The following is a 72,089-nucleotide window of genomic DNA, read 5'->3' on the forward strand; positions in this document are numbered from 1 at the left end:
ACTATTAGGTTAAATTATTAACGGATTGTAGAAGCTGTTGGTTAGATTGAGCCATGGTTTGGAAAAGTTTTTGGCTCACTTGTATGAAGGTGTCAAGACGATCCGGTTGTGTGGGTGTAGTAGTCACGGGTGGTGGATTTGGAACTATTTCCGTGAATTATTTATGGGTGGATTTTGATAGTTATTATTTATCGAACGATACCGCTATTAGCATTATAATTATTATAACTACCTTGACTTTGTGCTTGACCTTGTCGAGGGTTGGCGCAGTTGTTATAATTATTAAAATTACCCGACCTCATCCTTGTCGTGGTGGAGCTTGGTTAAAACTTTGTGTTGGCCTAACATATTGATTATTGTACCTGAAGAAGGTGTGGCGTGTTGGTTATTTCTCCAACCGAAGTTGGGATTTTGTCTCCAGGCGTTAGGTTCACTATTAATGGAACAAGCCTGTTCATAGGCTATAGGACAGTGGGAGTCGGGATGCTCAGGGCTCCAACAAAAACTACATGGATTTGAATTTACATTCATGACGGGGATAGGCTTTTGTTGAACAGAAATGGCCTCTACCTTTTTAGTGAGTGATTCGATTAGAGTTTTAAGCTCGACATCGTGTTTAATTTCAAACATACCAGCAGCCTTAACTGTATTTGATGAACTAGCGGAGTGGTGGATATCATCACTACCCCCCTAGTTGTTATTTCGCTTAGTTTGATCCTCTAAAAATTTATAAGCCTCCGAGGCTCCTTTACTTAAGAAACTACCCCCATTCATTATGTCTAGGACTTCTTTATGGTGGTGTAGAAGTCCTTTGAAAAAGGCACGAACTAACGTGTCTTTCGCTAAATTATGATGTGGACACTCTATAAGGAGATCGGTGAAACGATTCCAAGCCTCTGAAAATGATTCATGAGGATTTTGTCGAAAGAAATGAATCTTGGAAAGCATCTCATCCGTCTTTAGAGGTGGGTAAAAATGTTCCATAAACAAATTTGAACAAGTTTAGCCCACGAGTCCCGCAATTAGGCATTTGGCAGTTAACCAAGGCGCCTTATCGGCTAAGGTGAAAGGGAATACCCGAGTTTAATTTGTTCCGCACCAACCGTAGGATGGTGGAATGTTGTTAGGACTTGTTCAATCCACGATGTATGCCGATAAGGTTTTCATGGTCTAATCCATGAAAAATGGGTAACAAATTAAAATATTTGGGGATTCGAAATCCCCAATCGGGTCTGCTAGAACGATGCAAGATTTGGGGCTATCGCTCAAGGCTTTGTAGAAGTCAGAGAGAGAGGAGTCTCTTCTTCGTCGGGCATTGTGTCGTGATGTGTGTGAAATAGTAGTTAGAGGTGTAGTGGGTGGTATACTAGATAGACTTATTTGTTGACGTTGTTGTGTAATTACGTTCGGTGTTTTTGTTCGGCCATACCTTAATCTCATACAAGGCTAAAACCAAATTTAGCTAAATACATCAACACTCCAAACAATTCTGATATACTAGTATAAACCTCTAAAGGGGAGATCGCGAGGTGTGGAAGAAAGGAATACGACAAGTCCTTGCTTCGCTTATGAATATCGTCTTGTTTGGCGTGTTCGAGTGTATATAACAAGTTATAACACTGAAAAACTTGAAAAATCAAAGTTCGAAGTCAAACCGTAGAATTCGGAAAAATTAGCAAAGCTGGTGCTCTCATAGAAGCTTGGTCGCGACTCGGGTAATTTTCAAATTACGTGTTTTTAGGGTGGTCGCTTCGAAGTTCGTGCTATAGGGTAAGTGCGGCTCCTTAGAGGCGAGATGGTCGCTCAGTGTATTTTTTCGGAACTTTTCAATGCTCAATCGGAAAACCATAGTATGAATCAAACAAGGGTGGGTTTAATGGGACTTTAAAAAAAGTACTTACACTATGAAAACAATGCGAAAGTGAAACTAAGATGGCAGCGGCGCCATTTGATAAACCATAAAATAAAATAGTTTACCTACGAAATGAACGATGAACTCAAAACGTAAGTAAACTAAAACTAATTTTATGTGCCTATATTTTATCAAAGAATTCTACTCTCAATCCTATAAGATATAGTGGAGTAGAGTGATTCGTTCCACTCCTAGTCCTTCCGCATGTTAATGTTCTCTAAGTATAAGTATTCTAACTCTAAAGTCTAATGAGAGATTTACGAAAAGGCAACTAGACTACGATGCAACTACCCACAAGATGCACTAGTCAACTATCAGAACAACTAAGGGAATGCTACGTTGATTCTATGATAAGGAGTTAGAGGGGGATTGATTCCACCTCAACTCGACTTAATCCTATTAACGATTTAATCGTCAGAATCGGAAATGATCGCTTGTGAAGAACAATTGGTTCTTCCTAATCCCTAATTACACATGGCATTCCTACCAATTCATAACTAGCATGTGAACGATTACACCCATTCTCATGGTGAACTAATCGTTTCTAGAGTGGAAAGAAAATTACAACGATTCTACGATAGTCGGAATCAAGCTTTCATCAAGGCTTCTCAACCCCCTCTAATGGAGGTTTAGCCGAGAATCATTACGCAATCATTTCCAATTAAATTTAAACTAAACATGATATAAAGAATTGAAATTTACTAATCTAAATTAAACAATAATTAAAATCTAATTAATAACTAAGAATTGAATAACAAGTAATAAATGAATCAGATCTAACACAAATGTAAATGACAAGAATCGAAATTTAACAACTAGCTATTTTATTAATCAAACTAATTAAGAGTAATGATTCTAATAGTTTAATCTAAAACAAGAATTGGATTTGAAATTAACTTAATTAAAACAATTAAATCTAGATCTAGAAGCTATTCTAATGGCTACTTTCTATTCTAAGCTCATTTATTTTCTAACCTAAAAATCTACTATTCTCGACCAAAAAATCTACCATTAACAAAGAGCTAAGCTTTTGTTTTTATACTTTAAGATCCAAAAATCGTGCATGGGCTTGGAGCCATGTTTTGGGCCAGAGAATCAGGCCCAAAACCCAATTCTTTCAGTCCAAAAAGGCCTCTTCAGCTGCAGTTGGCTTCAATAGACTTTTCGTCCACTTTTGCTCCTCTGATTGGATTACGGCTTAGACCATTGGAAAGCTCTTTCCGAGCCGGTCGTTTTGACATAAGGTAGGCCCCATTCCGAGGTCTGAGTCCAAAGATATGGCCTTCGAATTTCTGGCGACTTTTTGTGTCTTTTTTACGCGTCCCTTCGACTTTCAGCTTTTGACCGGGCTTTAGAAAGGCTTTGTCTTCTTGAATCTTAGCCTTTAATCACAGAACTCCTTAGTAACCGACCTTTGCTCCTTTATCTCGCTAAAGTGGCACATTTCTGCACATAATGGACTTTGAAGCCTGAAATGCATAAAAACACGTAATCAGTGTTAACTCTTAATTATTACTCACATAATTGGTCTAAAAGTATGTCTGTTACAGGGTTAAAACTACAATTTTGGGCTCTTATCACATTCTGCCAGGAAAAATGCTTCTCCTTGAGCATAATGTCTCCATACACAGATCCCTTTCCATATTGTTACTCTTCTCCTCTGCACTACGAGTTTTACTACTGAGCTCTGATTACTCAGACTTGTTGCAGGTAGTAGCGTACTGATGCATAACAATCCCCTTTGAATTTACAACAACAACTCTCTTGGTGAAAATAGAGAATTCATATAGATGACCACTTTGGAACACCATTATGATCTTGAACTGTTACTTGTTCTCTCTCCAAACCCAACTTTGTATCAATACGAACATGGCGAACCAAACTCTATCATCATTGTTGTAGAAGTAGAACGGAACTTGTGAATTTGCGAAAAGGAATCCTTGTTTACCTTGAGACCAAACTATTTTGTCCATTGCATGCATGTACTATTCAGTACTGGGGAAAATGTGCTATTCTACCACTTGTCCTCTAGCCCACTTAATTCTTGACGTCCTCGTCAAGAGATGAAGATCAAAACCCTTGGCTTTGGATTAACCTTTGTGTGCATTCTCTTGCATTGAGATTACCAAACCCTTATATTCTTGGACATGGATGGCCTCTTGTGAAAAATCAGGGAAAATGGGGATACTTGTGTGGAGATCACTTATCTTCATTGTAGTCTATCACCAAGACTTGAAATCCACCCGCTAGACTATCGTCGTCTATGCACGCAGGTGTTGCTAATGCACTCCAAACGCAGACTCCATTGTGTTTTGAGCCAAACAATTTTCAATAATGTGGCAGCACTCCTTTCCTTGTAGTGCTGAGGAGTGAAATAAGAAATCAATCATGCATTTGAGGCTACTAGTCTTCACCCCAATGGATGCAAGCGATCACTCCCTCAGTATACCAATGCACTGGTCTTAATATGGTTGATCCTGGACCTGTGGTTAATAGGTTCCATTCACAACTACACAAGGGACACAAATCCATCCAATGTTGCTCGCAACCATACTAGAATAGAGCTCTAACACTCTTTGCTCACCTGGGCCATCCATGAGGTAACAGTCATGCCGCTACAAATAAGGGAATGACAATTCACAGTTATCTTCAAGGAAACTATTGTCCCTAAGCAAAGATGAGCTTGGTCTGTAGACCACCCAAATAGACATTGTGCTTGTGAGATCAAATACCATAACCTCCTGGTTAGCTTCCACTGATGGTTCGAGAGGTCCACACACTTTTGGTGGGGCTACCATTTGCTTCTTCCACTTTGTTGACCATCAATCAACCAGTACTGGATTTCTATTAAGCATCAATCAGCTGACAAACTTGTCTAACGACTCCCACATTGTCAAGTCTTATCTACTAGTTGCATTCTGCCTTTCGTGAAGTTTCGACTCCCAGTTGTCCAACCGAAAGATTAACTTGCAAATTTTTGCTAATAGGCGATTCCAATCAACACCTTGTAGGTGCAAATGTGTCCGAAGGCAATCAATCCACTAAGAGCAACTACACGGTCAATCAACTGACTTCAGTCGAAGATGTCCCATATCATCTACTTCCAACAATAAACTAATTGACTTGCTCATAAGTACCAGAGAACCTGCATGTAATCCGTCGTTAGCAGAAAACATGAAAAATTTATGTCGGGCAATCACTCTGTCTGTGATGTGAAGCCGAATATATGATGGTGTATTGTGGATAGCATTCGGTTCTTTTGCTAAGAACCACAATAACTGCACTTTTAGGTCTTTGTGCTACCACGCTGCATGTTGAATCATACCGAACATGTCAGCATTAATGAGCACTAAATATTGGAACTCAATCCACTTGATGGATCATTGGGTCTTGTACCCATATTAAGATTGTACACTGACGCGTCTCGTCGAGAGGCTTACTTAGGGTCACTCATACGCAACCACCAGACAATAAGATTACGCTGAAACCAACAAACTGTGACGGGACACGTCCCAAATCATGTGTTGAGAGGGTCTGTGCGGCGTATATGATTGTGCAGCTCGACCATGCACAAGCCTGATAAGCATTCGGTGCTCGAGTAACTCACGGATAGTCAAGACTGAGGGTTACCCCGTTTGCCCACAGTCGAGTCCTTAGATATGTCCGAGAGGAGACTAAGCACACCTATCCCATGTCTTGAGATTGGATAGCTAAATGCTCTATCGGGATGAGTAATGTGATGTTCCCATGACCAAGCAGCACAGTGTAGCGCGATGCGCTAGGATGGGATATTAGCAACCTTGTTTTCCAATGGTACCACGTATGCATGCTCCAAATGCGATACCCGTCCTAAAGTTGTCGAGAATCCATGACACACCCTTTAGTGTCGTCATGAACTTGCCCTGGTATGTCACCAAGGAAGTTCCTAGCTGATGGTCAGGAGACCATGAGGAGTGATGGGAACTCATCTCTCCTTAATAATATAGTCAATAAAGGTTTTCCACTATAACCAAAAGGGAACATATATAGATCTAGGTGTGAACTTCTACCAGACATAACTTCTAGCTCAGTGCTCCGAATTAGACGTTCGACCACTTTATTTGATGTGTCTCCAAACATACTAAAATATGGAAATGTAAATAGGAGCACCCGACTCATGGTTTGATAAGAAGTTGAGTTTTCTCAGCCCGTGATGTTTGGATAGGTTTGGACCTTCCATTTGGCATATATAAGTTCACTTTAGTCACTCCGTGACAACCGGAGTACATGTTCCTTTGATGATTTAACCATCGTCAAAAAAATGTTCTGATCAAAATGAAAAAGAAACAAAACGAAAACACTTGTAATGAAGTAGGAAAAAGCCACTATAGCCGATTATTATATACACGACCGGTGGCAGAGGTGTTGGAGTTTTTCAATGCTGATTTTTTCCACGAGATAAAGGAGAAATTAAATGGCCCAAATTTAATTTTCTTAGATTTTTGCAAGTACTGTAGTTGGTAAGTGGTAAATGAACTTTTGATAACTTTTTTTAAAAAATTGCTTGATTTAGAAAGAAAGCCTATAAGGCTATAACTTATTTCCTAAATACACCTTAATAACTTGATGAATTTCCAATAATAATATGTATAATATTTGCTATTGATCATGATATAATGGAGGGTGATTTGCATTTTGGTCCTTCGAATAATAGAGATATTAGGGTTTGGTTCACAATTGATTATTTATTAGGTTTTGGTCCAAATTTTTTCGTTAGTCCGTCTAGATTTTCACAAGGGAGATAATTATTGTGACTAAAATTGTTGATGAACAACTACTACCAAAAAACGAGTTTACAATGTCTGTAGGACGATACCTACAAAGTTTGTCCGGCGGCTATAATTTGGCAGTCTGTCGAGTAAACTCTCTGGGTATTTCATGTGTTTTAGATGTAGTCGATGGTTCTATGAGAGTTATTAACCCTGGATGAACGTTGATTAGTAATTGTCAGATTGATGATAGTGTGATAGGAGCAAATAATGTGTTTGCTCAGTTACTCCGAGTACATTGCAATATTGCATATTGTAATTGTGCGACATTGTTGCTAAAATATTAAGGGCCCAAATACTTAGACATATGGCGCTTCCACCTTTTGCGGAACTGCTAGAGGACCTTGGAGTTGTCTGGTCCTCTAGTACACTTGTGCATCTTGTAAGTGAGAATGTGAGATTCTCTCTAACACTTGAATCCAAATGAACAAAATTTACTTAGTAAACCCAAAAAAGAAAATGCACTTCCACCCTTTGCGTGCTAGTGTATATTTTTTTGGTTGCTTTTGTCAATACCTTACATTCTTAAACGACCATGAATAAGTCGAAATTTTAAGCCTTAAACGACCATATGAATAAGTCGAAATTGATCTTTGTGAACAATTTTAAGCAACTGGAAAAAAGTTAATTATTCGCAGATGAAAATGATATCTTGAAAAGAGTCCCATGAAAGCGGTTTTCAACCTTGTAAATTGGAGTAACAAGTGACTCACCTATCATTGCAAATTGTTTTCTAAGAAAATTTGGAACGTGCGCGTTATGGTCCTGGTGCCCCTCTGTGTCATTGTCTGAATCCAACAGCAGTGAGAAGCCTAATTGGAATTATGCAGAAATTATTTGCCACTAAAAGTTGAAAGATACATCATGCATGAACCATATTAGTACACTTCAATAATTCCAGAACGAATCGTGAAAGTAAGAAACGGGGAAAAGACATCCTTTCTTTTCGTGAGGAGAAAATCTGATTAAAATCTGTGCACCCTGAAAATATGTTTCCTCAGACTTTTTCCAAAGCCGAAAAGTCCACATGTTTTTTTCAAAAGAATGGTACATTTTTTTTCAAAATAAAAAATAATATAACAAGGAAAATTGTGTGAAAATTAGAAAATAGAGTGGCAAATAACCAATGACATTTCTTCGAGTATTACATTTTTGCAGTCCATCTCCCCTGATATTTGTGAGGATGCACTAACTAAATAAACCAAGAATCGCTTTTACTTTTCATCTCTACTACCTCAAAATATATATGCCTAAAAGTTTTGACAATTTGATAATAAGCGAACAAAATCTCCTTTGTCGTCTTGATTGGTGCATAAATTAAATGGATTGTCAATATAAAGGATGCGAATATAATGATTTGATAAGATATATGCATCCTTGCTAATTTTGGAGCAATACCAAAGAAAGTCTATCTTTGTTCTAGGTGGAGTCTTTGCTATCTGCTATTCGAGTATTGATCTCAACATGAGTTACGTTTCTTCCAAGTGTGGTATATTTTGCCAAAACCATGGCTACACTGGGCCAAAGAGTAATCGTTGAAGATTCTATGCCGGCTAAGCCGCCTGACTGTTGAACTATGCTTGTTCTAAAATCTGAACTATTGGATGGAGCTTCAAAGTTTTATTCCATTCTACAAATTCTTTTATTATTTATTTCTCCAGGACGCATTTATGCAACAGTAATTTTTGCAAAAGATTACCAATGAACTGAAATGGAAGATTAGACAGATGTCTACCCAACCTAATTTAGTCATGTATATGATGACGGGAAAAACTCCTTATAAAAAAGGACATCCCTGTTTTGACACTACCGGAACGTGCCATGCATGTTTGCATGCAGTAATAATATAAGTCAATGTACTGACTGTCCATTGCAATCACAGTGCAACATTCATGCTGCAATTGCCGAGTTACTGTACGTACGGGCTAATCAAAGAAATTTTCCATTTGGGGACGGATCCAAGAATCTGGGTTGGGGGGGCATGGTATACGAGGGGGGCAATAATACACTGGATGTGGTTTACAAAATCTTTTGGGTCTTTCTTGAGTAAATTTTGAAGAGGGTTTTCAGACCAAAAACAATTTTCCGCTTATCCCCATAACGTAAGTCAGAAGGATAATGTACTTTAAGCTCGCTTCTTTGGAGTGCCATATTTATAGCTGTTTTCGTTTTATTTACGCACAATACAAAATAACTCAAATCTATAAATTTCATTCCAAGAAAGTGATTTTGAAGAAGCCTGGATAGAGTTTAATTAAGCTTATAGAAACTAACTATTAGGTACCAAGTATTATAGGTTCACAAGTCTTGAGAAAAATCATTGAACTATTTAAGCAATGGCAAATGGAGCCTTTAGTAGTCCAGTTTTTTTATACAACTTATGGAATGCCACCTTCTTATTATCAAGTCCATGATCGACATTACCTCCCAATCTCCCATATAACTTTAGCTTTTTGCCTCTATGACAGCGAGTCAGCTATACAGACACGTAAGGAGGCATACAGCTACAGAAACATACTATACACTTCAAAATCCAAGTTGTACGCTCTCGGTCTGTCAGATCTTTGCTGAGGTGGCAATCAAAACAAATGGCCATCGCTCCCCCTTAATCACTAGTTGTGAGTTGTGACCCTCTTCCAAGAAGTCAAGTTGTTTAGACCACTGGCCACCGTTGTTGAACCTTCGTTTGGGTGCTTGCCATCCATGCATCTCTATTTAAAAGCTGTTGATGAGAACCTCGAAACAGAAAATAATAGAAGAAGGAGAGCTTAGGGGAGGGAGATAGAAAAGAATTGAAATAGAAAACCAGTAATAGAATGGCACATACCATGCTCCCACCTCTAAGCCCACTAGCACAATACATCAACAATCCTGTCCTCACTTTCTACGTTCTTGGTGTTTGTGAGCTAGAAATCCCGTTTGAAAAACCTCAAACTGTTCAATTCCTTGAAGATGGCTTTATTCCCATTAGTAAACGTTTCTCATCAGCTATAGTTATTGATGAGAAAGGAGTCCAAAGATGGAAAAAAGTCCACTGCAAGACAGAAGATCATGTTATAGTTCCAAGTTTCCCATCCGGTTTAACTCCGGAGGAATATGATGCAAAACTTGAAGATTACATATCTGACATATACATGGAACAACTTCCCGAGGGTCGCCCTCCATGGGAAGTGCATTTGTTTAATTACCCAACATCTAATGCAGCTGGAACAATAGTGTTCAAGCTGAACCATGCACTCGGTGATGGTTATTCAATCATGGGCGCATTACTTACTTTGTTCAAAAGAGCAGATGATCCTTCTCTTCCTCTTAAATTTCCTACAGCAGCTTCAAGACTGCCTGGACTAGCTTCCTCCAGTTACTCTAAAGTTTCTAACGTTGTGTATAGGTGCATCAACACTTTTACTGATTTTACTAGGGGTATACTTGGTACATATATGGAAGACGATGACACTGTTCTTCGATCAAAGACGCCGATGGTGGAGTACGCGCCTGTGAATGTTTCATCCGTAACCTTTTCCCTTGATCAAATTCGGGAAGTTAAATCAAAGATTGGAGCTGTAAGTCCTAGAACTCTCTTGAATTTTGAGCTATTTCAAAATATAACTACATCTTTTCTGTTATACTTGGTATCTATAGAGTGGGGCACAATTCCATGGCAACTACTTGGAACAGAGCACATATGTCAAAGTGTTTTCCATACTTCCATGAAACGAGCTCTCTCGTCCATAGAAACTATTGCAGTATATGGAGTGAAAGCGGGCAATGAAATATTAAATGGAACAAAACGAAGATAAATAAATGATTCGCAATTTCGACAAAATATCATCTATGCTAAATAGTTCTGTGCTGCTAGATTTTCGACTTGCTAAGTCATTTTTGTTGAGTTTTCATGTTGTAACGGAGTTAATGCAATATATTTAGACTAATCAATTTCTTACATTTTGAGCAGACAGTGAACGATGTTACCACTGGGCTAATAGCCTATGCTCTGCAATTGTACATGAAAAGGAAAGGGCAGGCTTCAGGTGAAACACGTACCACTGCACTAATTGTTATGAACTTAAGGATGTATAGAGGCTTCAAAAATCTTGAAGAAATGCTAAAAGCAAATATATGGGGCAATCACTTTGGATTTTTAACCGTAAATCTCCCCTCATTTAACGATGTCGATAAGGCTGATCCCATAGAGTACATCGCCAAATCGAAGAGCGAAGTGAAACGAAGGATGAACTCAATGTCTAGTTACTTCACTAGCAAATTACTGTACATATTGGGAAGCTTAAGAGGCCCAGAGGTCAGGGTTTGATCTTCACTTTTGTTAAATTGATAATTTTCATCTGATTGTCAAAATAACTCGAATAATTTTTTCTGTACACAGGCAGCAGCTGAGTACATACACTCAAATTTGAGGAACACAAGCATAATGATTTCAAATATGGCTGGTCCTGTTGAGAAAGCGTCGATGGCTGGACGCCCGCTTAAAAGCTTCTACTTCACTGTTCCTGGAGTACCTCAGGTATCACACACTCCTTTAATTTGATATTTTCTGAAAGCTTACAAACAAACAAACAAATAAATACATACATATGTAAATACTTGGTCTAAACTAATGTGTACTGCTGGTGATGCAGAGCCTTGTATTTACTATAGTAAGTTACATGGGAAAGCTAAGATTGGTGTCGGCGACGGAAAAGGGGTTTATTGATTCCCAACTGCTTAATTCTTGCTTAAAAGAAGCTTTTTCAAAGATTTATGTAGCTGTAGTTGGAGAGCATCCAGTGAAGTTTGGTTGAAGGTTTCCCCCTCCAGTTTCATTGTTGGGTGCCCTTCATTGTTCCTGCGCATGAACGGCACATAGATACTTCCATTATATTACCGCCAAAAACGAGGCCATATTGAATGTAAACCCATAATCTATAATTGTGGTTGGACTATAATTGTGTTCGTTGCAAGCTTGTTTAAAACAGACGCATGTTTTACCTTCCATTATCTACTGAAACAAAAAGAAGAAAAAAAAGTAGTATTGTAATCAATGGAATTATGTGTTCGAGTTCACTCTTGTCTTGAAGTTTCTTGGAGATGTATAGGCATTCTATTACTGTGTACAAAGTAGAAACATATTTCGCTATGTGCTATCCCAAGATAACCAAACTGAAATTAAATATGATTTCATTTATTGAGTTAAGACAAATATCTATCTAATAAAAAGGAATGGTGTGGGGACGCAGGGCCTCCATCCTGCGGCTCATATATCGTTTCGCAAGTTGTGACATGGAAAAATAAGCCACTCCCAAGGAGTATGCTTCCTTACGTCCAAAACACTCGGATCTACTAGATCTTGTTTCCTCATATCTTCCGTCCAAAACAAAACATCTATGCCCTATTCTTCCTGCCACCGTCACTCCCACATTTTTTAAGAGTTGATAAGAGATCCCCCCAATGGCAAAGCCATAATACGTTCCTCTTTCTAAGCTTTTTTCCGTTTAGATTCATTGATGCACCAATTGAGGTCGGGAGCACCAACCACCAATAGCATTTCAACCAAACCAGGTTTCTCGAGCAAAAGTAGCACTGCAGTCGGGAGCACCAACCACCAGTTGCATTTCAGAGCACCATCCACTAGTAGCATTTCAACCAAACCAGGTTTCCCGAGCAAAAGCAGCACCCTTAAATGGATTGTTCAATCACATGTGGATAGGGAAAAATGCTCCCTTCTGCCTTTACACTCAAACAAAGGGGTAATCAACCACCTTAGCCACTTATCACTCTATCGTCAAGGCAACCCTTTTCAGGCATGTGCTTCTGATTATAAGGGGGGTTTACACGATCTTCTAAAAACTCAAGATGTTGTTAGGGATAACGATACCAATCGATCCCCTACTAAGATAACTTGCAATATGAACACACTACTACTCCAGACAAATTCTAAATATCCACTACAACCAACTTAGTATGCCCAACTCTCTAAACAACTATTAACAACAAATAATAATGTAAAGAAGTAAAACATACCACAACACAAAGATATACCGTCGTTCGGCCAATGATGCCTACTTCCACAAGAGCGAATCCTTTTATAACGTGGGAAAGAAGATTACAATCACTCCTCTCAGTGTCTCCACCTTACTAGGTCACTCCTCTATCTTTACAGACTTTTCTCTCTATAAAGTTCTCTCTCTCAATCTTGATCTCTCTCAAAATTGGGTTTCTTTTTTGTGTCTTGTTAGCTTCTTGTCTCTCTTAGGTTTTGCCAAAAACCCAAACCTTATACTGCAAACTCGCGGTTATTCAGAAATAGAATTTTGTTGAAAATAGACTTGAGCGCGGGCGCGCCCTCAGGCGCGGGCGCGCCCTCAGCAAGGCCATTTATAGAGCGTGCACGCCCTCTTTGATTTTCACAGAAAAGTCCAGTAGACTTGTTTCGGAAAAAAGCAGAGAAAAAAAACTATCTTTTTTTTCTCCAAGGCTCCCTTGGGCAAGACCATTTCCGAGCTTCCGCTCGCTCAAACTTCTTCACACAAACACTATTGAATTCTCTCCCTCTTCCTCATGTGAGGGATAACTCCAACAATCTCCCCCTCTCGGACAGTGAGGGGGGATACTTCTATGCAATTTCCAAATCAACAGGAGGAGTGTGCTACCATTCCGGCGGTAGCACAACAAACATCAAACTTACCTTTCGGTAAGACTTTGGTCATCATATCCGACCCGTTCTTGTCGGTATAAATCTTCTCAATACACAAATTCTTGTCTTCGAGTACTTCTCTAATCCAATGATAACGCAGATGTATGTGCTTGGATTTAGAATGAAAACTCGAATTCTTGCTTAAATGGATGGTGCTCTGACTGTCATGTAGGATTACAAACTGTTTCTATTTTAGCCCTAGTTCATCAAAGAACCTCTTCATCCATAACATCTCTTTGCAACACTCAGTGGCTGCAATATACTCGACTTCTATAGTGGAGAGGGCAACTCACTTTTGCAACTTAGATTGCCAAGAAACTGCTCCCCTTGCAAAAGTAAACAGATAACCGGAGGTGGACTTCATCGAGTCAACATCACCTGCCATGTCTGCATTAGTGTTGCCTTCAAGTAAGGGCTTACTTCCACCAAAACACAAACACGCTTTGGAAGTGCCCTTGAGAAATCTCAATATCCACTTAACACCTTCCCAATGCTCCTTACCTGGATTTGACAGAAATCAACTTACAACACCAACATCGAAAGCAATATCCGGTCTTGTACACACCATTGCATACATTAAGCTGCCCACTGTGGATGCATAAAAAATCTTTTCCATCTGACTCTGCTCATGCTCACCCTTTGAACACATCTCTTTGGTCATGCGGAACTGGCCACTAAGTAGACAACTGACTGGCTTTGCTTGATCTATGTTGAATCTCTTCAATACCTTCTCAATATAGCTTTCTTGAGAAAGCCACAATTTCCCACTCTTTCTATCACAAGTGATCCGCATCCCAAGTATCTACTTTGCTTGACCCAAATCCTTCATCTCAAAGGACTTACTCAAGCCTTTCTTCAGCTTGGATATCTTGTTGATGTTCGGGCCAACCATCAACATATCATCCACATACAACAAGAGCACTATGAAATCCACATCTGGAAATTTCTGAACAAACACACAATGATCAGAAGCAGACTTCTTGTATCCTTGCTTTACTATAAAGGAATCAAACTTTATGTACCACTGTCTCGGTGCCTATTTCAACCCATACAAACTCTTTATCAGCTTGCATACTAGGTGCTCCTTGCCTTTGACCTCAAACCCCTCTGGCTGGTCCATGTAGACATCTTCTTCAAGGTTTCCATGAAGAAAAATTGTCTTGACATCTAGTTGCTCAACCTCTAGGTTCATACTTGCGGTCAGACCTAATACCACCCTGATAGAAGTCATCTTAACCACACGAGAGAAAATTTCATCAAAGTCAATACCTTTTCTTTGACCGAATCCCTTCACAACAAGGCAAGCTTTGTGCCTTGGGTGTGGATTATTCTCCTCATGCTTGACTTTGTAGATCCACTTATTCTTGAGAATATTTTTTCCTTTCGGTTTCTCAACTAACTCATAAGTGTGATTCTTATGCAAAGAATCCATCTTATTACGCATGACCTTTAACCATTTCTCTTTGTCTGTACCTTCAAGAGCCTCTTGATAGTACATAGGTTCTCTACCATCAGATAGTAAAACATACGTATGTGGTGGATACCTAGTTGAAGCTTATCTCTCTCTGTCGGACCTCTTTGCCCCATTTTCTTGTGCCTCAGGAGGATGCACTTCTGTTTTCTCAAGTGGTGGTTCATGCACTTCATCTACATCTTCTATATCAATAGGTTCTATCCCATCATGAGCAATAGGATCATCATCATGAGCTTCAAACCCATGGTTCTCTGCATTCTCAATGCCTTCTACACGTTCCACAGTAGGAACTTTTGGTTCTGAATCAACAAGATCATTAGTGAAAGCTTGTAGCTTCTCACCCTCCTCGAAATCTGCTATGGTTTGGTCTTCCAAGAATACAACATCTCGACTTCGGATTACCTTCTTGTTAATCGGATTATAGAGTTTGTAGCCAAACTTCTCATCCCCATAACCCAAAAAAATACACTGCTTGGCTTTGTCATCAAATTTGGATGTCTCATCTTTGGGAATATGAACAAATGCCCTGCACCTAAATACCCTAAAGTATCCATAATCAACATCTCTGCTTGACCATACTCTCTTTGGATAATCACTATTCAGAGGCTTTGACGGTGATAGGTTGATCACATGCACGGTTGTACACATTGCTTCTACCCAGTAACTTCTAGATAAGTTAGAGTGAGACAACATGCATCTCATCCTCTCTACAATGGTACGATTCATCCTCTCAGCTATAGCATTTTGTTGTGGTGTCTTAGGAACGGTTTGCTCATGACAAATCCCATGACTATTGCAATATTCTTCAAACGGCCCTATGTACTCACCCCCATTATCTGAGCGAATACACTCCAAAGGCTTCCCTGTCTCTCTTTCCACCATGCTATGGAAAATTTTGAACATGCCAAGTACTTCATCCTTGGTCTTCAGACTATATGCCCATATCTTTCTTGATGTATTATCAATGAGAGTCAAGAAGTACAAAGCTCCCCCGTGGGACTTTACTTTCATAGGACCACATAAGTCACTAGCTCAAGGACATTGTCTTTTCTGTGACACAGTAATCTTTGGAAAAACACCTTGTGTTGCTTTCCTACCAAACAATGAGTGCATCTATTTAAATGTGTACCTTTGATGTTTGGTAAGGCCTTTTGCTTGGCAAGAACTTCCATGCCTTTTTCGCCCATATGGCATAGTCTCTTATGCCATAGCTCGGAGGAAGCTTCTTCTTTTGTCGTATTTACTTCTGCTTTACACAGACTAGCCTGTGTCTTGTAAAGAGAGTAAGTTTTCTTCCCTTTGGCTGCTATAATGGAACCTCTGCTCAGTTTTCATACCCTGTTACCAAACGAGTTTAGAAAGCCATCATCATCTAACTTCCCAGTGGAAATTAGGCTTAGCCGAATGTCAGGGACATGTCTTACATCCTTGAGTGTCAAGGTGTAGCCGATATTAGTTTGTACATGAACATCACTAACGTCTACAATCTTTGAGACGCCACTATTACCCATATTTACCTCACCAAACTCACCACAACTGTAGGTAGTGAAGAATCCCCTATGCGGTGTGACGTGATAGGATGCTCCTGTATCTATCACCAACTCTGTATCCTGGCTTGAGGTACTAAGACAGCACACACCACATTCTGACACAATTCCCACTAGACCATCATTGACTAGTGCGGTAGTATCTTTGCTTGTGTTTCTGTTCCTTTGTACCATGTCATCATATACACAGTTATTCTTCTCATCCTTCTTCAGTGTTTTACACTCATACCTGAAGTGACCCTTGGTGGCACAATAGTAACATTGTTTCTCTGCTTTAGGAGTTCTAGCTTCACCCCTAGATTTGCTTCTGTCATCACCTCTAGAATGAGATGGTTTTCTGCTCTTACCTATCCCCCGCTTCTCTGTGACAAGGATCTCTGAGTGAGAGGAGCTGCTTCGTGAACCCCTTCTTGTCTCCCCATTCAACAATGCCTCGGTAGCCATCTCCATGGAAATAACTCCATCCTTAGCAGCTCCGTTAAGAGAAACTGTTAACGTCTCCCAATTGTCGGGTAGAGAGTTTAATAGGAACAAAGCCTCAACTTCTTCTCCCATATCAATCTTCATCAAGTGCAACTGATTGATGGTATTCTATACTTCATTAAGATGCCAGACATTGAAAAACATTCTTTGTACTTTGTGTTGACAAACTTCTTAATGAGCAGCATTTTGTTTCCGGCCGACTTCCTCTCATAGAGGTCTTTGAGTTTCTTCCACAAGCTAAAAGCAGTAGTCTCTTGAGATACATGGTGGAAGACACTATTGTCAATCCACTGTCGAATGTACCCTATTGCTTTTCTGTCAAGCTTGCTCCACTCAGCCAAAGGAATCGCTTCCAGTTTTTCTCCTCCATTCTCAATGGGTTGTGCCAAGTCCTTATAATAGAGCAAGTCTTCCATCATGGCCTTCCAAATAGTGTAGTTTGCTCTATTTAGACTAGTCATGTGAGTGTTCACTGAATGGTCCATCTCTACAAGTTATTTAATCTCAAATCTTCTCTCAGGAATTTTGTCAAACATTGATAAAGGTAAAATTGATAGTTTTACTAATGAATAAAGCGATGAAACTCTAAATGCAAGTAAAACTAAAACTAAACTTTAAAGTATGTTATCAAAGATTTATTCTACTCTCGAATCTATCGAAATAGAGGTGGAGTAAAAGATTCGTTCTACTCCTAGTTCGTTAGTACTCAATGTTTCCTACGACTATCGATCTATCCAGAGTCTAATGAGAGTAATGGTGGGAAATTATACTACGATGTGAATTTAAATAACAAGATACGCTAATTCAAACTACGGAATTTCTAACTTGACTATATGATAAGGAATTAGGGGGGATTGATTCCACCTTAACTCGACTTAATCAACTAACAAAGATTCGTCGTGATCCAAGTTTCAATGCTTTTGCATATCAAAATGGGATTTCTAATCCCTAATTATACATGGAAATCTCTACCAATTAATAACTAGCATGTGAAGCAACCAAACCCATTCTCATGGTGAACTAATTACTTTCTAGAATTGAATAGATTATCACGACGATTTATAAGTTAACAAAGATTAAGCTTCATCAAGGGTTCTTCAACCCCCTCTAATGGAGGTTTAGCCTAGAATCATTATGTTATCATTTCCAATTGAAATTGAATAAGACATAATATAAAGAGTCTAACTTTATTAAATTGAACTAAACAATAATTCATATCTAAATTAACAACTAAGAAATCATTAACAACTAAGAATCGAAATTAGATCTAAGAAATTTTAAATAACAAAATCAAAATTATGAAGAACTAACTATTTTATTGATCTAATGAATAATAAACAATGATTCAAATAACTAAATTAAAACAAGGTATGAAAACTAATTAATTAACTAATTAAAATTCTCAAAACTAGATCTAGAACTATTCTCTAATGGCTACCTTCTACCTAAACGAAGTATGACTTAAGAGCTAAGTCTTGTGTGTGGAAATGGAGGAGACCAGATCCACATTTTCGTGCATGGGCTGAGGAGCTATGTTTTGGGCCGGAAAATCGAGCGCAAAGCCCAATTTCTTCAGTCCACAGAGCCCTTTTCAGTTGACTCTGACTTCAATAGACTTTTTGTCTACTTCTGCTTCTCTGATTAGGTCAAGACTTAGACCATTGGAAAGCTCTTTCTGATCCAGTCGTTTTGACATAAGGTAGGGCCAATTCCGAGGCCTAAGTCCAAATATACGGTCTACGGAAGTTCTACTGACTTTTGTGTGCTGTTTCTGCCCGCGTTAATTTTGACTTTTCAACTTTTGACCAGGATTTACAAAGGCTTTTTCTCCTTGAATGGCCTTTAATCACAGAACTTCTTAGCAACCAACCCTTGCTCCTTTATCTTGCCAAAGTGACACATTTCTGCATATAATTGACTTCAATGCCTGAAATACATAAAAGCACGTAATCAACATTAACTCTTATTTATTACTCACATAATTGGTCTAAAAATATTATTGTTAAGGGGTTAAAACTACAGTTTTGGGCTCTTATCAAACACCTTCCGAGCAAAATTTGGATAACAACCTAGGTTAATCTAACCTGGCTCTGATACCACTTGTTAGGGACAACGATATATACCAATTGATTCCCTACTAAGATAACTTACAATATGAACACACTACTACTCCAAACAAATTCTAAATATCCACTACAACCAACCTAGCATACCCAACTTTCAAAATAACTATTAACAACAAATAATAATGCAAAGAAGTAAAACATACCACAACACAAAGATATACCGTGGTTTGGCTAATGATGCCTACTTCCACAAGAGCTAATCCTTTTATAACGTGGGAAGGAAGATTACAATCACTCCTCTTAGTTTGTCCACCTTACTAGATCACTCCTCTATCTTTTCATGCTTTTCTCTCTGCAAAGGTTCTCTCTCTCTCAATCTTGATCTCTCTCAAAATTGGGTTTCTTTTTCGTGTCTTGTTGGCTTCTTGTTTCTCTTAGGTTTTGCCAAAAACCCAAACCTTATACTGCAAACTCACAGTTCTACAAATATAGAATTCTGCCAAAAATAGACTTGAGCGCGGGCGCGCCCTCAACAAGGCCATTTATAGCACGCGCTATAAATGGCCCTGGGCAAGACCATTTTCACATAAAAGTCCAGTAGACTTGTTTCGAAAAAAAGCTGAGGAAAAAAACTATCTTCTTTTTCTCCAAGGCTCCCTTGGGCAAGACCATTTCCAAGCTTTCGCTCACTCAAACTTCTTCACGCAAGCACCACTGAATTCTCTCCCTCTTCCTCATGTGAGGGATAACTCCAACAGATGTATGATTTTTCTTATAGGAAACTGCCCATTTAATCAATCTTGAGAGGCGCTAGCCAGAGATGAAACTCTTTGAAGATCTGGCCTCGCATGTACTGTTGAACTGATTCTAATCCTTGAGCTGATTGGAATCTTTGAATTTGACTAGGGGAGAGGAATTAGTTGCTTAACCAAAGCCAGAGAATGGATAACCGAGCAAAGCAACTTAGCTCGCTTACCACTTTCAGAGGCAACTCTGATCACACAAAGACGTATATAAGAGCTCACCTCATCAATACACTAGCCGAACCACTAAAAGGTATAGGCACTACCATCCGAAAAGGGGAACTCAATCGCTAAAGCAAACAATACCTTTAATATATACAATAGGAACCAAACTTCCAAACTTTATAAAAATGTTTTTTCGTTGGTATTCGAAGTCAATGTCTACCAAACTTGTTTTTTTTTTTTTTTTTCCTTTCTTTTACTTTTATATATGTGCTCCACTACCCCACTACCTTCATTTTTATTTACTGCGAAAAAGGATGGTCCTTTCCGCTTGCCACTACTTCCGTCTGATTTTTATTTATTGCTACCGTCTGATTTACTTCCGCTTGCTATCGCCTGATTTTTATTTCCCATTTGTTTGTTTTTTTACTTCGGTGTGGTTTACTACCTTCTGCTACCATCTATTTTTTTTAATCCCCCTTGTTTTATTTACTGCCACCTAATTTTTATTGGGTGTTTACGCCTAATTACTATTGCCTTTACATCTGAAATAATCACCACTTCTTTGTTTTTTTAGGCGCCCTTTTTCATTGCAGATTCGACTTCCAATGGTACGTGCAGGAAATCAACGTTTCATTATCCCCATTTATCTTTTTATGTTTGTTTCTACAAGTTTTATTGAGTATCTATTTCTATTTGTTTCTACAGGATCCCATAGATTAGGGTAAACGTCCAATGGACCCTTATAAGGATCATTCGAACAAGAAAAACAATATATATGTTCCAGTCCAAGATGGACTCTACCTTCAGCCACCTACTCCTCAACGACCTGCTCGCTCCCAGGTATTACTATCACCAATATACGTTACTGATAACTTCTATTAACATACTTTGAGTTACCCAAATTGTCCTAACATTCTTATTGGTTTCACCTCACGTTTTTGAACTCTCTTTCAAATATTTTTAGCTTCCTACATGGCCAATAATTTTTTAACTCTCTTTCAAATATTTATAGCTTCCTACGTGACCAATTCTTGACAAAGGGAAATGCCCTATGGACTCCTCTAAGGAACCTTCAAACCAGAACAAACATGTCTTTGTTGCCCCCCAAGATAGGCTCAATCTTCAACTGCCTCTTGGCTTCCAGGTATTTCTTGCTTGTATTGTCTTATGCTAAGTTGCATTGCCTTATTTATTCTTTTGCTTTATAAATGTGCAATGCCCATCGGATAAGTTTCCTCTATCTAATCTTCCGCCATCCGGTTCCCATGTACCTGCTTATTTGCATTACAGTGCTATTAGAGACAAATGTCGTTACAAAGATGAGATTGCTGTCATTTTACCTGGGGATGGAAGCAAACAGGATAGTATGAGGGATATTGTGATATATCTTAAAGGAACACTACACCATAACAGGCTACTTGCAACGGCTAAAAAGCGTTGCTTTTATTTTTTGGAACACTTAAAATCCGTTGCAAATTTGGCGTGGGTAAAGTGTTGGAAATATTTGTAACGGTTAAAAAGTGTTGCAGGGCGCTAATTACCAATGGTTAGAAAACGTTGTTGACTTCAATTTGTAACGATTGTTGAGGAGCAGTTTTTAATATTTCCTTATGGAGAGCTTGGGTGGTCACCTGATAGGAGGCGTTCAAACACTAATGACCAATTGACACAGATGGATTTGTACTCTTATCAGATGTTTGAATACCCTCGAGAATATTCTGCAATCTTACGAGGGCACAAACTGTTTCAAGAGTTTTTGGTGGATGGATGGGCAGTGACTGAACAAAACAAAATGAGATATTATAGGCTACAACAAGACAAGTTTCGAGCTGAACTTTATCAAGGTATCACTGATGTCGTAGCTGAAGCTTTCGACCCAAACCAGATTGGAAGATAAGTGGTCTTACCAGCATCTTGTGTCGGCATCACGCTTTACAGTAAGCATCCTGATATATTTCTCATAATGACTGCAAATCCGTACTGGGACAAAGTTGGTGAGGCATTGTCTGAGCACCAAACTGCAACTTATATTAATGTCAAAATTTGTGCTGGGATCTGTTGTGTTAAATACATTCACAAGTATATATTTAAAGGGCATGACAGGACAACAATAGTGTTGAATGAGTTGGATGAGATCCAATAATACTTGGATGCGAGATACATTGGCCCACCAGAAGTTGTTTGGAGATTGTTAATTTTCCATCTACATGAGGAGATTCCTACAGTTGTGCGCTTGTCACTTCATCTCCCTGGAATGCACTGTGTAGTTTATAAAGCTGACGAAGCAATACATGATATACTATCATGGGCGGAGCACCAAAAGTCAACTTTGACAACCTTCTTTGATTATTGTGCATAAGATTCAAGAGCAAGAAGCCTCACTTATCAAGAGTTCCCCGAATACTATGTCTGGAACAAACAATCTCAGACTTGGACAAGAATGATATGAGAAGGAAAATTTGCTATTGGTAGAATGTATTTCGCCAGTCCTAATTCCGGTGAGCGATTTTACCTGCATATACTTCTAACTAATGTAAAAGGACCTCAATCATTTGATGATCTGAAAAGGATTGGTAATGCTCCTCTACTTCCAACTTTCAAAGGTGCATGTGTTACTCGCGGACTTCTGGAACATGACAGTGAATGGGTGCAATGTCCACAGGAGGCTTCAATCATGAAAACTGGATATCATCTTCGCCGACTATTCTGTGTTATTCTCGCAGAGTACAATCCTTTGCAGCCCCAAACATTATGGAATGATTTTTGGGAAAATATATGTGATGACCTTCCACACAAGCTTCACACAATGTTTAATATTCCAGAACCTACTGATAAGAGCCCAAAACTGTAGTTTTAACCCCTTAATAATATTATATTTAGACCAATTATGTTTATAATAAATAAGAGTTAGTACTGTTTACATACTTTTGAGTATTTAAGGTCTTGGAGTAAACTATGTGAAGAAATATGTCACTTTTGCAAGAGAAAAGAGCAAAGGTTGGTTGCAAAAAAGTTCTATGGTTAAAGCCTAAGTTTCAAAGAGAAAAAGCTTTTTTAAATCCCAGTCAAAGTTGAAAAGTCAAAGTCAACGCGGGCAGAAATAGAGTATAAAAGTCAACATAACTTCTATAGGCCGTATCTTTGGACTCAGATCTCGGAATTGAGCCTATTATATGTCAAAACGACTGGCTTGGAAAGAGATTTCTAATGGTCCAGGACTTAATCTAATAAAAAGAGTAAAAGTAGATGAAAAGGTTGTTGCAGTAAGTCCCAGTAGAGAAACCCTTTTTAGACTTAAGTAATTAGGTTTTGGGCTTGATTTAGTGGCCCAAAACATAGCTCCAAAGCCCATGTACGAAATTGTAAACCTAGCTCTCTCATATATAAGGAGGACTAAGACAAAACACTATCTCCCTCCCATTAGTTATTTAAATTAGTCTAAACCAAGTTTAATGTTTTATTAGCCTAGCCACCATTAATTTAATTCAAGTTATTTTTAATAAAGTAGTTCTTTCATTATGTCTTCTTCTTCTTACTATTTATTCAATGATAGTCTAATGATTTATAGCTAAACCTCCATTACAGGGGTTTGATTGAAGCTTTGATGAAGACTTGATACGTTAGTATAAAATAATTGTATTTAAGAGATTCAATTCTAGAGGGTAGTTCATTCATCATGAGAATGGGTTTCGACTTTCTCTCATACTAATTATTAGTTGGTTAGAGATGCAATGAATAATTAGGGATAAAAATACCTAACCTTTATGTTGAACCTTGTGTGAAAACATAAAGATTAGAGTTGCAACAAATCTATACTACCTTGTGTGAAAACATAAAGATTTGGGTTGCAACAAATCTATACTAGCATGTTAGGGATTAATCAATGTGGATTTCAAATCTCCCTAATTCCTTCTTCAAATTCACATCTTTATTTAATTGTCATAGTTCAATTTAGAATACACCAAATCATAGTTTTCATTATATTAGTTATATTTAGAATAATTACTCTCGTATTGTTTAATTGTTAATCATTAAGTGAATTAGTTATTTTCTAAGCAACTAGGAGTGGAACGAATTCTTACTCTAGTTTTATTGCATGATAATTAAGAGTATAAACTTTGATCAAATGAGTACAATTTATAGCTTTACTTCTTCCTAGCATAAATTAGTTAAGTAGGGGCAAACATCTGTTATTTTATTTTTATCAAATGGCACGCTGCCATCTTAGTTGTCTTTAGAGTTTAATTCTTTTAGTTTTTTCAATTCTACAATAGCCTAATTCACCCACCCACCCTTTGGTTCTAATCTGAATGTGTGTTTTATTTCTTGAAAAAACAGAATTTTGCTCCTAGAAGTATACCGATTTTTTTTGAAGCTGTAACTCGGAGAGCGCCTGATAAGAGCCCAAAACTGTAGTTTAAACCCCCTAAGAATAATACTTTTAGACCAATTATGCGAGTAATAAATAAGAGTTAATGCTGATTACGTGCTTTTATGTATTTCAGGCATTATAGTCAATTATGTGCAGAAATGTGTCACTTTGGCGAGATAAAGGAGCATGGGTTGGTTGCTAAGAAGTTCTGTGATTAAAGGCTAAGATTCAAGGAGAAAAAACCTTTTTAAAGCCCGATAAAGCTGAAAAGTCAAAGTCAATGCGGGCAGAAACAACGCACAAAAGTCAGCAGAACTTCTGAAGACCGTATCTTTGGACTCAGACCTCGGAATTGGGCCTACCTTATGTCAAAACGACTGGCTCGGAAAGAGCTTTCCAATGGTCCAAACCTTGACCCAATAAGAGGTGAAAAAGTGGACGAAAAGTCTATTGAAGCAAAATTTAGCTGAAAAAGCCTCTATGGACTGAAGAAATTGGGTTTTGGGCTCGATTTTCCGGCCTAAAACATAGCTCCTCAGCCCATGCACGAAAATGTGGATCTTGTCTCCTCCATTTCAACACATAAGACTTAACTCTTAAGAAAGTAGAAAATTAGGTAGCCATTAGCATAGAATTCTAGATCTAGTTTTCATACCATTAATTAATTAGTTTTTATTACCTTGTTTTAATTTAGTTATTGAATCAATTGTTATTTCTTCATTAGACCAATAAAGTTAGTTAGCTCTCCATAATCTAGTTTCATTTTCCATTAATTATTTAGTTTCAATTCATAGATTTAGTTATTTGTCATGACTAGTTTCAATTAATTCTTGCATGATTAGATTTCCATTTGAATTCAAATAAGCAAATTTACAATCTTTATATGATATCTTGTTTAAATTCAATTGGAAATGATAGTTTAATGACTCTAGGCTAAACCTCAATTAAAGGGGTTTGAGGAAGCCTTGATTACAGCTTGATTTTTTAGCGTAGAATAGTTGTAATTTTCCATTCAAATCTAGAAAGTAATTAGTTCACCATGAGAATGGGTTTGATTGCTTCACATGCTAGATGTTAGTTGGTAGTTGGTAGAGATTACCATGAAAAACTAGGGATTAGGAACACCCAATTGCTATGCGAAAGCATTGCAATTCGGATTACGACGAATCTTTGCTAGTTAATTAAGTTGAGATAAGGTGGAATCAATCCCCCCTAATTCTTTATCTAGTATCAATTTAGCATTTTGTAGTTGAGTTATTCGTATCTTGTTAGCATAATTTGTATCGTAGGATAATTCCCATCATACTCTCATTGACTTTGGATCGGACCGATAATCTTAGAAAACGCTAATACTAAAGAACTAGGAGTGGAGCGAATCTTCTACTCCATCTGTATTACGATATTATCGAGAGTAGAAATCTTTGATATAACACACTCAAGTTTAGTTTTAGTTTTACTTGCGTTTGAGTTTCGTTACTTATTCGTAGGTAAAACTATATTTTTACGTTTATTAAATGGCGCCGCTGCCATCTTAGTTCCTGTTAGTATTATTTTCTTTAGTATTGTTAGTCTTCCCAAAGTCCCACCCACCCTTGTTTGTTCTAACAGTGATTGGTTGGTTTAGAACTAAATTTTTTTCAAAGAACAAGCCTAAGCGCGACCCGTGCCCAAACAAGGCTAAATTCGAGCCTGGAACATAGATTTGACTTGAGCGCGACCCGTGCCCTACCAAGGCAAAACCTAAGCGCCCCCCGTGTTGAAGCGCCTGGAACTTGAGTTTCACCTGAGTGCGACCCGCTCCCTACCAAGGCAAAGTTCGAGCGCCCCCCGCGCTGAAGCGCCTAGAGCTCGAGTTGGACCTGAGCGCGACCCGCGCCTTACCTAGGCTGATTCTGAACACGACCTGCGCCCTCTTCTTGAACCGCCCAATTTTAACTGGTTAGTACAAATTTTCATTACTTCAAGTTATTTAGTGTTTCTAACTTATTACACACACTGAACTCGCGTAAACAAGACGCTATTCATAAGTGAAGCAAGGAGGCATTCAGGTACTTCTTTCTTCCACTCCTCGCATCTCCTCTTAGAAGTTTATACTAGCATATCAGGATTGTTTTGAGTGTTGTCGTGTTTAGTTAAGATTGGTCTTAGCCTTGCATGAGATTAAGGTAAGGTAAAAGAAAAACACTTAACGTAATCAACCAACAACGTCAACAAACACGTCTTTCTAGTATACCACTTACTACACCTCTAACTAATATATCACACACTACACCTGAAATAATGGCTGAAGAAAGAGAGCCTCCTCTCTCTGACTTTTACAAAGCCTTGAACAATAGCCCAAAATCTTGCATCGTTCTATCAGACCTAGTGGGGGATTTCCGAATCCCCTCAAATATATTTAATTTGTTACCCGTTTTTTATGGGTTAGACCATGAAAAACCTTATCAACACATGCGAAGGATTGACCAAGTCCTTACTACATTTCACCATCCTACGGTTGGTGCTGAACAAATTAAACTGAGGGTGTTTCCTTTCACTTTAGCTGATAAGGCGGCGTCTTGGTTAACTGCCCAAGCGCCTAATTCTCAATGGACTCGTGGGCCAAACTTGTTCAACTATTTATGGAACATTTTTACCCACCATCGAAAACCGATGAAATGCTTTCCAAGATTCATTTCTTTTCGGCGAGAATCCTCATGAATCTTTTTTTTGAGGCTTGGAATCGTTTCACCGATCTTCTTATAGAGTGTCCACACCATAACCTTGTGGAAGACACGTTAGTTCCTCGCCTTTTCAAGGGGATGTTACACCACCACAAAGAGGTGCTTGACATAATGAATGGGGTAGTTTCTTCAAGAAAGGAGCCCCGAGAGGCTTATAAATTTTAGAAGATCAAACAAAGCGTAATAATAATGGGGGGTGACCAACCTCTTTTTGTGTGTTAGATGTGGTATGGTCGTTGAACAAAAAGAGAAGCGTTATCAAAACCTAATTATCCCTCAATAAGTAAAGGATGAGTAGGGTATCGTTCCACTTTTAAGTGTATGTTATGTGAAGAGAAGATTTGGAAAGGGGTTTGAGGGATTAAAACTAATATTGTAGAGATTGTAGATTCTAATGCTAAACTAAGCCAAATTAACTAAACTATTGAGAATTTATAAGAGAGAGAATTCAAGAGATTAGAATCCACCAATACTTTTGACTTATGACCTTCTGCTTCATGGTTGTTCTTACAAGTAGACTACAATTAGGCAATCGAGCGAGTGCCGATGCCCTCTTGATCTAAAACATCGTTAACAATTAACTCTACTTAAGGTTGTTCCTATGTTTATGCTATTAATATCTTCTTTCCTTTTATGTAAGCTCGGGCAGCCATTCAATGTATTACCAAGAGCAACATCAAGGAGTACTTCCTAATAGGGCAGCCATTCAATGAATCACCACTTAAGGCAAACACAAAGAATACTTCTCCTAGGTAGCCACTCCCTGAGCTATCCCTTCTAAGGCAACACAAAGAATACTTCCCTAACTCTAAAGAATTACACTACTAGAAGAAAAGTAAAGAACACTAGCATGATATTAATATTGCAAAACATAAACCCTATTCTATACTTCCATCCCCTGGTGTGGGCAATGGAACTAATAACTACAAACATAAAGAACTAACCTGATTGAAGAACACCATGAATCAGAAGAATCATTAAACCTTAAGACTGGCTTCATCTCCTCCCCTTGAAGGAGAAGATTAGCCTTCCATATAGAAGGAAGAACACGAAGAGCGAGAAGAAGAAGAGTTGAAGAACATAAGACTAGAAAGACTAATTTATTAAGACTCGACTAGTTAAAACCGATCTTTTATTATTATCTCTCTCTGCCTCAAGTTAAGGAGACAAGAATATAAGTGAATTGGCCCATTACATGAGGCACTTAGGTCCTCTATTTATAGGGGTTACAATGAGTTCTAGAAGCATTCCAAACCGTCATTTGTTTCCTAATACAAATAGGTTTCTTTCAGAGTCCGACTTCGTCTTCAAAACTGAGAAGGAATTGGCTATTAATTAATCGATTCATGCTTCGGATGCATTATCCATCGTCCCAGGACTTAATCAATGCGTCGGGACGCCGATCTATGCATCCCAGATGCAATCAATGCGTCTGGGCCTTTCGATCCCGTCCCCCTGCAGCGATAAGCCGATTTTCTCTCTTTTGCTCTATCCTTCTATCCTCTTTTGCGGGCTTTGGTCCAAGCAATGAATCCTTTGGCCTTGGGCTTCCAAATAGACTTTAAAATAGGTCCAAGTCGCATATTTAATAGCTCCAATTCCTTGGCCTTCTCCATGATTGTCCACGGACCTCCCATGTGATCATTAATGCTCCGAATTGCTTCGCTTTTTACCCCATTTTCTCTAATATTCTACAAAACTCTTTTTTCACTGTAGAATCTTAAAACACAACTTATAAACACTATTAGTCCACTAAGATGGCTAAACAAGAGGCATAATCGAAGGCTAAATAGCACTTTTTGAGCACTTATCACAACTCCCAACTAGCATTTTGCTAGTCTCTTAGCAAATAAGATAAAAAATAGATAAGTGATCAAAATCATATCCTAATAACAAAAATAAAATCCTAACTCACTTTCGAGGAGGCATCGCGATTGCATTTACCATATGCAACAAGGCTTTAAACCTTTAAGTTCCCCAAAAGGACGAGTTATAGTCTCGTGAGGGTTTTGGTGATATACCCACAAAATCAATCAATAGCATGTTTAAGAATGATAGTATTTTTCAGAAAGAGAAATTCCTTACCCACTTAGTGCTTACCCCAATAGGCCGGTCTCCATTGCTAACTACATTTCTGCAAAGACTCATAGATTATGATGGGAGATAGTAAAATTGACAAAATTCTCAATCAAGGCTTATGTGTGTACTTAGTCAATCTCCTATACTCTCCTATCCAAGAAACGGAATCCCTAGTTTACCATAGGTAGATAATCTCGACTTTCAATCCTCACGGTCATACTCGAGGAAAAGAATCTCTCGAGGAAGATGGTCTACTATTTTACCTCATGTATGTGGGGAAAAGAATAATGCATCTGAACATCCCACATACTACCTTGAAAACAGACTTGAATAAAATTAGTCTCATGGAAAGAATGTCAATCACATATGAAGTGTCGGGTCCTTCACTTTAGCATCCTCTCACCTATTCTAGACTTCGTACCATACTGTAATGATAAGTCATGGGTTGTAACTTGGCTTGGGTATTGGTTTATGAAGGAAAGGTAAAAAGGATTCTAAGGTTGTTTCTGAAAACACTAAGGGTTTTGCTTCTTTCTTTGGAAGATTTCTTCAAATTCTGTATTGCAGAGAAAATTCTTCCTTGATTAGTACTAGATATGCTTGTTTTCCACTAGCTTCTTTCACTTTGAACATAATGATGGACTTCATTGTATCTCTCTGATATTTCCTTGTAATCTTCCTTTTGTGGTCTTTCTTCCTCCTTGTGCCCCTCGTATTCTCAGAAACATATGGGTATGGCTGATAAAGATTTTGGCTATACTCGTTGTCTAGAGTTGGGTGACGGGTAAAGGGTTTTATGAAAGAAAATGGTTTATTGTAAGGCTCAAAAGGGTTTAACATGATGGTCCTACTAGGTGGGATAAAGGCTGAATGGGTTCACTACTTGACTTATCAGTATGATACTCTGTTTTGAATAGACTACAAGACCTAATGGCTATCTCCCCAGTTGATGTCACTTCGTGATTAACCAAATTAAAGAATAATGAGACTATATTACAACGACATAAAGAACTGAAAGATGATGAGTCACTAAGACTCGGATTTTTCGTAAGAACTCTCCAAAAAATGAGTATAAAGCTCAAGTCTCACGGGCTAAGTCTAAAAATTCTACTTTCAGTTTACTAGGGGTTTAAATCTCTCTTCTAGCAAAAGTACACAAAACTGACCAAGTATTATGGTGGTGCCTTGATAAAGAATTCTATCAATAAGAACTATGTCCGAGCATAATAAATAGTCTAAGCGGTAATGAAATCAATAATATCAACTATCTATCAAACTCAAAGACTAAGCAAAGATATAGAATCTATATCCCGGACTCATCATTAAAATTCATTTTTCTCATGCTACTGATATAGAAACAAAAATATTTTTTTTTTTTTAAAAAACTAATTTTCAAATTCATTTCTCAAGTACACCCTCCCCCTACTTATGCATGCATTGACCTCAATGTATAAAGAAGTAAATGAAATGGATGAGAAAAAGGTAGGATATTACCATTGATGCCGAATATCAGAATTAGTTCAAGAAACAAATTTTTAGGTCTTTTTACGTCAGATCCCCAAGACATAATGTGAGTCTTTTAAAGTCAGATCCTCAAGACTAGAATTCCCATTCCAAAACTGATCTCTCAACAACATGCTTACTTCCTATAGACATTTTATACTCGGTCTACTAGAGTTATGAGACTTTGACTCCGGCGCTTGCAACTCCTCTCAGTAAAGGACAAAGTTATGAAAATCTGAGGGCCCGACTATCAGTGGCACTTATACTAATGAGATCCTAAGGAGTCAAGCTTATGACGCTTGGCTTCCTCATGCAAAAAACTTAAACTAGATAGAGTAACAGGTTCAGCAAGACATAGAATGTAATCTTTAAGGTGTGTAGGTAACTTACCCCAATTTTCCGCTTCAACAGTGGTCTGATAAATCGGATCCTTGAGAAAAATGGCCTCCACGTCTCCAGTAGGTAACTCCAGAAAAGGCTTTAGTCGATGAGCATTGACTTTGAAACGAGTCCTTCTCTTTATGTCTTCTACTTCAATAGCTCCAAAATGTGTGACATGTCTTACTATAAACGGTCCCGTCCATCTAGATCTCAGCTTTCTAGGGAAAATTTCTAGACGAGAGTTGTAGACCAGAACCTTCTGTCCAGGTTCAAATTCTCTCTTCAGAATTCTTCTATCATGTAATGCTTTAGTCTTATCCTTGTAAATCCTCGACTTATCATAAGCATCACTTCTCAATTCCTCTAATTCACTGATCTGAAGCTTCCTCCTTTCTCCTGCTTGATCTAGGTTGAAATTCATCTCTTTCACTACCCAATAGGCTTTATGTTCTAACTCAACAGGTAGATGACACGCTTTTCCATATACCAAGTGATAGGGCGACATCCCTATGGGTGTTTTGAATGCTGTTCTGTATGCCCATAGTGCATCTTGGAGTCTAAGAGACCAGTCTTTCCTAGATGGATTTACTGTCTTCTCCAGAATACTCTTGATTTCCCTATTCGAAACTTCTGCTTGACCATTAGTCTGAGGATGATATGGTAAAGCTAGCTTGTGAATTACTCCATACTTTGCCATAAGATTCCCAAATACACGGTTACAGAAGTGAGAACCGTTATCACTGATGATGGCTCTCGGTGTTCCAAATCTTGGTAGAATGTTCTTCTTCAGAAAGTCCACGACGACTTTATGATCGGCGGTCTTCGTAGGAACTGTTTCAATCCATTTTGAAACATAGTCCACAGCAAGTAGAATGTAGGTGTAACCAAAAGAAGGAGGAAATGGTCCCATGAAATCTATACCCCATACATCAAAGATTTCTGAGATAAGGATCGGTTGTTGAGGCCACTCGAACCTTTTCGAGGTTTTACCCGTAAATTGGCATCTCGGACATGCTTTGCAATAAATATTTGCATCTTTAAAAGAGTAGGCCAATAGAATCCAGCTTGTAATACCTTTCTGCGAAAGACGTTGCGGGCCAAAGTGTCCTCCGCAACGATCATCATGAGAATGATAGAATGGATTCTGTTCCAATTCGGGATGCATCTTGAATAATTTGATCCGAACACTTCTTGAATAAGTATGGATCATCCCAAAAATAATATCTGGCCTTTGAGTAGAATAAATCTTTTTCTTGCTTGCTCCAATGTGATGGTACCTTGTCGGTCACAAGATAATTTGCAATGTGGCTGTACCATGGCACTTCTGATATACTGAACAACTGTTCATCAGGAAAAGTCTCACAGATTTGTAAATTGTCTTCCGTATTCTCCACTAGCAATCTAGAAAGGTGATCAACAATGACATTCTCTGTTCCTTTCTTATCACGTATCTCCAAATCAAATTCTTGTAAAAGTAGTATCCATCGGATCAATCTTGGCTTGGCATCCTGCTTAGCGAGTAAATGACGCAAGGCAGCATGGTCAGTATAGACAATCACCTTTGAACCTATCAGATATTGTCGGAATTTGTCAAGAGAATAGACGACGGCTAAGAGTTCCTTCTCAGTGGTAGAATAATTAATCTGAGCTCCATTTAGAGTCTTGCTAGCATAGTAGATTGCATATGGCACTTTCTTGTCTCTTTGTCCTAGAACGGCTCCTATAGCATAATCAGATGCATCACACATGATTTCAAATGGCTGGCTCCAATCGGGCGACGAATTGGTCTTGAAGTTAGTGCTTCCTTTAATTTCATAAAAGCTTCAACACATGATGTATCAAAATCAAAGACAATATCTTTCCCTAACAGATGTGACAGCGGTCTTGCAATTCTGCTGAAATCTTTGATAAATCGACGATAGAATCCCGCGTGACCCAGAAAGGCACGGATATCTTTGACAGTTCTCGGTTTGGGTAGATCCTTTATAATATCAATCTTCGCTCGATCTACTAGAATTCCTTCCTTTGAAACTTGGTGACCTAGCACTATCCCTTCCTTTACCATGAAGTGACACTTTTCCCAGTTCAGAACTAAGTTGGTATCGCAACAACGTTTAAGGACTAAGGAGAGATGGTGTAGGCAATCCTCAAAAGATGATCCAAAAACTGAAAAATCGTCCATAAAAACTTCCATGTATTTCTCCACCATGTCGTCAAAAATACTCATCATGCATCGCTGAAAAGTGGCCGGTGCATTGCATAGACCAAAAGGCATACGACGGTAGGCGAATGTTCCGAATGGACATGTGAATGTGGTCTTCTCTTGGTCCTCAGGGTGAATATGGATTTGAAAATATCCTGAGTAACCATCAAGAAAGCAGTAGTAAGCTTGTCCAGCTAATCTTTCTAACATCTGATCGATAAATGGCAATGGAAAATGGTCTTTCCTCGATGCGCTATTCAGCTTCCTGTAATCGATGCAAACTCTCCATCCAGTCTGAATCCTGGTTGGAATCAACTCATTGTTCTCGTTCTCGATCACTGTGGTTCCGGACTTCTTTGGCACAACTTGAACTGGACTAACCCATTGACTATCAGAAATAGGGTAGATAATGCCGGCGTCAAGGAGTTTGACGACCTCTTCTCTAACTACTTCCTTCATTTTCGGATTAAGCCCTCCGTGGTTGCTTAGAAGTCTTGGAATCCTCTTCCGGATGAATCCTATGTTGAACTATCATAGGGCTGATCCCCTTGATATCATCAATTGTCCAACCTATAGCTGACTTGTGTTCCTTTAAAAGTGTTACTAACCTGGATTCCTGCTCCGCAGTTAAATCTGATGCAATGACTACTGGGTAGGTTCCCAAATCTCCCAAGAAAACATACTTGAGTGTAGACGGTAAAGGCTTCAATTCTAGCTTAGGTGGCTCCTTCTTAAGCTCTTTAGGTGGTCCATCAAGCATAGGTGATTCAAGCTTTTCTTTGAACTTGATGTCATCCATGACAGGTGATGAATCCAAAATCGCATTGATTGACTCAACACTAAGTTCCTCACAATCTGAGTCTGTCAGAGCTTTCAATAACTCATCAGCAGGATATGAATGAGTCAGATAATCCTGTGCTAACGCTTCAATCATACAAACCTCGTTCACAGCACATACTTCCTGTGGTTGCTGTAACATATGGAAAACATTGGTCTCGACTTTCATATTACCAAAGGATAACGTCATATTACCGTTTCGACAGTTGATGAGTGCATTTGCAGTGGCCAAGAATGAATGCGCCTAGAATGATTGGTATCTGCCTACCAGATGTAGGTTCTGTGTCGAGTACTATGAAATCAACCGGATAATAGAAGTCTTCGATCTTGACTATGACGTCTTCAATTAGTCCTCTAGGTATCTTCACTGATCTATCTGCCAAATGTAAAGTAACATCAGTCGGTTTTAGATCCTTCAAGCCCAACTTCTCGTAGACGAAATATGGTAGAAGATTCACACTGGCACCCAAATCTAATAAAGCTTGTTCCTCCAAAGAATCTCCATTGCATGTAATAGTTGGACTCCAAGATCTTTCGGGCCACACAACCGATAGATTTTGTAGGTACGATGAACATCTTTGGCGATAAAAGCTTCTTTTCGAATGTTGGTCTTCTTCTTTACTAGATCTTTCGGGAAGTTGGCATAAGAGGGAACTTGCTTGATGGCGGTCGAAATGGGATATTAATCTGCAAATTCTGAAATACATCGCAAATCTCTCCTCAGATCGGGTCATCTTTTCTCGGTATTCACTAGTTTGAAGGAAACGGTCTTTGGCGGATTCTTCAATATCGGTTCTCTTCTTTCGGCTTCGGTTGGCTTGGTAACAATTAGTGGAGTGACAGGTGGAGTCACTCGTGATGGCTTCTTCTTACTTACTTCCACAGTAGTTCCTTCAACTTCTTTTGCAACAGTTTCTTTAGCAGGTGGCACAACACTAGATATATCTGGAATGTTAGAACTGGGTGGGATGGTGGGGACATAAGTTACCTTAGGCTCCACATAATCTTTTCCTGGTTCATAGACAATCTTGTTATCAACTTTCTTGCCTGACCTCAGAGTGGTGACATAATTGACTTGGGCATTCGACTGAGTAATCTCCAGGTTATCCACCTGCAAGATACCTCTTCCTTTCGGATTTGGCTCCGGCTGGCTTGGTAATGCTCCTTTTGATCTCTGCCGTCAAGCGGCGATTTGCCCTATCGGCCTTGAATGACACTAAAGTTATTCTCCAACTTACGGGTTCTTTGATTTGTCCGTTTACTCATTGACAAATGGTGGTGATAGCTTCTTCCGGATGTGGGATAAGCGCTTTTTTCGACCGAGGCGTAGGGGCAATATATCCACCATAAGATCGGTACTAACTCTCGTTTGTGTTGGCTTGGTATTCTTTGGTTCCGGTATATTTGTTGATTTCTCGTATGGTCTTTGGTGGTTTTGGAACCGACATCGGTTATTCGAAGGCCGATTTGGTGATTTTGAAATCACGGAGGAAAATTCCTCCCGATTTGTATTTTGTGGCTTCCAATAATTTCGTCCCCGATTGAAACTGGTTATTTCTTCCTAAAGAATTGATACTACATGCCTCTGCATTAGTATCCGGATAGTCTGAACACTCTTCTTGATGGTGTGACCTTCATCGTAACATAGCTCACAAATGGTATAACAAGGCTTGGATGGCTGAGGTTTAGCTTGGAAATTGTTTGGTTTTGGAGGATTCATGGAGAACTAATCAAACTTCTTGTTTAGATTTTCAAGTCCTGTTGATAGGCTTGCCATAATTGATAGTATTGCTTGATTTGGGTCTTCTTGAATTTGGTTGCCAAATTTCTTCGGCACCCCCTCCACTCTAGCTACGTCCTCGTTGCTAGTACTCCATTGTTGAGTGTCTTCAACTAAATTCTCGAGAAAGTTGTAGGCTTCCTCTCCATCCAATGATGTAAACTTACCTTGATGCATTGACTGTATCATCTGCTTGTTCATAGTAGGAAGTCCTCGAAAGAAAAAATGAGCCAGCGTGCTCTTATCATAACCATGATGTGGACATGAGACTAGCAGATTATTGAATTTCTCCGGCTTTGATGATATTCTTGACCACCTTCCCTTTGAAATTGTCGATGGCTTGCTGCATGGCATCTGTCTTACGGGGTGGGTAGAACTTGTTCATAAACTTTGTTCTCAACTTCTCCCGGTTGTTGATTGAATTGATCGGTCGTGCAGTTAACCATTTGGATGCTTTTACCTTCGGTGAGAGTGGAAAAAGAATTAACTTGATACTCTCATCCCCGATATTCGGTTCTTGAAAGTTCGAGGGATCGATAGAAATTTGTTCATGTGAACATAAGGTGAACATTATGCGAACCATTGAACTTTGGAAGCATAGAGATTACCGATGCTCTAAGTTCAAATTGATTAGCTTTTGTCTCGGAAAAACAATCTTTGGGTGGGTCTCCAATAATTGGCGAATAGAAGTCGCCGCCTTCTTCCTCTTGTTGCAGGCTTGCATGGGTGGGATAGCTTCAGGATTATTGGTGTCCAAAACACCTCCATCATTGCTTGCGGCCATTGTATTAATCTCGTCTAGTATTCTTGTGAGTCGGTTGTTAAACCTTGTCCACTGTTGTGTTCTTACTGGACGATTGTATGGACGACATGGCATACACTAGAAAATTCTACGAAAAAAAAAAAAAAAAAAAAAAAACTATCCTACTATGCTTGAAGGTAATTAAACTAATATGCAACTATTCTAAATTATACTAGAATGTAAAACTACTTTCCTTCATTGGGGGTTGGGCTTTGCGACTAGTATCCGCCCGTTGTCTAAAAAGTCGTCTCTTCTAGGGTTATGGTGAATCACTTGGATTGCTTAAGTACCACGCCTACGGAGACGATAGTCCGTTTGTCAAGATTCGGACAAGAAACACTAGAGTATGATATTTCATTTGTGTTGGCTTTACAACTTCAATTGTTGAAAAGATCCTAAATGCAATTATACTAGAAAGCAATAAAACTAAACTATGATGCAACTATACTAAGAAAGCAATAAAAAGAATGAAGATTCGACTAACCTGGATGGTAGATCTTGTCTTCGAGATGTCCTTCAAGCTTCTTTCTTTCTTAAAAGGATGGATGATGCGGCTAAAATTACCTCAATATCCAAAATTCTAATCTTGAAAGAAAACGTTAAACATAAACAACTTAAAGCGGGCGCCCATTTGACCAACCTCTTTTTGTGTGTTAGATGTGGTATGGTCGTTGAACAAAAGAGAAGCGTATCAAAACCTAATTATCCCTCAATAAGTAAAGGATGAGTAGGGTATCGTTCCACTTTTAAGTGTATGTTATGTGAAGAACAGGACTGGAAAGGGGGTTTGAGGGATTAAAAACTAATATTGTAGAGATTGTAGATTCTAATGCTAAACTAAGCTAAATTAACTAAACTATTGAGAATTTATAAGAGAGAGAATTCAAGAGATTAGAATCCACCAATACTTTTGACTTATGACCTTCTGCTTCATGGTTGTTCTTACAAGTAGATTACAATTAGGCAATCGAGCGAGTGCCGATGCCCTCTTGGACGAAACATCGTTAACAATTAACTCTACTTAAGGTTGTTCCTATGTTTATGCTATTAATATCTTCTTTCCTTTTATGTAAGCTCGGGCAGCCATTCAATGTATTACCAAGAGCAACATCAAGGAGTCCTTCCTAATAGGGCGGCCATTCAATGAATCACCACTTAAGGCAAACACAAAGAATACTTCCCCTAGGCAGCCACTCCCTGAGCTACCCCTTCTAAGGCAACACAAAGAATACTTCCCTAACTCTAAAGAATTACACTACTAGAAGAAAAGTAAAGAACACTAGCATGATATTAATATTGCAAAACATAAACCCTATTCTATACTTCCATCCCGGTGTGTGGGCAATGGAACTAATAACTACAAACATAAAGAACTAACCCGATTGAAGAACACCATGAACCGGAAGAATCATTAAACCTTTTACATCGGCTTCATCTCCTCCCTTGAAGGAGAAGATTAGCCTTCCATATAGAAGGAAGAACACGAAGAACGAGAAGAAGAAGAGTTGAAGAACATAAGACTAGAAAGACTAATTTATTAAGACTCAGCTAGTTAAAACCGATCTTTTATTATTAATCTCTCTCGCCTCAAGTTAAGGAGACAAGAATATAAGTGAATTGGCCCATTACATGAGGCACTTAGGTCCTCTATTTATAGGGGTTACAATGAGTTCTAGAAGCATTCCAAACCGCCATTTGTTTCCTAATACAAAATAGGTTTCTTCGTGAGTCCGACTTCGTCTTCAAAACCGGAGAAGGAATTGGCTATAAGTGTCGATTCATGCATCGACGATTATCCATGCGCGTCCCAGACTTAATCATCGCGTCGGACGCCTTCGATCTATCGGCGCCCCAGATGCAATCAATGCGTCTGGACGCTCGATCCATGCGTCCCAGACGCATAAGCCGATTTTCTCTCTTTTGCTCTATCCTTTTATCCTCTTTTGCGGGCTTTGGTCCAAGCAACGAATCCTTTGGCCTTGGGCTTCCAAATAGACTTTAAAATAGGTCCAAGTCGCATATTTAATAGCTCCAATTCCTTGGCCTTCTCCATGATTGTCCACGGACCTCCCATGTGATCATTGATGCTCCGAATTGCTTCGTTTTACCCCATTTTCTTTAATATTCTACAAAACTCTCTTTTTCACCTGTAGAATCTTAAAACACAACTTATAAACACTATTAGTCCACTAAGATGGCTAAACAAGAGGCATAATCGAGGGTTAAATAGCACTTTTTGAGCACTTATCAGGGGGGGGGGGGTAGTGATGATATCTCCCGTTCCGCTAGATGAAACCCGATCCTGAACTTAAAAATTTAATCGAATCTCTCACTAAAAAGGTAGAGGCTATTTCTGTTCAACAAAAGCCTATCCCCGTCATGAATATCAACTCTAATCCATGTAATTTATGTTTGAGTCCAGAGCATCCCAACTCCTATTGCCCTCTCGCCTATGAACAACAACAATCACAACAAGATAATGTTTGTTCCATTAATAGCGAACCTAACGCAGCTTGGCGACAAAACCCCAACTTTGGTTGGTGAAATAATCAACAATCTCCAAGGTTTAATAACCCAAATGTTAGGCCAACAAACAATTACAACCAAGCTCCACTGAGGTAAGGACAAAGTTAGGGTAATTATAATAATTATAACAATAATAATTATAATGCTAATAGAGGTATCGTTCTGGTAAATAATAACTATCAAAATCCACCCATTAATAATCAACGTGACATAGTTCCTGTCACACAACCTATAGCTAACACTTCTCCACAACCGGATTGTTTTGATGCCTTTATGCAAACCCAACAACAGATTTTACAAGCCATCCAACTTTCCTTACGACAGTTAGCACAAGAGAAAGTACAACCCAAAGGTGTGTTTCTAGGTCAAGTGATACCTAATCCTAAAACAACAAACACAGTCTTTGAGGTAAACGGTAATACTAGTAAGGACAATGAAAGCGTAGGTGAGCTAAATTCCATCACCACTCTCTGTTCAGGCACAGTGGTTGATAACAAAGTAACTATGCCTATAGTTACCCCACCAGTAGTCCCTACACCGGATATCGAACTAGATACCGAAATGATAACTGAAGATCCTACCCCTGTAGAGGTACCAGTTAAACCACAGCCTAAGAAACAGAAAAGCAATGTTAAACATCCTGTTGATCCATATGCTAAATATAGAGAGAAACCACCGTTTTCTCAGAGATTAGCTATGTTAAACAAGGATACAAATTTTGACGAGATTAGGAAGGTTTTTAAAAATCTAACGATAAACTTACCTTTTCTTGAAGTGATTAAAAAGTTACCTCACCATGCTAAGTTTCTCAAAAAGTTGTGCACTACTAGGCGTAAGACAAAGATTCTTAAAGACGCCTTTTTAACTGAACAGTTTCCAACTTTAACGGAACACAATAGAATCGTTAAGTACAAGGACCCTGGTTGTCCTACTGTAGAATGCACCTTAGGGGATACTTACACGACCACTGCTTTATTAGACCTGGGGGCGAGTGTTAACTTACTCCCTTATTATTTATATAAACAAATAGGTCTACAGGAGATGCAACCTACAAAAATGACGTTGCAATTAGCTGATAGGTCTATCAAGTATCCTAAGGGTGTAGTGGAAAACATGCTTGTTAAGGTTCAAGATTTCTACTATCTTACTGATTTCGTTATCCTCGATATAGAAGTCACTAACGACTCTGTTCCGATCATTTTAGGGCGTCCATTCTTGGCTACTGCCAACGCGCTCATCAACTGCCACGATGGTTCGATGTCTATGTCTTTTGGCCATCTTTCTATTGAGGTAAATGTTTTGTAAAACGATAAAACAGTTTCCTGATACGAATATCGATGGAGAGGTTAGCATGATCAAGAGCTTAGCTCAGGATTATTTCAAAACTATGTTTCCAGATGACCAGATGCACAAATTCCTTTCCTTTGGAAGTTCTAACTTCGACAAGGACTCCTTGGACGTAGATGAAATTGAGAAAGATTTCCTTTCAACTCTTCTTTGCCACCTTGCGAGTCCCACCTTGCCAACATCCCTTCATCCCTTGACACTATGACGGAAGATGAATTGTTCACTCTCTATCCCAGTGATTCTTTTGACCCACCTATCGAGGAATGTCTTGCATATCTCAATGCTTATAATGATCTAGACTTGAGAGCTCTAGCTGACACTCATTCATCTTCCATCACCAAATTTCCCCACTTTCCACTTTTTCGAAGGAACCTGGAGTTTGCACTTGACCCTCTTGCTTCTTCTGTGCTTAATGATTTTCTAAATCCTCCTAATACGGAAGTAATTCCCAAGGAAAAGGCACTTGATATCTTCATTTTCAAAATTAAGACAGTTCCCACCTACACCATGAATGAGTTTTGTGCTAAACCCACATTCTCATTTCTTCCATTCTTTCCTTCTAAAACTTATCTATATCTAACATATCTTCCACAAACATCCATTTTCTCACGATCATTCACTTGGACACTCTCTCGTTCAAAGATGAAGAAGAAGGTGCATGCTCAGTTACATTCTAGATCTATCAGACCTCGCTTTCATTTCAGTAAGTTGCGTCGTAGAAAATCTTGGTGTTTAATTCTGTTTGGAGGTGCATTCCATGTTATTTATTTATTTATAGAAAGACCCCCAACTCTTTAGGTTGTTGATTTATGGAAAATTGTAGGGTATTTTTTTTAGTATATATTTCTGATTTTTAGTATTTTTGGCTGCCCAAAAAATAAAAAACCATTCCAATGGGCAAATAGTTTGGAGTATTAAAGAGATACACATTAGTTGCACACACAAGTCCAAATTTATGGGACAGGCGATACAATTTTTGTCGTCCATCGAAATTTAACACACGAACGGTGGAAATTGTGTTGGTCATCTCCTGAAACTTAACTATGGTAGTTGCTAAACAAAGCCACAAATTTGGCTGAGTTTATCACACCAGCTAGATTTAAGACCCTTCTAGCAGCCCTATTGGAATGGTCGTTTGGTGTTTGGGGTGCTATATGGCCTTTAGCAGCCCATATAACACTCCCATCGGACTTGCTCTAAGTATGATATTTTGGTGACAAGCTAGTTCGCCTCTGGAAATAGTTTGTTGTCAGCTATCTATCTTTAGGAGAACATACAAAAATACAAAATCAAAACCTCGAGAAAACTATGGGATAGCCATAATGAGGATCACAACTTCTCAAGTCTAAAAGGTGGTGGGTAGTGGGTACGTTAGAGAACAGGCCCATATGACATAATTGGAGATTAATTTAGATTCTAGTTTGGGTCGGCATATAATTATGGCTTAAGGACAAACCGGGTTGACTACTGCTGAAAGATGATATTACCCTCATTTAAGTTTTTATCAGTTAAATCAAACTCCCACGTGACTTTTCAATTTTGTTTTTGACCCTCAGCACACTCATATTTTATGTTAGGACTAATATGAGAAATTTCATTTATTTCATGTTGTACACATGCATAGTGGTGTTTGCATGTTTGTTCGACACATGCATACTGGTGTGTGCATGTGTGGTAGTAGTGTTTGCATATTTTTTGCATATATGTATAATGGTGTGTGCATGTTGATATACACATACAGTGCATATCATACATGCATAGTGGTGTTTGCATGTATATTAGAGAAGGTCATTATTGATATTAATAAAAAATAACTTGCTGACGTCAGCCCGAAAATGTCCTTATAGCGAAATTATTAATGATAGATGCTGATGTCAGCCCGTTTTTGTCCTAAAACCGTAATTATTAGTCAACCATGCCTAAAACGGAAATTATTGGTCAATTTATGTGTTTGGGCCTAAATTTATGATAACTTATTTGGTGAGTATAAATTTATGGCCCACAACTGATGAACATGGTAACTTTTAATTTTAACACATTCTTGGTAACTTGTAATTTGCATGCAAATGGATCATACTATCGACTACTATACTCTCTACAAAACTTTGATGGCAGATTGGTTAAGAAGCCAAAATACAGTAGCAGAGTAAAACGATTAACACGCATGAACATGTTTTTATTTTTTTGGATTAGTTTAAAATGTGTGGGCAAGCCTATTTTTAAAGAGATTAATAACTCCATAGTGTGCAAGTGGGTTAGAACCCTAGACATCTGGTATCATCACCCAAAGGTTAACTCAATAGTGTACATGCGTGAACAATTTAAATCCTTAATACTTATTTGGTCTATACCATATTGAGATTCTCAATGATTTTCGATGCAAAATCTGCGGTATTCCAATTCCTACACGATAATCCTATATAACCATTACAATCCATGTAGAACGACGTCGAACAAATGACTGAATCGTAGTGGGTTGTCGTTTTCGAACGATATTGGTAAAGATATAGTGCATCACTTTAGGAGTTGGATAATTGAAAGATTCTAGTAAAGAAAATAAGTGTTTTGGACTAGTTTGGAAAGGTAATGGTAACTGTAAAGGTTGTAATTGGTTTGACCTTACAAATGTAGGCTGATTTGGGGAGAAAGGTTGTGTGGGTTGGATTTGACCGAGTTTGTATGGACGAACTGCCTATGTATCATGCTCTCTTGGGGACTTGAATCCATAGTACAAAATATCGCGATATATCTCGAGATTTTGGCCATCAATACAATAATATCTACGATATGTAATAGATATTTTCTAAGTGTAAAACTGTAAATATCCTCAATATATCGCGATATATCACGATATAATAGGGATAAGTTGACATTTTCTAAATATCGTGATATCTCATCATCCTTTATCAGCAAAAACAATTTCTCAATATAACTGACGATCATAGAAACCTTAATTGATTCCTCTAACCCTTTTTCCCTTCTCGGCTTCTCTCGTTCCGTATCGAATTAAGCTCTCCAACCTTTTAATTCTCATGAATTGATTGATACCGCTTCTCTCAAGATCATCGAACCCACACTCGATTGTTTCTTCAAATTATTCTCTCTTGGTTTGATCCGCAGTGAAATTAAAATTAATGGTTCTTCGGTTAAGTTTAGATTCATTGTCTGATGAACTTGTTGATGAAATGATAAAGGCTCCTTTGAGGTCTTATGGCCCTCTTCTCATTCAAGAACCTGCTATTTACAGATAATCAAAGTTTGGGGGTTGCTTAATTTTGGAATATGTTTAGAAACAACAGGGGAGAGGGGGGTGTTTTTTTTCTTGATATATTGTTAATAGATTGAATGAAGCAATTATGCATTTTGGGGAGAGCACCAAGGATATCATCAATGAGTAGTTTGGTGATGGAATGTAAGTTTTTTATTACATTTTTTTTTATCAAGGATTGTTTTCATATGATGAAGTGGAATCAAATGTCGTTTACAAGGACTGTGAAACCTTGAGCCTGCTTTGCTTAAGGTTCGTTTGCCTTCTGTTTTAATTATGTTTGAATCAGATTATTATATAACTTATAAAATCATAAGTTCTAAACGTATACATTATAAATCTTTGGGACATGAATTGGGTTGTTTGTATTTGGGGTTTTAAGAATCAAGATGAAAGAAAAGCGGGATATTTATGGATATTTAGCGATATTTGGCAATATATCCACGATATCTGCAGATGGCCCAATGTAAAATATCCCCACATAAGAGGATATATCCACGATACATATCCATAATTTAGAGGTCGATATATAGCCATATCCTGATATTTTGTACTATGCTTGAATCAGGTCAGACGTAGTTCCTCATCACTTTTTATATAGGCAAGATGCTCGTGCCTCCTGCTCTCCCACGTCAGGTTAGGTTCAGGTCTCCACCTCATGGGTGAACCATTATGGCATGTTATGAAGAATATATGAGATGCGTGCCTGAAGTTTCGGTCTTGAAAGCCATAATAAAAACATATGTTACAAGCCGTTATGAGACAGGATGAGTGAGCATTATGGAGGTTGCCTTTGGGTGAGATCGTCTTCCTGACTCGAGTCACTTTGAAGCGAGCTCGTAGAACGAATAGTTGAGATTGGTTGGAGATTGCTTTGGTTAAATAGATCGCTTGCCTGAGTTGAGTCACTATGAAGTGAGCTCTGAGGACGAGGATCTGAGGTCGGTTAGTAGTTCTGTATATGCTGGACACGTGCTTGATATTCATTGGATGTGAATATTACTCCCTCACACAGCCCCATCTTAGTAGGTCGCTTTGCGCAGAGGAGCGATCTGCTGAGAGAGAACGATAGCACGTGTGTAGTGCATGTGAGGATGCGAACAGTTGTGAGCAGAAATAGCAACCGCCTCATTTTGTGGAATTTGAAAAGACGTTACATAAGGGTACATGTCGGTCTAGGGTTTTAGTGTAATCATGACGTGCCTTGGAAACTGAAAGGTTTTTGGCACAAAAACGCTTCTGGAGAACTGGAGAGCCACCGTTTCCTCATTTTTCAGAACTTGCAAAAGGTTTTAGAGTATCCAGGTTAGTCTCTCTGCCATTTTTGTTTTTCTTGCTTTGTTGTCGTTCTCTTCTTAGTAGTATTATGTAGAGCTTTGTTGGTAACAAGAAACCAAAAAAGAAAACAACACAATGTCTGATTCAGATGACACACAATCTGATGAGATAATACGTAGTAGAGTCAGTAGGGTTTGAGAGTGGAGAAGAAGATGTTAGATTTGAGTCCGTAATTGCTATAGTGAGTAGTTCAAACTATGTTGCGTCATCATTCTCTAGTGGTCTACCTATTAAGATTGTAGATAAAAACGTTGTAAACAACTTTGTAGAGTTAAGGGAAGCTTGTGGTATAACTGTGAGTGAGCTGGCTATTTATGACTTGAGTTCTATGGAGAACGTCTTTAGTACAGAGTTCATTCCAAAGGATTACGGGGTGGTCGTTTGTGAGGGACTGTTGAGGGCTGGGATGAGGTTACCATTCTCCAGGTTAACTTGTGACTTTTTGAATTTTTGTGAGAAGGCGCCCTGCCAGTTCGTTGGAAATACATGGCATTTGTTTAGGGTTTTCTATTTGTTAAATGAGAGTGGGGAGTACCACATTGAGGTCGCTGATATTGTGAAACATTTTGTTGTGAAGAGGTCTAGGGCCAATAACTTTAGTTTATAGACATTGGCTAAGAAGTCGAGTGTCCTGGATGGGGTTAGTAATGAACCTTGGGAGAAGAGGTCATTGCTGGTGATTGGAAACTATTGTGCTTCTGGGTTTAGTGTCCATACTAGGGTTTGAAATTTTGCTGATATGTTTATGTGTTCTTTGTTGGGTATTGAGAAATATGTGTAGTATCTAACTGATCTTTAAACAGGTTGTCTTGTAAAGGTCACTATTACAAGGCGAACTAAGCGTGGGGTGATTGAGAGGTTTGCCAAACTTATAAGTCGAGCTCAGAAGCAGGCAAGGTTGCCCGACGTAGCAAACTATTTTGCAGAGAGGGGAGGACGGGGAATACTGCTGAAGAGAAGGAACCAGAAGAAAAGAGCTCGAGGTCAAGCTGATAGTGAGTCATCAACTGAGTCTAAAATGGAGAGGGGAAATAGCGGCATTGTTACCAGGGAAGAGAGGAACATGAGTCGTGGCGGGCATGGGCATTCTGTGGGAGGGGTCGGGACCTTAGGATCTGGGGGTGGGTTGGTGAGGCGACCTGTCCAAGGAGGTGGAGGTGATGGTGTGGGGGTCACTCTAATGGAGTGTCATAGCCCGAATTTCTAAACAATTACAAAGTGAATATTTGAAATATAAATATCTCAAACATCACTTTGTTCAATTGTCTAAAACCCAGACTATGACAGGGTGGATACAACACATACAAAAACCTTAAAAACAATATCATAAAAGAATCAACTTAAATAAATAATCCCAATATTTATCCGCCATCACTTTATTAATAGGCTATCTTCCAAAAAACATCAAACAACTCTAAGAATAAAAGTCTTTACCACCATATTCACATGTCATACTGAATGTGTAAACTATGTTATTACATCCTTCCAATAAGAATCGGACCCAATAAAAGAACTAACGGACTGCTCCAGGCAAGAATCCAAATCGCACGCCGTGGTTCCACTGCCTTCCACCTATGTTCCTAAGAACACACCACGTTGCCAAAACAAAGCAAACATGGGTCAGCAAAATGGAATTTGCTAGTATGAGTAGACTAACAACATAAAAACATTTCTAGACTTTAATTATCCAAACAGACACTTTATATGTACCCATAACTTAACCATTCTCAGCTTGGAAGACAGGCAGTTCCGTCATTTCAATCGACATAGTTTCTTCCCAAGCAAGACTTCCATTCTATTAACTCATTATAATAACTCATTTTAATAACTTAGTAATTGAATTAAATCTTACCGATATCCACTTCTGTATAAGGGTAGGACAACGTCCCTGCACAAAATATTATTAAGTCCTACCCTCCTACAAACGGAAGTTAGAAATTCTAAATAACATCTGTAGATATCCTATAAGTATTCAAATGCAAGTCCAAGCACACCCGCATAATTAAATCAATTTCTCTTATTAATTAATCGATTACTTTTCTTATACACCCACCCTTTAGTACCTACTCCACGATTTTCACTCCACACATTTGCCAAATCACATATTCCTGTGTGCCTCTCTCCCTCCAAATACCATGATACCATAGCCATCTTTGGGCTTTCATACACATATTTCACAGCCTCTTTGGGCATATAAACTATGGTCATTCATGGCACATTCAATGAATACCTTAGGTCATTCCCGCCACATTCAAGGAATACCTATCATATTACTAACGGGTCATTCATGGCACATTCAATGAATACCCGGGTCATTCATGACACAGTCAATGAATACCCATTTATAACGCTAATGAGCCATTTACAACACATTCAATAAATGCCCACCTATCACATGACATCACCAGTCATAAAATCTCATTTCCAAACTTGAGGCATGGAGAGTTCTAAAAGGGTGTGGTAAATTTGTTGAGAACATTATTGAACTTTATTGCATATTTTATTTCAGAGAACGGAGGAGTATCTTGTTTTGTGTATTATTGTTTACGTGTTATTAATTATATCGATGTCTAAGTGTCATAAAAGTTTGAAATATCACATAGTAGTTAATACACGTACACACGTATATATATAAAGTCTTAGCCTAAAGCCAAGCACGCTAATAGCCCTAGACCTATCCTAATAGACCTAATCATTAGCCGAATTAAAGGTCAAATTTGGTCAACTAGTTAAAGTCAACCCTGGTCAACAACAGTCAACCTGCCAAGGGTCAACAACAATCAACCAGTTTTAAACTCATCTAACCCAAAAACCCAAAGTCTTTAGCCTTTCCCAAGCCCAACTACAACTTATGCCCATAAGTGAAATCTAAAAATAAAACACTCAAGCCTACATAAACTGATTTCGGCCCAAGCCCAACAAAAGAAGAAAGGAACAGGATCGCTATCTCTTCTTCTTCCTCACCAGCACATCTCCACCACCGAGTTAGCCATTACAACCACCAACCCTACTCCACTCTAAACCCATCGGTTTTACTCCTCCCTAAAATCCCAATATGCCGATACCATCAAATCTCGATTCCCTCACTCCTCACAAATCGCGTTCGACGCCATTAACGCTCCTGTCAAAGCCTCAACAACACTCAAATAACAATCAACCTCTACCCATCATCCCCCGGCAACCCATGAAACCCATATAGATCATCTCATTATCACAAAACACTTCCAACCACCAAACAAAATCTTAAAGACCAGCAGGAGCAAATAAAACCAAACCCTTGTAATATAAATTCTATTCGAGTCAAATTAAACAATGATTTGGTATCTACTAATACAACATACTCATCATCATCACAACATAACAATCAGGAAAAATAAGATTTGGTGTAGATGTAGTAGAATCATATTTATGCCTACTCAAAATGAGGCTTGGGTTCGCATGAATGAATTAAATCTTTTTTTATCAAATCAACATTTTTATCACAACATTCCAATATATCAAATAAGAAAATCACTAACAGATATGATCAGCAAAATTTAAAAGAACATGTTTAGACTACTCACTCGTGATATGCTCTTGCTATCTGCTGATATCAGCTATCAGTAAATCTCCAGCAAGAAACCTCTCTTCTCCTCTATGTGAAAAACTCTCTTTTTTCTTCTTTGTGTAAAAATAAACTCTACCTGTGAACTCCTTTTTATTTTAAAACCCCCTGAAAAATAAGGATGAAGGTTTATCTTTTTACCTACGGGGTTTCCTATCCTTAACTAATATCTATCCTATTTTTGTTTTATCTATTATCTATTATTATTATTATTAATATTATGGTACTAGAAAAAATAAAAGAAATAAAGAGGGTGTTATATGGAGAGAACGAGAGAGGGCTCTCTTTTGGACCTGGAAGAGATTGGCTTCATTCCTCGCCGGCCAAGCAGCCTGGCCAAGCGGAAGGTGGATGTGCCTGATCCTAGGGCCACCAAGCTTGCTAGGATTGTGGACCGTTCTACTGGGAGTGGATCTGGTGCTGTGCCAGAGCGGACTGGAGGTAAGGGGGTAAGGAGTTTGAGGTCTAGGGGCAGGCTCGAACTGAGCATACCCGACGACCATGACAGTTTTGAGAAGGGGTTGAGTCTAGGTGTTGATGGGGTAAAAGGGAAGGGGAAGGTTGCTGCCACGGAAGCAGGCAAGACAGCCTCCCAGAAGGGTGGAGGTGGCGATCTGGATCAGAACCTTGTATATGTGAATCCAAAGTCTGGGAAGAAGTACCTGGTGAAGAGGTCAGGTTGCAGTTATAAATCTGTGCATATTGTTGCATGTCTACTTGATGGTTACCGTAAAGATTTGGATGGTAAGGAACTGGATGAGAATTTGAGGGCGATGGATCTGGCCTATTGTTTGGTATGTCTTTAAACTTTTCTTGTAGTTGGTTGACCATGTAAGTGGTTGTTTAACACTGGTTATCTTTGTGTAGCTTCTAGTTGGTTATCAGAAGCTGAAACAAATGGCTCAAATAAGCAAGTCTGAGAAGGGAGAGGTTGAGAAAATGAAAGAGGAGCTAGCCAATTTGAGGGACGTTCAGGTGGCAGAGAAAAAGGAGTTAGACGAGCTAAAGAAATTGTACAGCGAGTGGCTCAATTCTAGAGCTTGAAGAGAAGATAGCTTCTGTAACTGAGTACGCTAAAACTTGTAAAGTGGTTGCTCAGAGGGCTCAGCAGGCTTATGAGGCTTTGGGCCAAGATTATGATGAACTGGAGCAGATGTACTTTCAATTGAAAGAAGAGCATGAAAGTGGGGCTCGAGGTACATATGTGATCGACGTACCTGGAGATGCTAGTAATGCTCCATCTATCAGTACTGCTATTCTTGCTGTGTGACTTGAAGAGGTTGTCAATACTCTAGAGACTTCTGTTGTCGTTCTCCATGTTGATGCTGCTACTCCTGACGACTTAAATCCATTACAGACCATAGCTTTACCCAATGTTGTTTGATTCTTTCTATGTCTTGCGATTTGTGAGGTTTTTGTTTGTTTCTTGAATTTGTAATTCGTTTGAAAGTGATGGAAATACAATAGAGCTGGTTTCCTGGGATTGCCTGGGCAGTTCGATTTGAGATGGTTGTGGTATATGCCAGATACATTAAGAGCTGATAACCTGGGGTGACCTGGACAGTTCAATTTATTATCCGTTTTGTTTTGAGACTTGGATGAATTGGTTTCCCAAAATGTTTTGGGCAGTTCGGGATGGTAATGTTTGCATTCTAACTGAGTTGGTTTTCTGGGATATCCCGGCAGCTCGGTTAGTATATGAACTGGGTTCCTAAGTTTGTTCATCCAGTTCATATCTTACTTCTATAAAATTCATGCTTATTGGCTTTGTTCCTTTTGTTATGTTCTTCATGCGACTGCTTACTGTTTTGATTTCCAACAATGATTTGAACCTCGAGGTGTGTGTCTACAAAAACTAAGAAGATTGTGGCTCTAGGGAGCTATGTATTTACTGTATAGGTTGGGCGATGTAGATCTGGAGCTCGAGTGAGCCGAGTGCTCTGGTGAGCGTTCTGCCTTAAAGAGCGAGTTGCTCAAGTGAGCATTGCAACGTCTTTGAGGAAGTTGCTCTAGTGAGTGTTGTAGTTTGAGTAAGCATGTTGCTCTAGTGAGTGCTGTAGCTTGAAGAAGCATGTGGCTCTAGTGAGTGTTGTGCACCTAGTTGACCCTAGAAGCATAGGTCTACAACTATTGAGAAGTGGTGGGCTATGCAGCGTTGGAGATGAAGTTAACGTTCTGCTATAGTGAGCGAGCTGCTCAAGTGAGTGTGTTGCTCTTAGAGAGCATTCTGCGCAGATTTGATCCTAGAAGTATAGGTCCTCATTTAACGAGAAATGTTTGAGCTATGCAGCTTTAGGAGCTCGAGTGAGCATTTTAGGTTGAGTAAGCGTGTTGATCTTAGAGAGCGTTCTGCACATAATTGATCCTAGAAGTATAGGTCCTTAATTAACGAGAAGTGTCTGAGCTATGTAGCTTTAGGAGCTCGAGTGAGCATTTTAGCTTGAGTAAGCGTGTTGCTCTTAGAGAGTGTGTTGTGCGTCTGCCTATGAATTTTGAGAGACTACTGGGTATTGATACAAACAAGGAATATATGCATAGTGATAGGAGTAAGAACTCATGCAAGTGGAATTATTTATTGATATAATTTCTTTAACAAGTAAGTATTCCAAGGACGTGGTAATGGTTGACCATCCTAAGTTTTGATCCAATATGCTCCATTGCCAATGACTCGCTCCACTTTGTAAGGACCTCCCCATGTTGGTGCCAACTTGGAGTCGTCATTGGCCTTTTTCAGTACTAGATCATCAGGTTAAAAACTTTAAGGATTAACTCGTTTGTTGTAGGACTTACTCAGAGTTTGGTGATAGGCTGCCACTCAAATAGCGGCTAGGTCATAGCGTTATTCTAGTAGGCCGACTTCTCGAGCGTGGAGGAGTTGTTATGACCAGATTCGACGATTTCAGATTGAGTCATTGTAACTGTCAGTTCGGAATAGATTACAGCCTCAGTACCGTAACACAGTGAGAACGGTGACTCACTCGTACTAGAACGAGCTGTAGTTCTATAAGCCCATAGGATGTTCTCCAACTGCATGGGCCATTGGATTTTGTTCTTTTCGATCTTTTTCTTAAGGTTTTCCAAGATTGCTTTGTTACCTGCTTCTGCTTGACCATTGCTTTGAGCATACTTGGGAGTAGAGAACACATGCATGATCTTCCATTTTGCCAAGAACTCCTTAACTATTTTACCCTTGAACTGAGAGTCATTGTCCATGACCAGCGTGTAGGTGGGGTAGACAGAACCTTGTGATTGTGTTGGTCCAGATGAAGTTCCTGATGTTAGACTCTTTGACATGAGCCAATGGGATCGTTTCCACTCATTTTGTGAAGTAATTAGTTGCTGCTAGGACAAACCGAAAGCCTGTGCTTCTCTGTGGAATGAATGGGCCCATGATATCCATTCCTCACATATTAAATGGCAAAAGGCTGGAAATGTTGATAAGTTCACAAGCTGGCTAAATGATGTTGTGGCTAAATATTTGGCACTTGATTCATTTTAGTACATACTTTTGGGCATCAATCTGCATTCTTCGCCAGAAGTATCGTTGGGATATCGCTTTGTGCGTCAAAGAGTGACCTCCTGCGTGATTTCTACATTCTCCTTCATGGATTTTTGCGAAAATCATCTAACCCTGCTCTGGGGTTATGCATCTCAGACTTTCTGAAAAGTTTGCTGCTTACTAGGCAATAGTGACATGACTGGTATTGAACTTATTTGGCCTTGTTGCGATCCAGGGGTGTTTTCCCTTGTTGGATGTAATCTATGTTTGGTTGCATCCATGTTTGACTAATTTGGTCATCTGAGAGTGGGCATAGGTCGGTAATCTCTAGGACGTGTTCTGTTTGGTAGGCAGGTCGATAAATTACTTCGATGAGTAATTGCCTGGAGTCGTAGTTTGGTGATTGGGTAGCGAGGTAAGCTAATTTATCAGCATGGCGATTCTCTTCCCGTATGAAATGGTGGATGGAAGCTTTCTTAAAGGAAGGAAGACACTACAATAGAACATGTTTTTAGCAGCGCCATACCCCATCGCTAAAGGTGCCTTTGAGCGTGGCAAAAGATCTGTCGCAACGCACCAGATGGCGTTGCAAAGGCGTGGCTAAAAAGTGCGTCTCAAATACTCAAATGCAACGCCAAAAGTGGCATGACAAATGTTCCTAGTTTGTTACGACGCCTATGGGCGCTGCTAATACATTAATTCTGTTGCTACTTCATTTATGCAAATTAAATTAATTGCAAATTTATTTCAAACTATTTGCAGCGCTTGGCGTCGCAAAAGAGAGCTTGTAACAACTAGGATGTCGTTGCAAAAGTGATACCTTTAGCTACACAACTAGGCGTTGCAAAAGGCAACCTTTTGCTACACTATTTCCATTGCGAAAAGTTTAAATATTTGGCTACAAAGTGCGGAAAGTTTGAATTTTTAGCTGTACATTTAGCGTGGCAAAAGACGTCCATAAATTTAGCGACACACCAAGTGTGGCAAAAGGTGTCTACGTTACGGTAGAATCAAAGCTTTTAGCTACACCAAAATTGTTGCGAATGATATAAATTCTAGAAAAGCACACACTTTATTTAGGACGCATTTAGCATTACAAATGGTCCAATTCATACATATACCTGTACATTTTCATTTACATAATCCTGCCCAAAACAATTTTTATAGAACACAGTAACCCTATAACAATTCACCACAAATCATAACAAAATGAATTTCATTACTAAATCATTTAATACAAAAGATCTTAAAGAATTCACATAACTATTTTTTTCGAAAAAGCATCGTCTCACATAATCTTAACAACGTTCAACTAAATTTAGACGAATTATTCAAAACTAAACTTCCACAAATAATGTCTATAGCATGCTAATTTGAGCAAGCATCCACTCGAGCTTCTTCTTGATTCTACTACTTGCACCAATCGACCAATCTGGCACAACAAATTAAAAAAAAAAAAATCACTTTAGTAAATTTATTAGAAACAGTAATAAACCTAATATACACAAGTTGGCAATGCATGTGAAACTATGCACCTCCTATATGCATAAATTGGTGCCCATGACCAAAAGCTTATAAAGAACTTATCAAAGTTATAACTCGATCACATTCATGAAGGTACAGATCAAATAAAAAGACCAAAATAGCCAAAAGCTAATAGATTTTGAACTAAATTGTACATGTAAATGTCAAACCATTAAAAAACCTCGTGTCATAAAGTTATCACCAATGAAACAATAAAATAAGCAAGGCTAAACATCAAGTAAATCAAGCAAACAAGCTCAACTTGAAACCAACTGATAAGACCCCTATTTTATGCCTGATGATTAGCAATGGAGGTTGGTGGAAGGTGGTAGAGGGGGCATATCTTACTTGAACGGATAACAATGGAGGTTCTTCCGGTAATGTTGCTTCATTGTCACCAAGACGGAGTCCAGAAATATCAGATGTTTGCTTAAGGCCGTCATGCCTGGTTGCAGGAACAACTCTAGAATATAATCAACACATCCAGACAATCCAGTGTAAGTGCTACGTAAACAGATAGCAAAGCAGCTACTTAACCCAAACATGCGTGCGTAGTGTACCAAGGGATACTCACTTTTGCTCAACTGTGTCATATCACTAGAGAAACACGAGCTTTTTGATGAAAATGCCCTCCCACCAACCCCCTGCCCCTTCTGTAAGTGATGCTCTGACCAGGCGTCGCCAAAACCCGACATGTCAGCATCTACTACATAGAATGCTACATCAGTTGTTCACATGCAAACTTGCCCCATACAACTTCCATCAAAGCTTCTGCAGCTCTTCTTCACACCACCACCACCGTCGGCTAAAACCCTGCGATGCTTGCATGGAACCCAGGTTTGAGCTAAAGCTAATTTATGGGTCTCGCATACCATGGTCAATATTTGAAAGATTTCCACAAGGGCATTTTGACGCACACCATTGCAGATCTGCTTTTAATGCATATACCTGTAAGTAGCAGTTGTAGAGAGGAAAATAAGTATTTAGAATACAATGGCGTCTAACCTCAAAGCTTGGGTGATCCAACAATTCAGAACTTTTCAGATTTACAGCTTGTGAAAGAACTGAACTTGGGTCACTCAAAAGTAAAGCGCAATGCCAGAGCAAGAAGCAATCATCGGATAAAATAAATTCTGCATTCTCCAGATGAACGCACTGAAACACTAGTAAAATAGATAGATAGAGTAAAACCAACCTCAAGAGCTTTACAGACTTTATCAACCTCGGGGACCGAAGTTTGTCTTCCGACATCATTATAAGCTCAACAACACCAAGACATGACTTTTTATGGTTCAAAGACGGTAATGCCAATGACCCATGAACATTATAATGCAAGGCATCATTAAGTCGTGGATACTCCTTTTGCAATCGTAATATTCAACATCCGGCCGTCCATTCCGCAACCCTCGCCGGAAAACATGTCCGGAAGCCCTAGGTTCCCATCATTCTCACCTTCTACAGAAAACATATACATCAGAGACACTGTTCTATACTCAAGTAGTCTATTACTTTGTGTATCAAGAACAAAGGGTTGCCCGAAAGTTGTAATAACATGCTTTTGTACAAAAGCTGCACAAAACCACATGGTTTTCTAACTAGTTTTTGCATGATCGACATAAAGAATATGGTGGGTCATGTTGCTTAAGCACGAAATTATGATAGCATGTACTGTCAATAAATTACAGAGTTAAGCAAGAGAACTTCAAAACCACTAATAGTAGCGAACCCATTCAATATAAACTATAAAGCATACTACTCACCAAGGGTTGTTACACCGAGTCGAATGGCGATGCAGAGTACCTTGGTTTCTCGATATTCTCCTTAAGTCATCTCTTCATCGATCTTCGGAAGCTAAACATGGGAAGCGGCTTCCATCCCGTAATTGTTGTTGGTATGCGGTAATCTTTGTGACACATGTTTTCAACAGATTTCTCTCGACCCAACCACTTCATTTCAGGTTCATCTCGAATTAAAATAATTTTGGTTTGGTTTGGTTTCACCTACTTACTAAAAGTTATCTATGCAGGTGCTTCTATTGCGGTGAAGTGTGGCAAGAGGGAACTCAAAACAAGTTTCAACAAGGAAGTGAAGACTAATGAACATGGAGTCTTTGAAGTTCATTTACCTACCAAGTAGTTGAGCAAACATCTTAACAGTAATCAAAGGATGCTCGGTTAAGTTAATTAAAAGCAGTGAACCATTTTGTGGGTCGCCTCATCATTCTACTGGCGTCTTCATTCCATTTGAAGGGTAGAAAGGAAGGAACGATATTTTATCACGGGTTTTTCACCTTCAAGCCACTAAAACAGCCCAGAGTTTTGTAATCGAAACCAAGTTTACGGTGCCTAAGGAATTCCGTTCTAGCAAAACGTTTTCCCTCTCCTAATATACCAACATTATCTCCTACAAGCCCAAAGCCTACAATACCAACTAGCTTTTAGTGGGAATGGGGATGGTGGGGATAATGTTTGATCCCCGCGTGTTGGGAAATGCTAATAAGCAACCTATATTGATAAAAGTTTCATTAGTGCGGATCGTGGTGATGTCATTTTACAGAGCGCGTGCTCTCTAAACATTATGCAATTATCGACCGGTAATGATCTTTGCAAATACCTAATAGCATTTTTGAGATAGCTAGGTTGAGTTTTGCTTGTCGCTGCTTTTGAAATAACCGTTTTTTTATCCGCACATCAATATCGAGGTTTAGAGGGGCATATCTTACCTGAAGGGATTTCAAAGCTGCACTTAGAAACTTTAGGAATGTTTGGGACTCCCCCGCCCCTTTGTTAAAAGCCGCGCCACCAAAGATGCCCGGTACCGGACCGCGCCGCGAAGCTTTCTTCCACCGCTACCACCTCCTTAGCGTCATCACCGGAGTGCTCAACCTCCCCTGTTTGCCTCGCTTCTATTTCCCTCTTGCTTTGCTACTACTTCTTTCTTCTCATGTAATGTATTGGAGTCAGCAGCTCTCTCACCCAATTTGTAATATAACAGAATTCAGTCACAATTCTCAATACACTGTTGTCTCTCTATCTGTCCTACATTCATAAACCCATAATAATTTCAGTCAGTTCTTTGGCATCATCAGCATTTAAGACCTATATTAATGTTATTAATGGGACCCTGGTATGGAGAAAAATGTGCTTCGGATTGCATTGCTGTAATATTGGCCCGAGTGCCAATTTAACAGGAATGCACTGAAGACGTTCCCATACGTCTTTATTCAACTTTTCTTATTACTTGGCTTCAATCCAGGTGAAGGTTTGATCTGACCTTAACAAATGTGACTAGTTAATTAAGGGCAATGGGCAACATCCTTTTAAGGATATAAAAACAAAAATACGATATAAGCATTGTGGGACTGAGTTGATCTGCTGAGATCCAGCTGCCATCACTTTGTCCGCAGGAGGAGACGAAGAATAATTTGGAGAAGAGGTACCTATTATTGCATCGTCAGTGTCATATTCTAGACACTTTTTCGAGCTCAGGTCTTCCTTGCCTTTGTGAAAGACTCTACATAGCACCCACTCTTCCTGTCAGTGTATACATTCATATTAGAAAGTAGAAAAGCAAGATCCCAATGTGCATTTACAAACATAGCACACTGCGTGCTTAGTATCTCTTGTGCAGTGTTTGATATATACATACAAAAACGGAAAAGAAACAACGGAAAATCATACCTTGGGAGGCATATGCAGATTCTCAAGGCGGAATTCATGCATGACCCAACCACTCTTCATCCCATTTGAGCTCGCCAAAGTAGAAAACTAATGTCTTGAGTGTTCAATCAAACCGCACAACTTTTTTGGGAAAAGCAGAACTCAAATACCTCATTTTACTGCTTTTACTACCATAATCAAAATCGAAGCAAATGCACAACTTTGCCTCCACTTCTACAGTACAATTACTTTCATCATGCAGAAATTTCTTATGTGATGAAAATTCACTCTGATCTGTAAATCGATCTGCATAGAAAAGAGTGTTGTGCTCATTTTGATAGATGGAATTTCTGTTCATAGACGCGAATGCAAACAACGTTGTATGCCTTGTGGGACAAATTTATAGAAAGATTCGTTGTGAAAAATAGCCATATATTTTTTCTCTTGCTTCTTGCTAGTACTTATCATGAACAACATCATCTACACCTGCCACAAATCGTTATCATCCTTATTATGCTTCAGGTTAATATAAAGATTAGATACCCAGATATATCTCCGTCTATTTCAAAGAAAGCTGGGAAAAGAAGATGGCAATGGATTAGAGCACCGATTCTATCTTCACCATCTCTTTTACAAGAATCGTCCCAACATTTCTAAAAACAACCGAGAATACCAAGTCCGTGATTGGGACTTTGGGGTTATGGATTAGCTACTACTTAAAATCTGCTTCTACTTGATTCTTTATTGGGGGAAGTTAAACAAAAAAATAGTTTGGCAATTCGAAAATGAGGCCTACAAATCTAGTATTGATACTCACCTTGAGAAGATCTACAAGCCTTGTCAAATCAGGAACTAGGCAAGGCTGCGTGAAATCAAAAGCCTTTGTGAACAAACATATAATTTAACAAATGCCTAAAATGGGCTAATGTACTTAAAATAATGGCTTCCATTGACGTGTTTCTGAGCCACTTTTCGAATTCATTCCATAAAAATGAACCTAGTCCCACAATTTGTCACCTAATTTTCTATAAATTCCTTTACAACATCACAACTAAAATTACTATCTCCTGCTGTTAGAACTTTCACCCAGTCGCGTTTCTCAGTAATTTTACGAATAATGCCTATAAATCGGTAAAGGCAGCAAGGTAGCCAATTCAATTCTTCAACTTCGCTCTTTCATTTTGCTTTCCATTCCCAAGTCATTTATGATCCCCAATAGAATGTGTAACTTAGCTTTAACATGTTAGTTCCTGTTTAGAAGGCCTAGTTTCGGTTTTTCACTTACAGTGATATCTCATCTAGTAACAAGTAAGAGTTCTTCTGTCGACCATATAGTTATCTCGAAATTGATTAAATCCCATGAAACAAATCTCTCTTGGAAAAACATTAATCACAAATTTTCTGTTTGACAAAGGGGCGAGTTAGCGGCGTAAGAGTAAGTAAGTAAACAGATCAGGTGTAGCAGGGAAACATAAGATGAGACTGGACGTTTCTCTATGTGAAAATATAAGAAACAAGGAACTGTTAAAACATAAGGTAAGCATGAACTATTTGAATAACACTACATTTGTAATATACACTAACCTGGACACATATTGTAGATTGATCATGCTCAGTACTTGTACAAAATGTATATCCCTCCTTAGGTGGGAAGCTTTAGCTTCAAATGTTTGCTAATAAAACACGGAAAAGAAACAAATATATTCAAAGTACAAAGGAAATTATTGATCCCAAAAAAAAAGTAGGAAGGAAAATGCATGGACGTAAAAAATCTCTCCACAAAGTTTGAAAGGGAGTCTAAAAAGCACTTTAACATTAACAAAAAAATTATGTAACTTTAACCCCTTAGCAGCAACCTCAACCTTACCACAAAGATTTCACATAACATAAGAATTGTAAATGTGCCCAGCTGGTCACAAAGACAAACTTCTGAAACTTGGTCCTACAAAATGAAAGCCATGTACGTTTGTTCCATTGTGCTAAGCTGTTAGCCACCAAGTACCAAGTTAAAGTTTGTGTGTCAGGTTTAAATTGTCTAGAGAACCAATAAAAATGTTGTATTGAGATGCCCAAGTGGCAAAGTATATGTAACTATTTCATAAAAGATGCATTCCTATTTACAATTCCAATCAATTCTGATCGAGCTACCTAGCTTAATCAAAGAGATTCTCAAAATGAAGTCCGGTCACCGTGAAACTATAGTCACAAGCTAACATGCGTGCAAACTCACAAACACATAGAATCCAAAAGATCTAAAAAAAGAATAGCATAAATTTGAATAGACTTGACCAAGTGAAACGGTAGCTTTAAGGCTTCCAAACAATTCTTTATTCGCCGCCAAGGAAATCATAAACTAATTAACAAACTATCAACTCGACACTTGCAAGACTAGAATCATAAACTCTACATTGCATCATGATACAAGATTTCTATGACAAAGGGGATGCACGAGAGAAAACCACCACCTCATTTGTCAAGAACGTAATGGGATTGATTGAACTTTTCGCACTCCCTTACATATATATCTAGCACATCCCATTACACAAGTTCCAGATAAGAAAATAAAAGATTAAAATTTTCAATATGCAATAGAATTTGAAATATATAGTAATTACAAAAGAAACAAATAAACAAGAATAATAATTGAATCACTTGTCGAGGTCGATGTAGCCAAAATCCAACAACAAAAGACCTAAACAGACATATATATATGTATAAGAATTAGATTCCAAACAGTCGATTAATTATATTAATCCCTTAAGAAAACTAACCAACGTGAGGGGGAGATTAACCAAAAGTTGAAGCTTTGACTAACCCAACACCTAAACCAAACTTTATTTCATTTCCTGAAACCAAATTACAATAAACAATTCAAACAAACTAAAGAAAACCAACCTGAAATCTAAATGAGTACTAAAGGGAAAAAAAAAACAAAAACACCCAACCTTAAAATTTGAAGATTCATTTTTTCTTTGTCTAGTAGTTCCAACTTTAAATCAACCGAGAAAATTAATTGAGAGAATTAGCTTGTAGAGTAAACACACAGAGAACAAAAAAAAACTAATTAAGCAGGAGAACCAACCTTGAAAATCAAAGCTCGGTCGGATGTGGAGGAGTAACCAAAAGTTAAAGCTTATTGCCGATGGTTGTATTGTTGTGAGAGAGAGAGTGGTTAGATACGTTGCCGGTGGGAGATAGGAAGTTGGCGGTGGTTCAAGGGAAAGTTAAAGAAAGAGAAAGTCTTTTAGGGCTTTCACATTTTAGATTTTAGTTCGAGTGCTAACGTAAAAAATAGGCCCGCCCATCAGTTCCAATTCCTAAAATAATAAGACCCGCCTAAAGAAGCCCATTAGCAACGCCAATCTCATCTCAACAAAGGCTATACTAAATAATATAAATCATTCGTAAAACATTTGTTACAACGCAAGTGACATCGCAAAAGGTCAAATTCACTTTACCCGCACCAATAGCATTGTAAATGATAAAGCCTCTCTCGAAAAATTACATTTTCTTTTTTTTCAAAAATATATTTACATCCATTTGCCACAAAAGAGGCGCCGCAATAGATAAATTCATGCACAACCTATACAATAGCACACCAAACTTTTAGCAGCCCCATACGGCGTTGCAATTGGTGACCTTTTAGCAACAATTTTTTGGTGTTGCAAAAAGGTGCGTTGCTAAAAACCCCTTCTGTTGTAGTGAGAATTTGATGTACAATTCCAAGGTATTTAGAGAGGTTACCTTCATTGGTAGCGTATTCTTTGGCGATCTGGCGAACTACTAATTATGAGTCGCTGAACACCTTGATCTCCTGGACATTCAGCTGTACAGCCATTCGGAGACCCATGATCAGGGCTTTGTATTTGGCCTCATTATTGGAGGACGCAAAATCGATGCGAACTGACTTTTTGACCATAGCGCCGTATGGGGACATTAAGACTACTCCGATCCTGCTTCCACCTGGATTACTGGCTCCATCTACGAAGAGTGACCAAACTGAGTTATTGAGTGGTTTAGTGGAAGGGATATCGGCTTTTGGTTCCCAATTCAGGTCGTCCACCGGGAAGTCGACAAGGAAATCAGCAATGACCTATCCTTTCAGAGAAGTTCTGGGTGCGAACTCAATGTGATGTTCACCGAGCTCTTCTGCCCACATGGCCATGCGAGTTGTCTTGTTGGTTTTGAGGAGAAGCTTTTTCAACGGGAGTTCGGTAAACACTTTGATTGGGTGTGCATGGAAATAGGGTATGAATTTTCTTGTTGAATAGATCAAGCAATGCCAGGACGGCTTTTTCGAGGTGGGAGTAGGTTTTCTTTGTTGGTAACAATGTTTTGCTTATGAAGTAGATCGACTTTTCTATGCCCTTTTCCTCTTTGAATAAAACTGAGCTAATAGCTAAGTCAGATACGGCTAGGTACAGCCCCAGTGTTTCACCATCTGTTGGCTTTGCCAGAACGGGTGGGGTTGACAGGTAGTCTTTAAGAGTGGAGAATGCTTGGTGGCTTTTTTTGCTCCAAGAAAATTGTTCGCCCTTTTGAGAATCTGTAGGAAAGGGCGGCATTTGTCTGAGGCTCTCGATATGAATCAGTTTAGAGCTACCACCATTCATGATAATTTCGGTATTTGTTTCTTTGTCTTGGGGTCGGGCATGTCCAAGAATGCTCCAATATGATCTGGGTTAGCTTCGATCCCTCGTTGGGAGACCGGATACCCAAGGAATTTCCCAGAGGACGCTCCAAATAGACATTTCTTGGGGTTCAACTTCATTTGAGTTCGGCGTAGTTGGGAGAACGCCTGATTGAGATGATCTAGATGATCTGTTGCTTTCTTGCTCTTGATGACCATGTCATCTATGTAGACCTCCATGGTGTCTCCTAACATGTCTTGAAACATATATGTGACTAAGCGTTGATAGGTCGCTCCAGCATTCTTGAGACCGAACGGGTGGACGTTGTAACAGTAAATACCTTGTTCTATTACGAATGAGGTTTTTTCTTGGTCTTCTTCAGCCAATGGGATTTGGTTGTAACCATTGTAAGCATCCATGAATGACAAGAGCTCGTGGCCACAAGTCGGGTCGATTCTTGGTAAGGGGAAACTATCTTTAGAAGTCTCTTGGTTTAGGTTGGTAAAATCTACACAGAGGTGAACTGTGCCGTTCTTTTTTAGGACTACGACAATATTAGCGATCCAGTCAGGGTATTTTACCTTCCTAATGAAGCCATCTTTTTTGAGATTCTCAATCTCGTTAATAACTGCCTTTGGGAACCTAAGAGATAGTTTTCTAGGTTGCTGGCGAACTGGTTTTTCATTTGGGTTGACATTTAATTTGTGACATGCGATATGAGGATCAATTCCAGGGACATCTATGTACGACCAAACAAAAACATCTTTATTCAGAGATAAAAAGCTTACAAGTTGTGCCTTGAGAGTAGGATCAAGGTTAGGTCTTACATAAAGAAACTTAAGGTCGTCCTCAGTTCCTAGGTTGACCTTTTCCTTGAGCTCGGGTTGAGTTGCCGCACTGGTGGGAGGGGCGACCTCTCAGGTCTTGGTCTTTTGTGGTGCCTCCCTCTCTTGAATTTGTTAGGTGACCTCAGGGGTCGTGGCTTCTAAGGTGACTCCTTTGGCTGAGCCCCCAGTGTTGGCCTTTGGCAGGTCGGTACGAGGAGCTTTAGGAAAGGTCCTGACTTTAGCGATGAAGCTAGTCCTTTGCCACCTTGACTTTGGTGATTTCTCCCTTATTTTTTATTGAAGCCCCAATGGGCTTGTTGACCGAGAGTATTCGATTGCAATTGTGAGCATTGAGCTGGTTGCTGCGAAGTTCCATCATACCTTTGGGGCCAGGGAAATGTAACACTTGATGGAGTGTTGATAGGACTGTTTGCATTTTGTGGATCCAACACCATCCTAAGATGGCAGTGTAGGACGATTTGACATCCAGGACGATGAAGCACGTGTTGATGCTGACTTTGTCTTCATGCGACCCAACTGAGACAGGTAAAATAATGTCTCCCATTGGGTCTGCTCGGGATCTGTTGAAACCATAAAGGGGGGGGGGGAGGGGGTGATTGGATCTATTAAAACTGACTTGAGCAAATTCATCTCCTTGAGAGTCTAGTAGAAGAAGATGTCGCATAAACTGCCTGGGTCGATCAGGACGCGTTTGATTGTCCAGTAGTTGATTTTGATATGGACAACCAGGGCGTCGTTGTGTGGTAGGCATACCTTGTTCAGGTCGTTCTCAATGAAAGTTATGTCCCCTGAGCAACGACCAGCTGTGCGTGGGATGGGGCCGCTTTTGAGGAGAACTGGTAGACTTCCTGGAGGACGCCTACTCGTCTCCTTTTCTCCCTAAAGGACGTGACAAAGTCGTTTTGGAAGGTAATCATATTGATGGTCCGGTTGTTGTCTCTGTCAGAGGAGTGCTGACAGTGTTCATGATAGGATCGGTCTATAGGGCGGCTTCTAGTCCGAGAACGAGCTCTGTTGTTGCGAGGTGGAGTTTGATTTCGTTCTCAGCGAGCCATCAGCTTGTGACGGAGGTCGCCATCGCAATATTAGTATAGTGTTTGAAATGCCCTGCTTCAACGAGGTCTTGCAGATAGTGCTTTAGCCCCCGACATTCGTTGGTCTCATGGCACTTTGCTTTATAGAAAGCGCAGTATGCCTTCCCTGGGGTGTCTTTTGGCTGTTTCACCTCAGGTCGGTAATATGAAGATTTCTTGATTTTCTCTAGTATGTAACTTGGAGATCTGGTGAGCACCGCGAGCTCTCTTCTGGTGTGAGTTCTGGTGTTGGGCTTCTGACCCTACTGTCTGGGTCATTTCTTAGAAGATGGGGCAGCGTCTGAGATCGCGACGACCTCCTCTTCTTCTTTCAGGCCTTCACGCTCCATTCCTTCTTGCATTTTAATGTATTTCTCCACCTAGGCGTACAACTCAGCTAGTGTCTCAAGACGCTCTTTCATTAGCGACCTAGATAGACCAGTGTTTTCTGGATTGCGTTGGTGAAGGCCAAGGTAGCGAACGACTCCTTGAGGCCGTTCTCCATGGACAGTAGCTCTATCTTGAATCGCCCTAAGAAGGAGCGGATTGGCTAGTCACTTTTCTGGGACAGCTGGAAGAGTGAATCGAGGTCGGATTTTTTACGTCTATTATGAACGTACTGGCTAGTGAACTGATCAGTTAGCTTCTCAAAGCTGTCTATCGAGTTCGGTTCTAGTGAGTAGAGCCAATCTAGAGCTCCGTCCTTCAAGTTTGCAGGGAACAGGCGACACTGCAAGTGGTCGAACCCTTGTGCACTGTAGAGTGCGAGGCTCTGAATGTAGTGGGCTACGTGCTGCCAAGGCATATGCTGCCATCACACATGGTGAACCTTGGCTGAATGAAATCCTAGGGGGAGGGTTTATTGAGTACCTCAGTTGTGAAGGGGGACGCCCAATATGTTTTCAGCATCTTCTGGACGACTTGAGTGGCGTCTTTCTTCACTGTGCTCTGTTCGATCCGCTCGGAGAGGTTGTTGATTTGTTGATTCACCTCATTCATGCTATCCTCAGCAGTGATTCCATTCGGGTTTTAAGTTGCAACCTGATTCTTCAGTGCAACATTTTCCTATTGGAGCAGGGAGATGTTGTCACTCATCGTGCCAATTTGGCTGACCAGATGCTGCACCTGTTCTTGGAGGCTTTCCATGCTTCGTGTGCTTGATATTTGTTAGTTTGTAGATTGATTGTGGTTTTCTCAAGAAATCGTGCCACAGATGGCGCTAGTGTAAATGTTATAATTGGTTTGACCTTACAAATGTAGGTTGATTTGGGGTGAAAGGTTGTGTGTGTTGGATTTGACCGAGTTCGTATGGACGAATTGCCTATGTATCAAGCTCTCTCTCTAGGGGGGACTTGAATCAGGTCAGACGTAGTTCCTCATCCTCTTTATATAGGCAATTTGCTTGTGCCTCTTACTTTCCTGCATTAGGTTAGGTTCCGGTCTCCACCTTATTGGTGAACCATGATGGCGAGTTATGAAGAATCAATGAGATGCGTGCCTAAAGCTTCTGTCTTGAAAGCCATAATAAAGACATACATTACAAGCCGTTATGAGACGGGATGAGTGAGCCTTATGGAGGTCGCCTTCGGGCAAGATTGTTTTCTCGACTCGAGTCACTTTGAAGCGAGCTCGTAGGATGAACACTTAAGATCGGTTGGAGATTGATTTGATTAAACATATCGCTTGCCTGAGTTAAATCACTATGAAGCGAGCTCTGAGGACGAGGATCTGAGGTAGGTTGGTAGTTTTGTATATACTGGACATGTGCTTAATATTCATTGGATGTGAATATTACTCCCTCACAGTAACCAAAATATGATAACTCCATCAATCACCTTCTTTTGAAGAAGTCAAAGTGCTAGCACCTCGCAGGGTCCATTTCTTGTTCCTCTTTAATATGTGTAGAAGATTCACAACATTTATTAATGAAAGGGCAATTTTTAGATAGGTGTTCTTTAAGGGTAGTTAGGTCTTTCCATATCACAGCTCGATTCTAGTAATGGAGAGTGGAGATTCGAGCTCAGGGTACTACGTATGCCCTTGGAGCTTCTTTGGAACAACTAATACTGAAGCCCAAGTTGCTGCGGATGCAGAGAAGACAACTTCCATCAGTGTTGTACAATAGGACAAGGCTCAAAACCATGGATCAACTACAAGGGATGCCAAGAAGACTTATGCTCATGTTATGAAAACAAAACATGGTTGTGAACCTATTCCTAGCCGTCAAGGTGAATACCCAACTATTACCATCCAAGCTGAGGAGGTTGATAGAGGGTTGGATTTTTGTACTCTTGCACTTGTGGGTCGTCGTACTGGACCTACACAAAATACTTTGCAAAGAGTGCAAGAGCTTGCTGCTAGTCTATGGAAACCCAAAGGCAAATGGCAAGTCTCTCCCTTGGGTAGAGCGTATTTGGTGTTCCGCCTCATGATTATAACAAGATTTGGGGTCAAGGATCATGGCTTTTCTACCAACAGGTGTTACGACTGAGTAAGTGGTCACCTAATTTCTCTATTGATCGTGAAAATACTTCAAATGCACTAGTTTGGATCCGTTTTCCAGGCCTTGAGCCTTGAGTATTGGGAGGTTAAAACCTTGTTCTTTTTTAGGAAAGCTCTTGGTCAACCCCTACACGTTGATGAAAACACTGCCAAACGAACACTTGGCTACTATGCAAGTGTTCTCGTTGACATTGATTTATCTCATAAAATTCTGGACAAAATATGGGTGGAGGTCGCAGATAGGGAAATTAAGTTCTGGTACAGAGTCAAAAGGGGCAAACTTCCTAAATATTGCAATCACTGCAAAGGAGTTGGCCACCTCATAATTGATTGTTGAGTGTTGAAGGTAGCTCTTGCAAAGGATACTAAAAATGCTATGGAAGGGCCTACTGATAAGATGAATGATGTTATGAATGTTCATTCGAAGAATCATAGAAAGAGGTTAAACAAGAAGAGCAAGCAAATTCCAGATAATTAAAATAGTGGTGAAAGTACTTCTATTACTGAGAAGATGCAGTATGTACCTGTAAACTGGGTGAATACAGAGATTAGCAACACCGACAATGTCATTAATGCTGATACTTTGATTGATGGAGACATTATTGGAGATGGCATCTTGTTACTGAGAAAGTAAGTTGGAGATGGCATCTAGTTACCGAGTAAGTGAAGCTCATTTGGTATCTTGTTAGCGAATTTGATAAAACAACCTGACTAGTTGGAATTTTCGGTATCTTAGTGCTTAATGAAGTATGATATGTTGGTATCCATTTGTCGAAATGGATTGAAATTTCGTATCTCACAGAAATTTCAGCTACACTATATAAACAAAGTTAGTGTTTATAAATTAGTAAGTGGGACAAAATTGGTTGCTAGGGTTGGGCATTTGGTGCCTCTCTTGAGAGCTTTGTTCATGCCCAAACTTATTGGTAGTTGTCTACATAATTCGTTGTTTGTTGATGAGAGATTTGTGAGGCCATAAGAAAGGGGAATTTGGGGGTTCTATTGAACCAAGGTGAGTGTGTAACACTATTTGATTCTCTTTCAATTGGAGATTATCTTTGGTTGTGGATTAGACGTAAGCCAAACCACATAAATCTTCGTCTCTCTTATTTGGTTGATTGGTTTGCTATTTTAGTGAGTAGTTTACATTGTTTACTACTTGTTTATGAGTTATTTAGTTGATTTCATACACCGTGAGTTGTTGCTTCTACCACGTTTATCATTGGTTGTTCGCTTCTATTGCATAGAATTGGTGTGCTACATAGTTTTTGGGGCAGAACAAATTGGTATCGGAGGCAAAGGTTCTACCTTGGCATAGTTGGTGGTTGTTTGTGGTGGAAGTTTGGGAAATCAAATTTTTTTGGTTTCATTAATTGTTTACGCATTGGTAGTGTTTGAAGAAATTCCCAAGAGGGTGTTTCTTTGGTTGTTGGTATTTGTGGTATATGAAAATTGTGGGGATGACAAATCCTAGTGATGATGAGACTCCTAATGTTAGAACTTCTTCTAATTTGAAAATGAAGACGGTTAGTGTAGGAAGATTTGATGTCGAAAAGTTCAATGGTTAGAACAATTTCGGCATGTGGCAGTGTGAGGTTTTAGATGTTCTGGCAAAAAAAAATTTGGATGATGCCTTGGAAGAAAAACTTAAGGCAATGTTAGAAGCAGAGTGGAAAAGGTTGAATAAACAAGCTTGTCGGTCTATTCGACAATATTTGGCAAATGAGCAAAAATATTTTGTCATGAAAGATACCTTCGCTAAGGAACTCTAGAAGAAGCTTGAAGACAAGTATATGATGAAAAACATTCATAATAAAGTGTTCCTGACAAGGAAGCCTTTTCGGATGAATATGAGGCCAGGTGTTACCTTGTCTGAGCACTTGGATGATTTCAATAAGCTCATTGTCGACTTATTAAATTTGGATGAAAAAGTGCATGAGCAGTACAAGGCGGTATGCCTTTTGAATTCTCTTCATGATGATCTCGAGTATGTTGCATCTAATTTGATGGCGGGAAAGGAAAGTTTGTATTATGTAGTGGGTATAGCATTGGTGAATCATAAGTATAGGAAGAAGGACGCAGTCCATAGGGAGTTATCTATGCCTGAAGCTTTGGCTATGAGGGGAAGAAACTATGAAAGAAATCATGGTGGAGGTGGTGAATCTCGCTATAAATCAAGAGGAAGACGTGATCGATTAGATGGAGACCAATGTGATTTTTGCCACAAGAAGGGACATTTGAAGTTTGAATGTCCTAAGTTGAAATTGAAAGACCAAGATTCTTTGAATACTGAAAGTGTGAATGTTGCACAAGATGGAGGTAGTGATGACGGTTTAGATTATTCTTTTACTGCTTCGATGGTTGGTTGTTCCATGAGTGAGTGGATTCTTGATTCTGGATGTTCTCAACATATGTGTCCCAATAGGGATTTGTTTACTAGCTTCAAGGAGCTAGATAGTGGAGATGTTTTGTTAGGTAATGGCCATATCTGCAGAACACGTGGAAATGGAACTATCCGTTGGAAGATGTTTGATGGAGCAGATAGAGAATTGGTTGTTGTTAGGTATGTGTGGGATTTGCAATCTAACCTCATCTCTTTGGGTTCTTTAGAGTAAAATGGTATGAAGTTGTGTTTGAACATGGGGCTTTAAAGGTTGTAGTAGGTGCATGTGTGGTGATGAAAGAGACAAGGTGAAAGAATTTGTACTTTCTTAATGGAAGTGTGGTTGATGCAGGTGGAGATCATTCCATTTGTATGGTTGTCGGAAACTCTACCATGAAGGAAGAACGTGGTTTTGGGAAGAAACAAAAATGTGTTTCTTTTAGGCATTTTGATTTGAATGTATGTTCGGATGTTGGAGAGGTATCTCAAAAGGTGGAGATTGATGTTGCTCCTTGTGATGTAGATGGGTACACAACTGATAATGAAAGTGAAGCCACATTTGAAGTTGTAGATGCTCTAGCCCATGAGCATAGTGAAGTTGTGAAGCCATTTGTTGTTGGAAGCCATATGAGGTTTCGGGGTATTGGAACATCTCCTACTCTAGGAGATGGTATTAGAACATTTTCAGTATACTCAATGGAGATGATATTTGGTACTTTTGACCCATTTGTGTTGAAGTTTGTTGGTGATCATTTAAGGGACTCACTCCCTTCCAGGCATTGATATGGGCATGGTTGTTGATTGTGGAAGAACTACGAAGGCTTGAACCCTTGACCGGGTACAAAGACAACTTGATGTATCTTGTTGGCGGAAGCTTCAACAATGGATGAACATCAATAAGATTTAATAAAACAAACACTTAAATCTAGGATTTAAACCATCAAACATGAAGAACAATTCACAAAAAATTAATATTCCATAATAACCATCTAACAATGAAGGCCTAGATGCCTTTATATAAGAAAACAACTACTAAATCTAATTGGAAACCAAATAGGAAACCATCAAATTCCTATTCCTAATTGAATTAGGAAACCAAACAAAATAGAAACTACTAATTAATTAATAATACATGCTCATGCATCAATCTCCCTGGCTTAAAAGCAAACTTATCCTTGAGGTTGCTGTCTTGAAAATCCACCCCTCCCATGGTTCAAAGGAAGTCGACCTCGAATTTTGCCCAAATATCGGCTCAAACAAATAACATGGCACCAAAATGCTGCTAGTAGTACTCTTGTCCAGAAATACAATGGAGTATTAAAGTTGACACTCAAATTAGCAATTTGAAAATCAGTCCCATCTGGTTCTTCTTTCTTTCGATGATTTACCGACTTGATCAGGAGGAGAAGGTTGGGGAGCTTGCCTAACCAACAAAGGTGAATTTTTTTTGTGGTGGTGGTAGTGACAATTTTTAAGAGGGGAAACACCATCCCTCTTTGTGTGGTCGGAATCGGAATCATACATCGATTTGTGGGAGGAAAATTCGCATCCCTTCTCTGACTTGAATTTTCGTCGCAAACTAACAATCGGTGATGGAAGGGAAGAAAGTTCATACCTTCTTGAAGGAGTAAAACTCTTGCGGCGGCTGCAATCCATATCGTAAGTTCTCCCATAATTGTGATCGGCATGGCACTTCGACCCATGGAAACTTTGATGATCAGGCGGCGGCGGTGACTCTCTTCTACTTCTCCTACGATACTCCATGACAATTAACCAAGAAAATTGAAGAAAGTTTTTTTTTTCACAATGAATAGTGTTCGGTGAACAATACTCGTGAATAGTGTTTCTTTAAAAAAAAATTCTCAAAAATCAATCGACTTCGATACCAAATTTGATGTATCTTGTTGGTGGAAGCTTCAACAATGGATGAATGCCAATAAGATTTGATAAAACAAACACCTAAATCTAGGGTTTAAACCTTCAAACATGAAGAACAATTCACAAAGAATTAATATTCCATAATAACCATCTAACAATGAAGGCTTAGATGTCTTTATATAAGAAAACAACTACTAAACCTAATTGGAAACCAAATAGGAAACCATCTAATTCATATTCCTAATTGAATTAGGAAACCAAACAAAATAGAAACTACTAATTAATTAATAATCCATGCTCATGCATCACAACCACTTCATGGTGCAGTCATTGTTGGGTCCCTAAAGACATTGATGGTTTGATTGGTTGGTTTTCTCTTTGATGTTGGTTGGTTGGTTGAGTGTAGCATTTTGGTTGGTTGGTTGGGTGTAGCATTTTGGTTGGTTGGTTAGGTGTAGCGCATTGGTCGGTTTGAATTTGAGAAATTCTTCGCTGAGGTGGGGAATTGTTGGAGATAGCATCTTGTTACCGAGAAAGTAAGTTGGAGATGGCACATAGTTACCGAGCAAGTGAAGCTCATTCGATATCTTGTTACCGAATTTGATAAAACAACCTAACTAGTTGGATTATATTTTGGTATCCATTTGCCGTAATGGATCAAAATTTCATATCTCACTGAAATTTTAGCTACACTATATAAACAAAGTTAGGGTTTAGAAATTAGTAAGTGAGACAAAATTGGTTGCTAGGGTTTGGGATTTGGTGCCTCTCTTGAGAGCTTTGTTCATGCCCAAACTCATTGGTAGTTGTCTATACAATTGGTTGTTTGTTGATGAGAGATTTGTGAGGCCATAAGAAAGGAGAATTTGGGGTTCTATTGAACCAAGGTGAGTGTGTAACACTATATTATTCTTTTTTAATTGGAGTTTCTCTTTGGTTGTTGATTAGGCACAAGCCAAACCACGTAAATCTTTGTCTCTCTTATTTGGTCGATTGGTTTGCTATTTTGGTGAGTACACTATAACAAATATGACCTCTTGTAACATGCTTTTTGCAACATTTTGTGGTGAACGTTACGGAGAACAAACATTTGTAACATATTTTCTACAAAATGTTACTAATTATGAGATATCATATTGTTTTGTCTCATTTTATTATTTAATGTTACAAATTTTAGCTGACTTGCAACATTTGTTCTTGAAATGTTACCAAATTTTGTGACCTGCAACATTTGTTCTTAAAATGTTACCAAATTTTGTTTGGGTTGTAACACTTTTCAGTGAAATGTTACTAATTTTTTTTTTGGCTTTGCAACATTTCCATATTAGAAGTTACAAATAACTCCAAAGTAGTTTTTGTGACATATTTTAAAGAAATGTTGCG

General features: G+C 39.0%; 1 protein-coding gene across 1 annotated transcript; it reads left to right on the forward strand.

The window, feature by feature from the left end:
• Positions 1-9,077: 9,077 nt before the first annotated feature.
• LOC147509681 (wax ester synthase/diacylglycerol acyltransferase 4-like) lies at positions 9,078-11,778 on the forward strand. Its single transcript, XM_086601931.1, has 4 exons — positions 9,078-10,280; positions 10,673-11,017; positions 11,102-11,239; positions 11,355-11,778. The coding sequence occupies exons 1-4, from the start codon at positions 9,537-9,539 to the stop codon at positions 11,514-11,516; spliced, it is 1,389 nt and encodes a 462-aa protein (XP_086458057.1). The 5' UTR covers positions 9,078-9,536; the 3' UTR covers positions 11,517-11,778.
• Positions 11,779-72,089: the final 60,311 nt, after the last annotated feature.

This window comes from Coptis chinensis, chromosome 3 (genome assembly GCF_015680905.1).
Source record: "Coptis chinensis isolate HL-2020 chromosome 3, ASM1568090v1, whole genome shotgun sequence".
Classification (NCBI taxonomy): Eukaryota; Viridiplantae; Streptophyta; class Magnoliopsida; order Ranunculales; family Ranunculaceae; genus Coptis; species Coptis chinensis.

Excerpts from the sequence above, each read along its gene's own strand:
- LOC147509681 (XM_086601931.1), top strand. The coding sequence starts at position 9,537 with ATGGCACATACCATGCTCCCACCTCTAAGCCCACTAGCACAATACATC. Across the intron at positions 10,281-10,672 it reads TTAAATCAAAGATTGGAGCT|ACAGTGAACGATGTTACCAC; the intron begins GTAAGTCCTAGA and ends CATTTTGAGCAG. Across the intron at positions 11,240-11,354 it reads CTGTTCCTGGAGTACCTCAG|AGCCTTGTATTTACTATAGT; the intron begins GTATCACACACT and ends CTGGTGATGCAG.